Source organism: Salmo salar, chromosome ssa16, assembly GCF_905237065.1.
Source record: "Salmo salar chromosome ssa16, Ssal_v3.1, whole genome shotgun sequence".
In the NCBI taxonomy this organism is placed as follows: domain Eukaryota; kingdom Metazoa; phylum Chordata; class Actinopteri; order Salmoniformes; family Salmonidae; genus Salmo; species Salmo salar.
Genome location: NC_059457.1, coordinates 87,988,366 through 88,060,454, shown reverse-complemented (window position 1 = coordinate 88,060,454; position 72,089 = coordinate 87,988,366). Strand labels below are relative to the sequence as shown.

At 39.8% G+C, this 72,089-nt stretch overlaps 1 protein-coding gene and 1 pseudogene across 1 annotated transcript; one reads left to right on the top strand and one right to left on the bottom strand.

Moving 5' to 3' along the window:
* Window positions 1–24,743: 24,743 nt before the first annotated feature.
* Window positions 24,744–56,372, bottom strand: LOC123727729 (oocyte zinc finger protein XlCOF19-like). The gene is made up of 4 exons (XM_045696733.1): window positions 55,916–56,372; window positions 38,798–39,046; window positions 37,811–38,285; window positions 24,744–24,843 (listed from the first exon to the last, which is right to left on the bottom strand). Exons 2-4 carry the CDS (start codon window positions 38,898–38,900, stop codon window positions 24,744–24,746), a joined length of 678 nt encoding a protein of 225 aa, XP_045552689.1. The 5' UTR covers window positions 38,901–39,046; window positions 55,916–56,372.
* A 13,441-nt stretch (window positions 56,373–69,813) lies between these two features.
* LOC106574961 (zinc finger protein OZF-like) overlaps window positions 69,814–72,089 on the top strand; it is a 21,409-nt pseudogene continuing 19,133 nt past the window's right edge.

Sequence of the window (72,089 nt, the reverse complement as noted above, 5' to 3'; positions counted from 1 at the left end):
CCATTTCACATCGGTTACACTCACCCCCTTTTGACCTCGTCCTTTTCCGCAGCAACCAGTGATCCAGGTCAACAGCATCAATGTGACAGCTTAGCTTCCGTCCCACTCCTCGCCCCTACCTGGGCTCGAACCAGGGACCCTCTGCACACATAGCCACCCTCGAAGCATTGTTACCCATCGCTCCACAAAAGCCACGGCCCTTGCAGAGCAAGGGGAACAACTCCTTCAAGGGTTCAGAGCGAGTGACGTCACCGATTGAAACACTATTAGCGCGCACCCGCTAACTAGCTAGCCATTTCACATCGGTTACACATATAATTAAGAAAACTTCCAAATAGTAAAAAAAAAACATAAAAAATACAATTCATGTGAAATGTTATATAAAACACCTTAGGTGCCATTTCTGTAATTTCTCTTTCAACTAAAATAGCTAATTTTATGACCTAGTGGTAATGACACTTCCCCTCAGGTATTCGGAGAAACCGATAAAAATCTTTAATTGTTAAATAGTGTGGTCTCAGCCACTATTAGATCTTGTTTCCAGACAGAGTGAAGAAGATATTCAGAGAAAAAGCAGTTTCAAGAGATTTCATTTTCCAAAACATTTAACATCCAAAAGTGCCAGTATTTGCAAAATCAACCATATATTTTAAAAGAACAGGTAGGCCACTGCGACCTGTATGCTCTCATTGGCTGGCCCTCGCTTCATATTCGTTGCCAAACCCACTGGCTCCAGGTCATCTATAACTCTTTGCCAGGTAAAGCCCCGCCTTATCTCAGCTCACTGGTCACCATAGCAGCACCCACCCATAGCACGCGCTCCAGCAGGTATATCTCACTGCTCTAGGCTATTTGTTAACAGCTTAATTATGTTCTGGCCCACAGACTAGCTACAAGTGTCATGCCCTTATCTGTTTCACCTGTCCTTGTGCTTGTCTCCACCCCCCTCCAGGTGTTGCCCATCTTCCCCACTTATCCCCAGGGTATTTATACCTGTGTTTTCTGTCTGTGACAGTGTGTCTTGTTTGTTCAACCCTACCAGCGGTTTGTGTCTCAACTCCTGCTTTTTCCAGTCACTCTTTTCTCGCCCTCCTGGTTTTGAGCCCTGCCCGTCCTGACTCCGAACCCGCCTGCCTGACCACTCTGCCTGCCTGCTGTCCTGTACCTTATACCGACCTCTGCCTGACCCTGCCTACCGTCCTGTACCTTATACCGACCTCTGCCTGACCCTGCCTACCGTCCTGTACCTTATACCGACCTCTGCCTGACCTGACCCTGCCTACCGTCCTGTACCTTATACCGACATCTGCCTGACCCTGCCTACCGTCCTGTACCTTATACCGACCTCTGCCTGACCTGCCTACCGTCCTGTACCTTATACCGACCTCTGCCTGACCTGAACCTGCCTACCGTCCTGTACCTTATACCGACCTCTGCCTGACCCTGCCTACCGTCCTGTACCTTATACCGACCTCTGCCTGACCCTGCCTACCGTCCTGTACCTTATACCGACCTCTGCCTGACCTGAACCTGCCTGCTGTCCTGTACCTTGGCCCCACTACTCTGGATTATCGACCCCTGCCTGACCTGAACCTGCCTACCGTCCTGTCCCTTGGCCCCACTACTCTGGATTATCGACCCCTGCCTGACCTGAACCTGCCTACCGTCCTGTACCTTGGCCCCACTCAGGGGCGGAAATCCCGGGGGGGACGGGGGGGACACGACCCCCCCATCCTGGGAAAAATATGATTTGTCCCCCCCAATATATCACTGAAACATAACTATGTAATTTAAATAATATTAATAATACGCAATGAAAGCAATTGTGCTGATTATAGACACTTAATAGCGCGTTTTTAAGTTTCAAAAGATTGCGACACCCCCACCCTTTGCCTCACAATGGTTTGATCCACTGCCAGTTCCTTAGCTTGCTCCGTAACAGAGAGGTCGTATCTACTGTCTGAAAGGCACTCAATGAACGTAACTGACGTGAGGTTAGCCAGTCAATCGCGCACACACACTAGCTGAATATGCAGAGGTAGCGCGCAAATATTAACTATTAAGCTAGCTAGTACCTATTCCATTTATGTGGCCTCGTCAAAGATGGAATCGTCAATTTATTCCGAAATCAGCATGCAGATGATGTAAGTTAGTGCTTCAAAGTCCCTGTGATAAGGTTAGCGATAAACTGAAATCCAAACTGAACAGGTTCTAATTTTAAGACAATGGTCTTAAATATATTTAATGGTCTCGTTGCAAAAGCTAAATTGTCTCAAGGGAACTTTTTATTTATTTTATTTCAACTTTATTTAACTCGGGTAACAAAGATTATAGCAAACACCACTGAAACGGAATTGGCGCTCACTAGCTTTGCAAATTCAGCTATTGTTGGAAGCCAGCCAATATGAAACAAACTATTAAAATTACAAAAGGTTGCAGCATATGTTGTGTAAATGGTGAACTCATACAGCTGTCAACTCTTGTCATTTTAATCCGTTTCACATTTGCTAGCTACCTTTTAGATCGAAGTCCATATAGAATGATAGAAGATAAGATGATAGAAGCCCATCTCCTACTGTAAATAACCTACACACTGTGTGTGTTGGGTAGCCAGCCAGCCAGCCAGCCAGGTAGAAAAATGGCAGAAAAAGAAAAAAGACGGACATCAGAGTATTTTTCAGTACACCAAAACGCAAAGTAAGAACCCTAGTAGCCTAATATCTCAAAGACTAGTTGATAAAATGTTCATAAGAAAGAAGTGAAATGCTAATAGAAATGTTTCACATTGATGTCATTAGGCAGAGCAGGCAACAGATGGCACACAGACAGCAGAGTTGGGGACAGATATGCAGGGACAGACTGGCAGAGACAGGGAGTCTCAGGTAAGTTTGTTGAGTCTTTGTTTGGCAACATTATGAAAGGTTCTAATTTTTTGGTTATCTTGTAAAATAGGGACATAATTGGAAAATGCCATAGATACCCCACTCATCAACTTAAACTGGTGACTGAACTAAGATTTGTTTAAGGCAATGGTATTGCTGTTTTGATTAATTGTGTGAGTTTTGGGTACCGGTAGTTAGGAGTACAGAATGAAATTCTGAACATCATGGTCCAAACAGTCATTCAAGGCATTGCAGCTGAGATTAGGTCTCTTCCGATTTGTACAATTTTTCAGTAATTGTTGATGGTACTCAAGATGTCTCTGGTGCTGAACAGGAGAGTGTCTGCCTGCGTTATGTTGACCATGACCTTGTCCCTCACAAGGAGTTTATTGGGCTATACAGGGTGTCGGAGACAACAGGCGAGGGCATTGCGAAAGTGGCAACTGATGTGTTGTTGAGGCTCAATTTGCCCATGTCTGGCTTACGTGGGCAGAGCTACGATGGTGACTCTAAACATGGCAGGAAAATACACAGGTGCACAGGCAATTGTGAGGAGGCAGCAGCCATTAGCCCTCTATGTGCATTGTGGAGCACACTGTGTAATCTGATTACACAGGCTGGCTGCACAGCCTCCCCACTGATCCGGGATTCCCTTTCTTGGGTCCAATCGTTAGGTGTCCTCTATGGCCAGTCAGGAAAGTTTAAGAGCATGTTTGAATCAATTGCCACGTCCAAAGATACAAATCTGACCACCCTGAAACCCCTACGTCCAACGAGGTGGACTGTGCGGAATACTGCTATTAGAGCTGTGCTAGGGCAGTATGAGCGGGTACTAAGCAGCCTAGAGGAGATGGCAACAACTGCATCCAAGACAGCTTCAACCGCCAGTGGCTTATTCGAGCACTTCAGCAAAGGCAAGACTGTGTTGGGCCTCACACTTGCCTCTGCTGTTCTTGGAGAGCTTGAATGTCTAAACATTTCACTGCAGAAGAAAACTCAGACTGTCTCTGGTATGCAGGCTGCAGTCGAGTGTGTGCGGTCATCTCTTAGGGGCAAGAGAAATGACGAAAGCTACCTTGCACTGTATGAGAAAGCAACAACATTGATTGACTCTATTGAATCCATTGAGACACACTCAAGACGATTTGCTGGCAAAGCAGTGGATCACTATAGGGCAGAATTATTTTGTGTTGGATGGTGTGGAGGTTCAGTTTGGCGACCGTTCTGACCAGGACAGTCTAAACGTCCTGCAAAAGTTGGAAAGAGCGCTTCTCACGGGGGGAGTTGGATGAGTCTCTAGATCAGTACCCAGAGCTAAACATAGATTCTCTTTCAGTGCAGAGCCCTCTCTTTCACAACAAATACCCCTGTAGCAGCAGTGGAGAGGCAGCAGAGGTCCTCAGGAGGCTTTAGTACATGACAGTACACTTACTAATTATTTATTTCATGTTATTTTATTTAAAATGTCATACTTTGTGTGACATACTTGTCCATAGCTGCTGTTTGAAGAGTTGAGACACAGACTGAAGGATATTTTGGTTGATTTATTTGGGTTATTCATTGAAGTAGTTATTTTGCTTTTAGAACTGTACTTATTTTTAGCTTTTTTGTTCTTGTAAAGCTATTGTAGTAGACTCAGGCCAGTGGCACATATTTAATGACTTTATAAATGTATCAGAAAAAGTAAAATTAAAAGGTCAATTCAATACGGAGAACAACTTTGTGACGTTACTCAATGGAGATTATTTTAGACGAGATCACACCATGTTCATTGTATTTACGAAAACTGCACCCATACAGTGTACAGTACCATTGCCACCTACTGGCTTTTCTTGGTATTGCTGGTTGTAAATACAAATACCTGCAGACATACTGGACTGATAAGGAACACTGCTATAACTATTATTAGTAGTAGTATTATGATGATTTAAACATTTGAACAAGTTGGGACAACCCTTCTGTTAACTACTGTACCTATCAATTATCCAGTAGTAGTAAGTATGGTTCCTCAATATACATTTAACATATTACAACGTAGGCTATGTGTTACAGCACTACTTTTGGTGTCCCCCTCAAGAATTGCTCTTGAGAAAATTTAATGTAATTGTCCCCTCCAAAGTTGATGTCAGATTTTCGCCCCTGGCCCCACTACTCTGGATTATCGACCCCTGCCTGACCTGACCCTGCCTACCGTCCTGTACCTTGGCCCCACTACTCTGGATTATCGACCCCTGCCTGACCTGAACCTGCCTACCGTCCTGTACCTTGGCCCCACTACTCTGGATTATCGACCCCTGCCTGCCTTGACCTGTCGTTTGCCTGCCCTTGTTGTTGCAATAAACATTGTTACTACTACACAGTCTGCACTTGGGTCTTACCTGAAACCTGATAACAAGTTAGGCAACAAATTGACTGGAGGCCAAACCTAGTTGCCAACCCCCATTGTAAATTCAATCTCCCCCTTCATCATCAAACTGATCATTTAAACGTGTGGATATAGTGCCAAACTTGAAGGACTCATTGTCTCTGTGAATTTAAATGATGTTTCCCCACCAGTGACCTCAGAAGAGGAAACAACGATACAATGTAGTCCAACAACATCTCTCAAACTGCACAGATGTGAGATGTGTTTCACTGTAGAAGCACTGGTCCTCTTACATTTTAATTCCAGGTTGCATACAGTGGGGGAAAAGTATTTGATCCCCTGCTGATTTTGTACTTTTGCCCACTGACAAAGAAAGGATCAGTCTATAATTTTAATGGTAGGTTTATTTGAACAGTGAGAGACAGAATAACAAATGTCAAAAATGTTATTTACATTTAGCAGACGCTCTTATCCAGAAGCGACTTACAGTAGTGAATGCATACATTTCATACATGTATTTATTTATTTATTTTTTTCTGTGCTGGCCCCCTGAGAATCAAACCCACAACACTGGTGTTGCAAACACCATGCTCTACCAACTGAGCTACAATTGATTTGCATTTTAATGAGGGAAATAAGTATTTGACCCCTCTCAATCAGAAAGATTTCTGGCTCCCAGGTGTCTTTTATACAGGTAACGAGCTGAGATTAGGAGCACACTCTTAAAGGGGAGTGCTCCTAACCGCAGCGTGTTACCTGTAAAAAGACACCTGTCCACGAAGCAATCAATCAATCAGATTCCAAACTCTCCACCATGGCCAAGACCAAAGAGCTGTCCAAGGATGTCAGGGACAAGATTGTAGACCTACACAAGGCTGGAATAGGCTACAAGACCATCGCCAAGCAGCTTGGTGAGAAGGTGATAACATTTGGTGCGATTATTCGCAAATGGAAGAAACACAAAGGAACTGTCAATATCCCTCGGCCTGGGGCTCCATGCAAGATCTCACCTCGTGGAGTTGCAATGATCATGAGAACGGTGAGGAATCAGCCCAGAACTACGGGAGGATCTTGTCAATGATCTCAAGGCAGCTGGGACCATAGTCACCAAGAAAACAATTGGTAACACACTATGCCGTGAAGGACTGAAATCCGGCAGCGCCCGCAAGGTCCCCTGCTCAAGAATACATATACATGCCCGTCTGAAGTCTGCTAATGAACATCTGAATGACTCAGAGGACAACTGGTGAAAGTGTTGTAGGCAGATGAGACCAAAATGGAGCTCGTTGACATCAACTCAACTACTCCGTGTTTGGAGGAGGAGGAATGCTGCATATGACCCCAAGAACACCTTCTCCACTGTCAAACATGGAGGTGGAAACATTATGCTTTGGGGGTGTTTTTCTGCTAAGGGGACAGGACAACTTCACCGCATCAAAGGGACGATGGACGGGGCATGTACCGTCCAAATCTTGGGTGAAAACCTCCTTCCCTCAGCCAGGGCATTGAAAATGGGTCATGGATGGGTAGTCCAGCATGACAATGACCCAAAACACACGGCCAAGGCAACAAAGGAGTGGCTCAGAAGAAGCACATTAAGGTCCTGGAGTGGCCTAGCCAGTCTCCAGACCTTAATCCCATGAAAATATGTGGAGGGAGCTGAAGGTTCGAGTTGCCAAACGTCAGCCTCGAAACCTTAATGACTTGGAGAAGATCTGCAAAGAGGAGTGGGACAAAATTCCTCCTGAGATGTGTGCAAACCTGGTGGCCAACTGCAAGAAACGTCTGACCTCTGTGATTGCCAGCAAGGGTTTTGCCACCAAGTACTAAGTCATGTTTTGCAGAGGGGTCAAATACTTATTTCCCTCATTAAAATGTAAATCATTTTATAACATTTTTGACATGCGTTTTTCTGGATTTCTTTGTTGTTATTCTGTCTCTCACTGTTCAAATAAACCTACTATTAAAATTATAGACTGATCATTTCTTTGTAAGTGGGCAAACGTACAAAATCAGCAGGGGATCAACAAATACTTTTCCCCCCCACTGTATTACAAAATTTAAGGGCATATCAGATGGTCTGCTCTGACCATAACAGTCACACCAAGCATAGGGTTGGTTGGTATAAGATTGAAATGGGTAAATAATGTACCCATGAAAACCCTATGAAATAGCTCCCCAATACCATCTGATGTATATATTTAATGTATTACATGAATGGTCACCACAGTCCTTCCAACAATACATTTCAATCGTGTTTTACTGTGATTATTTCCACCCAGCTGCATGTATTCCATTTCAAATGTGTCTCCCAGTCAGCTTTAGTTCCGGGCTATTATGACACATCTGTCAGTTTCTTCTATGTTCCTAGTTCTAGTACAATAAAAAACATATATTTTTTGGTCACTACCATTCCACAAAAATACCATCCTATATTTTTTCATTGTATTACAATCGTACATTTTAGTACAGGTCTTCACATCGGAGTGCTGCTGCATGTCCTTTGTCTCTCTTGACCATGTCGGGCAGGTCGGGCACAAAGCTCAAGGCGGCTCTCCACTTCCCCTCTGGTAGTTATTTAGCCTGATAATACATCACTCCTGATAGACACCAGCTAAAACTCTTGCATAAATGTAGCAGCCTATACACCTAATCATTAGTGATCTGACATGCTGTATTGCATGGAAACTGTAGGCTACGAACAACAGCAGCTACATAGTCTAGCCTACTATGGTCCTGTACCTCTGGCCAGGGTAAACAAAGAGGTAATGTTGTGTATTGTATATACAGTATTTCACTTCAGTTTATTTAATTTAATTATACACAAGAGGAAAAAAAGTGGTTAAATGAATGTACAAACATTTTCATTACATTTAGTATATGCTCTTATACAGAGCAATTTAAAGGACAAATAAGTTAATTGGCTTGCTCAAGTGCACAATGACAGATTCTTCACCTTGTTGGCTTGGGATTCAAACCAGCAACCTTTCAGTTACTCATTTAACACTCTTAACCGCTAGGCTACCTGCCACCAGATCAATTAACTTCAATACAGTTATTCAAATACATTCATCATCAATGACTAAAATAATGAATCTAGTATTAAAATACAATTTAATAAATTCATAGCCTGTTTACCATTTAACAAAAGTTGTTTAGTAACATAAAATAATCCACCCAAAAGAATACAAAAAAACTGATCATCGCACCATCTTTATCTGATCTACACGGAGTGCACACCAAACATTAGAAACATATTATTGAGTTGCACACCCTCTGTCCTCAGAAAAGCCTACATTTGTCGGGGCATGGACTGTCCAAGGTGTTGAGAGCCTTCCACAGGGATGCTGGCCCATGTTGACTCAATGCTTCCTACAAGTTGGCTGGGAGTGGATCTACTCCGAATTGCTTGTTCCATCTCCTCCCACAGATGCACAATTACAGTGAATTGAGTAAGCTGAATTCACTGTCATGTTCTTGGAACCATTCCTGGACAAGCCTTGTGGCATGGGGCATAATCCTGCTGAAAAAATCTATTTGCAGATGGATACACTGCTGCCATGAAGAGAGGCACCTGATTGGCAATGATGTTTAGATATTGTGGTGGAATTATTGTAATCAAAAACGAGCCTTTTACATTTCTTCAAAACAATCAAACTTTATTATTTAATTACTGCAATATAAAAACAACACAATTGTGCCATCTGATTTGCTTAAAAACCTCTTAAGGATCGTACCCCTTTATCAACAAAAAAAAATCACCTAAAATGACATACCCAAATCTAACTGCGGTAGCTCAGCACCTGAAGCAAAGATATGCATATTCTTGATATCATTTGAAAGGAAACACTGAAGTTTGGAAATGTGAAATTAATGTAGGACAATATAACACAATAGATCTGGTACAAGATAATCCAAACAAACAAACAACTGTTTTTCTTTTTCATCATCTTTGAAATGCAGAAAGTCAATACTTTCAGATAGGAGTCTAGGTGTAATTTATATTTTGTTCCACCAGATGGCAGCAGTGTGCACAGTTGACTGATGCAGTGAAGAATCACATTACTGCACCTTATCAAGTCTGCGGAGTTTGCCAAAACGTCCCGAATTGGTCAATTGATACATTTGTGTACATAACTATAGAGAAAATATACAAATGCTATGGTAATAAAACAAATGTAAGATTACACACTCAGGAATGTCATACACGATGGATCATTAGCTTACACACTAACTTTCACACATCTACATGGCCGGGCCGGGCGGGTGGATGTGGAGCCAGAGACAACAGGGGTTCAAAATGTAGAACCCAGTTCCTACATTTGAACATGAAAATAGATTTTAATCAAACAAAACTATATTACATTTTATCTCTGGGACCCTCAGGATGACAAATCAGAGCAAGATTACTGAATGCAAAGTACATTATTTCCACCTTCAGAGGTGAAGGTACCAAACCAGTTGCCGTGATACAAGTTGTTGTTGTACACGCTCCTCAAACAATAGCAAGGTATTTTTCAATGTAATAGCTACTGTTAATTGGACACTGCAGTTAGATTAACAAGAATTTAAGCTTGTCAATGTCCTGGAAAGTTGGCTGTTGAATACAAGGGTCATTGTAGTCACATTAGCGCAAGTTAGCAACAACCGTCCGGTTTAGGGACACCCATCCCATAGAGATGAATTTAAGGAATTTGAAATGATTCATACTTTTACTTTCGATACTTAAGTATATTTTAGCTATTACATTTACTTTTGATACATAAATATATTTACAACCAAATACTTTTAGACTTTTACTCAAGTAGTATTTTACTTGGTGACTTTCACTTGAGTTACTCTTGCCACATTAGGACAATAAGTAAGACTTCTCTCCTGTGTCTGTTCTCTGATAACCTTTTAACTCAGCTGTTGTTTTAAAACATTTTATACAGTTGGATCAGTGGTAAGGCTTCTCTCCTTTATGTTTACCTTGGTGTCTTTTTAACTGGCCCATTTGAGAGAAACTCTTTCCACAGTCAGAGCAGGAGTAAGACTTCTCTCCCTGTATGTAAACGTTCATGTGTTTTTAAGTTGCCCAGTACAGAGAAACTCTTTCCACAGTCAGAGCAGGAGTAAGGCTTCTCTCCTGTGTGTGTTCTCTGATGAACTTTTAGCTCCAGCTGATGTTGTGAAGCATTTTCCACAGTCAGAGCAGAAGTAAGGCTTCACTCCTGTATGTCTACGTTCATGTGTTTTTAAGAGGTCCAGTCCAGAAAAACTCTTCCCACAGTCAGAGCAGGAGCAAGGCTTCTCTGATGTGTGTGTTCTCTGATGAACTTTTAGCTCAGCTGATGTTTTGAAGCATTTTACACAGTCACAGCAGGAGTAAGGCTTCTCTCCTGTATGTATATCGTTCATGTGTTTTTAAGTTGCCCAGGAAAAAACTTCTAGGAAAAACCACAGTAAGCAACTCTCTTTTTAAGTCAGAGGGAAACTCTTTCCACAGTCAGAGCAGGAGTAAGGCTTCTCTCCTGTGTGTGTTCTCTGATGAACTTTTAGCTCAGCTGTTGTTGTGAAGTATTTTACACAGTCAGAGCAGCAGTAAGGCTTCACTCCTGTATGTATAAGTTCATGTGTTTTTAAGATGGCCAGTCGAGAGAAACTCTTTCCACAGTCAGAGCAGGAGTAAGGCTTCACTCCTGTATGTATACGTTCATGTTGTTTAATTGCACAGTTTGTAACCCTTTCCACAGTCAGAGCAGAAGAAAGGCTTCTCTCCTGTGTGTGTTCGTCTTTTTGCAGCTGAGAGAACCATTTTCCACAGTCAGAGCAGGAGTAAGGCTTCAATCCTGTATGTACACGTTCATGTGTTTTGTGAAAGTTGTAGAGAAACTATTCCCACAGTGAGAGCAGGAGTAAGGCTTCTCTCCTGTGTGTGTTCTCTGATGAACTGTTAGCTCAGTGAGTCGAGGCAACTTTTACACAGTCAGAGCAGGAGTAAGGTTTCAATCCTGTATGTATAGTTCTGTGTGTTTTAAGTGGCCCAGTCCGAGAAACTCTTTCACAGTCAGAGCAGGAGTAAGCTTCTCTCCAGTGTGCACTCTCTGATGAACTGTCAGATTCCCTGATGTTGTGAATCTCTTCCTACAGTCAGTACAGGAATACAGATTTTCTCCTGTGTGTATTTTTAGGTGTATTTTTTAGCTTTGATAGAATTGGGAAAATCTCCTCACAATGTTGGCAGTGGTGAGACCTCTTAGCTCTGGGGATCTTCCTGCTGTTGCTCTCTGGATGTAGAGAATGTCTCAACATGGTCCCCTGTGTGAACAACACCAGAATAACCAGTCAGTTGGTGTGATGTACATGTCAATCACATGTATTTTATATATTACATCAGAAGTTGTCACAAAGTGCTCTACAGAAAGCCAGCCTAAAATCCCGAAGGAGCAAGCAATGCAGATGTAGAAGCACAGTGGCCAGGAAAACCTCCTAAAAGCAGCAACCTTGGAAGAAATGTAGAGAGGAACCAGGCTCAAAGGGGTGGCCAGTCCTCTTCTGGCTGTACCGGGTGACATATGTATTCATATCAGTAGGCTATACAACACAAAGAGGAATTAAACTATTCTAAAAGTGGGTATAGTCCTCCACTCACTATCACAAGGGTTAGTAACTACACGGACTCATTTCATAGAGCTTTACAAACGCTGGCAGTTTGTCTACTTCACACCTCTTTAGTCTACTCTCCTGAGCACTCCAGATAGCCCAGTGAATAAAACAAATGCTGGCAATACTGGTGTCAAACCTGTGTCAGTAGCATGAAATAACAGCTACCTTTTCATTGAAACAGTTGTACTGCAACTTTTCATGCACAGTGGGACGTTGGAATGAAAAACACAACCTGATCTTACCAGGAGAAACAGATTTCCCAATCTTCTCCTCCCCTCTTCTTCATCTTTAATGTTGACATTCAGCTCCAGTGTTTGACTGCAGTCTTCCAGCTTCACTGATGCCATCTCTGGATCCTGCAGTACAAACTGGGCTCCACTGTAACAATCAGGACCCAGTGACTGTAGGTTTGGACTCAGTGTGGAAGGAGAGAGACAGGCTGGGTCTGTCCTCACTGTTGATGTTACCGGACTTGGACTTAATTCTAGTTGGCCTGTAGTAACAATGAGAAACAAACACAAAAGTTAGTCTTGACAGTTCTGGCACTTTCTTTATTCTCTAAAAATATATTATATTTCTTCTTGTTCAATTATCTAATTCAGTGCTCCGACTTGGACTGAAATAGGTACCGGTACTGTTCATATATTTAGGTTGCAGGAGCTCCACAATACTGTTGAGCTAATATTCTATAAGAGGAACATGACTCAATCATTTACTTGAAATCATTCAAATTAGACAAGTACACATGCTTTAAATGAATCTACACAATGTAAGTGAACTTAATCAAAAGTAGATTTCCCAAATTCACATAAACGCAGAAATGACAAAAACATTTAGTTCAAGGTTACAGTTTGTTTTAGGCAGCAGTATGTAATATTTTCCTGAATAACATTGTCTTCACTGTATTATTTCACATCAAAAACCAATAATATTTCCCGTTCAAATAATATAATTTATATAATATTATACACATGTAGAAACCATAATCATTACATTAAGCTTCAAAACTGTAATCACCGTGAAATCGTCTCTCTGCACCCCACTGAAGTCTGTTATGCAACAGGTGACTGGCCTTCATTTACCAGCTTGTGAATTTTACACAAAACCAATAACATGCAAAGCGAACTCAGAAATCTCAAATAAATGGATTATTTATGAAATACACTGAAAAATAATTACATCCACTCAACATCCCAGTCTCTAGCTATGACTTGTAAAACAGTTTATCACACGTTCTTCCAGTTCGTTTAACACAAAATTAACATATAACCTTTACCAAACGTGATAATGTTGTGTTATCTAGCATGAATGTTGTGTTTTCTTTATTAGGAAGTTTTGACCTACTATTACATACCTGTAGTAATAAATAGAAAGCGGACACAAAAGGTTCTCTTCTAGACATCACAGTTCTTGTGATTTCTTTATTCTGAAAAGAATGGTGTGCTTACCACCCTGGAACTTCCTGTTTCCCCGACCACAGTGCAGCCACAGGTAGAACAACCCAGACAGATATTTCACCAGATTATAAATTGACGCATCTGTTGAATTTTCCACTCACTACCTGAAATATATATTTTAATGGTTGTGTTATTTAGCATGGAATGACATGACAATACCAAATATGGTAGTGAGAGGAAGCCCACTACACAGTGGGAGCAGATGGATTTTGGACGACATTCTGCAAATGTTCTAATCGATGAAACATCTGATGCAGTTTTCTGTTCCCAAAACTAAAATCTGTTATGAACAGAGTGGACTACGTTTTGTAGATTTTACTCTTTGCAAAAGTTTTTCTTTTATAGCATTGTTTAGAAGGAAGAGCAACGAATGAGTTGTTGCACACGAGCGCACTTCACAGGAGAGTTCCCTAACATAAATATGTGTGCTAGAACGCGCCAATAGATCTTGGCTTGGCCTCGTGCTTGGCTCTGCCCACTATGACTCATCTGTTCCTATTGGAAACGACCGGTTGTGGTCTATTTTACTTATAAAAAAATTTGGTACAACTGTCCGTGCGGATTCAGGGATCCTTGGGACGGACCTACCCCATTATATGAGAAGGGCGGTGCTTAATTTGAGCCAGATCCTCCAGCGTCTCTCAGTTTTGTAGTCTTCGTTCCGGAACCCATTTGCCAGGATCAGGTAGCCGTACCACTTGTGACATTTTTTGTCCACTGTTTGCAATGTAAAAAATCCTCATTAAGCAACCAGAGTAATTACATTTGGATTCCTCTGTAATTGTCATGCCTCCTAAAAACGTTTCTCTCACAGAACTAAAATGAGATTCACTTTCTATGATCTCTCTCCCTCTCTGTGCTGTTATAGACATGAGCCAGCAACTCATCTCTCCAGCATTGCACTTCATTTATTTCCTGATAGAATAATAGCTGTGGGAAGTGTGTTGAGGTGCTGCAGCACTATGCAGTCTGTTCAGAAAGAAATGAAATAATTCCCAAAACTACACCAGGAGTATTTAGCTACAGAGGATCAATAGCTAATTGAAATAAAATAGCCTAGCTGTGGATTGTGTGTAGCCAAATCATAAAGCAAATGGATCCTGCTGAAAATAAAATACTAATCTGTCTGTATGTTAAGAAGTTATCAACTTCCAAATAGGTCTATTGAGCAACCAGCATGTTTTACAAAGTAAAGCAAGAGAGAGATGAGCTTTTGGCCGGTGAGTGAGCTGAACATCATTGGGTGAGTCAGTGAAACTGGAAAGCTTGTTAAGGACTATAACTTCCTTCTCATATTGTACAATGTGTTTCTCCTCACACCTGGCCTAGGCTATTGATGGATTAGAGACAAGGTCGTTTTTATTGATCTCAGTGTCAAAGTAGCCTGTCATTTTGGTCATTGGTGAGGTGTTAAAAGATTCTCAGAAAGTCTCCAGTCATCTAAAATGATGTAGAATTGCATGAAATCCATTTATAAAAGGTCATATTTTTCCACAGGTCTGCAGTTGGGCATACTGCCAGATTCTCTAAAACAACAGTGGAGGCTGCTTATGGTAGAAAAATGAACATTAAAATCTCAGGCAACAGCTCTGGTGGAAATTCCTACAGTCTGCTTGCCAATTGCATGCTCCCCTCAAAACTTGAGACATCTGTGGAATTGTTTTGTGTGACAAAACAGCCCAATCTCTGAGTGGCATTTTTGTATTTGCATTAATTAGGGATCCCCATTAGCTGCTGCCAAGGTACCTACTCAGCTCCTCTTGTCCCCAGCACAAGGTGCACCTGTGTAATGATAATCATGCTATTTAATCAGCTTCTTGATAATCCATCCACCTGACAGGTGTGGCATATCTTGGCAAAAGAGAAATGCTCACTAACAGGTATGTAAACAAATGTGTGCAGAAATTTGGAACATTTCTGGGATCTTTTATTTCACCTCATGAAACATGGGACCAACTCTTTACATGTTGCATTTATATGTTTGTTCAGTGTATACAGTATGTAAAAAAAATCTAACTATCAATAACAAAATTAATTCAAATCAGCCAAAAACCATAAAACTATTCAACTAAATCAGCAGGCTTTTCTGTTCTACTCAGGTCCCTACACAGACTGAGAAGGATCCTGTAAAGAGCAGAACATTATCTGGTGACAGTAGTCCTTGTAGTCTTGGAGGCCCAAAAACTTCTCAACTGCAGATATGATGTCCAGCTTCTTGGACTTATTGTGCAGTACAATTCATAACTGTGGCTATAAATGCTACAAAATCCACCTTTTCACAATAAGTGTATCCATAACACTTGATTGACGTACAACATTTGCAACTGGTTGCAGTGCATCCCACCACCATATCTTCTTCAGAACTGTGGCCTCTTGCCCCTATAACTCTTCACCACCACCACATAGGAGAATTTGCTGTACAGTCCTGATCCTTGACACCTCAACCTCTTTTACCCTAACAGGGCACTCTGGGAATTCAGGAATATGACCCCTCCACAGTTGCAACATTCACATACTTTTCAATAACATATTCTTTCTGTCTGCAAACACTTGACATGTGGCCAAACCTTTAAAATGTCTTGCTTTGGGTGGGTTTTACACCAACTCTCTTATGGAGTACTTATATCCCAGCTTTACATAGGGTGGTAGATACTCTTCATCAAACATTCAATAATAGAGTGAACTTTGCTCCTTTTTCACATTCTCCATATGGGTCAAGTGACGTGCAATTTCGTCCTTCTTTTGGATTTGATTGGAGGATCGCATCCAACTTTTAGCTGCATACACCTCCACCTACTGTACTGGTGTGAGGGATTTCACAGCCTGCATATCATCAATTCATAGATACAGTAATTAATGACAGAGATGCCTTGCCAACTATTAGCCCTCTAAAATAATGTGAAAAATGTTCTTGTTCGTTCAGGAGATTGTGACCACCTCCTCAGACCAATTGTCAGTACGCCGGAACATTGTTCTGGGAACCAAAAGGGATATCTCAGTTTCAAAGTCTCAGCTTGGAAAAGAAGAAGCCTCGTGGAGGGTACTGGTTGATCACATGCAGGAACCAAACGTTAATGATGAATTAATTATGACTAATGAATAATCTAAATCATTCAAATATATGTGTGTATATATATATACTGCTTAGACAGACCAAGTTATATTTGAATTAAAATTATAGTTTGTTAACAAATTTGTGGGGTGATTGAAAAACAAAGTTTCAATGACTCCAACCTAAGTGTATGTAAACTCACAACTTCAACTGTGTGTGTGTGTATGTATATAAAAAACTCTGATATATATATATAAATCACCCCAACTTCACACACAGTTGAAGTTGGGAGTTTATACACTTAGGTTGGAGTCATTAACTTGTTTTTCAATCACCCCACAAATTTCTTGTTAACAAACTATAATTTTGCAAGATTAGGACATCTACTTTGTGCATGACATAAGTAATTTTTCCAACAATTGTTTACAGACAGATTATTTCACTTATAATTCACTGTATCACAATTCCAGTGGGTCAGAGGTTTTACATATAGTAAGTTGACTGTGCCTTTAAACAGCTTGGAAAATTCCAGAAAATTATGTCATGGCTTTAAGGGCTTCTGATATGCAAATTGACATCATTTGAGTCAATTGGAGGGTGTACCTGTAGATGTATTTCAAGGCCTACCTTCAAACTCAGTGCCTCTTTGCTTGACATCACAGCAAAATCAAAAGAAATCAGCCAAACCTCAGAGCACCCCCACAACATGGTGCTGCCACACCCGTGCTTCACGGTTGGGATGATGTTCTTCGCTTTTCGCCATCTTGCCACGTGTCTCAGCTCATCCACACCCCTCTAGCGTCGGGTAGCTGCATACCAATAGAGTACCACAGTATGAATCCTAATACCCATAAAAACATAGCAGTCAAACAGGGAAATGGTTCCAATCCTTTTCCACCATTCACTTTTCCCATAGAGGATTTTAGGAAACACTTAAAATAAGGTCTGTGTTTCGTGTAGGCTTACCCTGGCGTGACGTTTTGAAAACCGTGTAAATCTCTCTAGGACAAGGTGCGGTATCAATATAGTCACCTGTATTTACCACCACAAAAATGAAATGTTAATTAGCTGCTAATGTGGCTATCATAAAGAACTACAAATGCCATGATGATCTGGACAAGGCTGTCCAAATCGAGGCAAAGGTAAGGATCTCTGGGTTAACTAATGTTAGCAAAATTTAGTAATGAATAAATAGGCTACATTTATTTAAATGGACAATTCTGTGAAATGTCTTGAGCAAGTTTTAAATTGACACAATACCTGTTGCAGGTGTGCGCTAGAGATGACGTTCAAGAGCTTGCAGTGATTTGTTGTTTTCCATGATGTCTACTTTTATGCTAATTGGGTTCAAGTCTGGGCTCTGGCTGGGCCACTCAAGGACATTCAGAGACTTGTCCCAAGCCACTCCTGCGTTTTCCTGGCTGTGTGCTTAGGGTCGTCGTCCTGTTGGAAGGTGAACCCGTCACCCCAGTATGAGGTCCTGAGTGCTCTGGAGCAGGTTTTCATCAAGGATCTCTGTACTTTGCGCCGTTCATCTTTCAATCGATTCTGACTAGTCTCCCAGTCTCTGCTGCTGAAAAACATCCCCACAGCATGATGCTGCCACCACACCATGCTATACCGTAGGGATGGTGCCAGGATGCCTCAAGACGTGACGCGGCATTCAGGCCAAAGAGTTCAATCTTGGTTTCATCAGACCAGAGAATCTTGTTTCCCATGGTCTGAGAGTCTTTTAGGCGCCTTTTGGCAAAGTCAAGCAGGCTGTCATGTGCCTTTTGTTGAGGAGTGGCTTCCGTCTGGGCACTCTACCATAAAGGCCTGATTGGTGGAGTGCTGCAGAGATGGTTGTCCTTCTGGAAGGTTCTCCCATCGCCACAGTGGAACTCTGGAGCTCTGTCAGAGTGACCATCGGCTTCTTGGTCACCTCCCGACCAAGGCTCTTCTCCGATAACTCAGTTTGGCCGGGCGGCCAGTTCTAAAAAAGTATTGGTGGTTCCAAACTTTTTAAGAATGATGGAGCCTTTCATCATATCCTTGGACTAAAATGATTGCACATGATGTTCGGAGCTTGCACACTAACATCATGTGCAAAGGGCCTTTAAACGGCACATATTCAACGGTATCCCTTTTCCTTACATAGGCTGTTCATTTCTGATCGTTGATAATTTTTGTAGTTTCTAAACGTATCATGGTAGATGGGAATATGTACAAAGCAATGGTTCCCAAACTTTTTTCGCTCGGTCGCCTTTTCCATAATTGGGGTGCATCCCGCATGGGGTGTTTTTTGTTGTTGCCATTTTAAAGCAAATTTCCTGCTTTCTACAGATTTTGTCATATCCTATGTGTGTTCATGTGATATCTATGACTCCAGACATTACAACAAAATCAATTGGCTACAAAACCAAGCTATCCTTGCCTTTTATGTGAATTTTTCCTCTGGGCACTCTACCAAAGGCCTGATTGAATTTGGAAGTGCTGCAGAGATGGATTTGTCCTTCTGGAAGGTTCTCCCATATCACCACAGTGGAACTCTGGAGCTCTGTCACAGGTACCTACGTCGCTTCTTGTCCCACCTCCTGACCAAAATCTTCTCCCCGTCAACTCAGTTTGGCCGGGCGATAATTTCTAAAAAGTATTAGGTGGTTCCAACTTTTTAAGAATGATGAGCACTTTAATCATATCCTTGACTAATATGCATGATCTACTCACACCTAACATCTTTTGTACCATATTTATCCCTTTTCCTTACATAGGCTGTTTCATTTCTGTTCGTTGATACTTTTTGTAGTTTCTAAGCGTATCATGGTAGATGGGAAATATGTTACACCAAAGCAATGGTTTCCCACTTTTTCTCGGTCTTTTTGGTGCATCCTGTTTTGTTGCCATTTTAAATAATTTCCTTAACACTTTTATCATATCCTATGTGTGTTCATGTGATATTGACTCCAACATTACAACAAAATCAAATTATTTACAACCCTAAAAAATTTACCTGACATCAACACAATTATCATACATTGTATTCTCTCGTCTGCATACAAGAGTAAAACTGCTGATGCACTACGGGGTTCGAAATTGCCCTTTAGCATTCTACTATTACAACTTTCAAAGAGTAAGTTTTTAGTTTAAAATAAATAAAACTTTTAAATGTTTAAAAAAAAAAAATTTATGTCCACAGTTTGAATCCCTTTTAGCGTTCACCTTTTCCGCTACCACTCTCTCAGCAGAGCTACTTGCAGTGTCACACCTGTCATTGCATAGGGAGTGGCGTGTCGCATTTTCTGGCCTATCCAGACAAATAATTGATTTGCTCTGCCTCTGTATAACCCACCTGGACCTGAAGGGGACATCTAGTGATATTCTCTTTTTAACTCTCAACATGAAAAAAATCTCATTTTAGATTACCACCACTTCATTTTGATCCAGAGTACAAAATCACTTTGTGCTTGGAAAGCTGAAGTTGTAGCGATTCTTCAAATATTTGAATGTTGTCTCTGTGTCTTCAATTTAACGCAGAAAAATGCTCTATCGTCTGTTATAACAAATGGGCATAATTGTTCCCATATATATAATATTTATTTGAAAGTTATAAATAAAGGTGAAATCTTATAGTAAATTGTTTATAATTTTATTGTTACTCTATTTAAGAAAACATGTCAGTCATTTCAAAGCCTTATATTCATATATTTTTATATTTTTATAATATTTGTACTATGTATTGAGCTTGTGTAGAAATCCAAAAGGGATTAATTTAAACCTATTTCTACCAAGGTGAGTTCCAATCCTTTCTATAACTATGCAACGCATTACAAGTTAGTGTTTATGGCCATGTAAAAATAATAACTTTTGGGTTGTCTATTTAGCAAATCTAAATTTTTTCCTCATAACGTTCCAGAGGAAATTAGGAGAAGATGGATTTGCATTTTTCTTCTTTGAAGCATTTGTATAAGGGGGTATATGTTTTGGTTGAATATATCAAAAGGAAAAGTCCTCTCTTTCTCTTCTGCTTGAATGTCGACCTCCCTCTCTCTCAGCTCTCATCCCTCTGACAGGTCTGTAGTCCGATCTACCTCCCTAAGCATCTTTCCTCATCTCTTCTCTAGTCACTGTTCAACACTAACTCATCGTTTCCTTTCCAGTTGTTTTCCTTTAAATCCAGTGATTGTCATATGTTATTTCGGTTGCCTTTCTATAAATTCTCCTGATTCTCTAACCTCCTAGCCAGCTGACATAACTTGATTCTCCCCAGATACAAAATAAATCTGTCCCCTCAAGACAAATGAGTGATGATTTGGTCAGTCTGTATTTCTTTCTCTTTCTCCCTGATATATTTTGCTTCCACCAAACCGATACCAGCCAATCTGTGTGCTGTGGTTATGGTGAGTCATATTTTAAATAAATACATCTGATGCGTCTGCTAAATACGAAAATATAAATGTTATTAACGCTATATGAAGCTTTTATTACTTGGTAGCTACTAGCTAAAACCCTGTATTGTGGATCATCTACAACTATTTTTGACTATCCATACTATAACGTTAGTCTCGGCTTCACTAACTAGCGTTACTGTTTTGAACTATTCTTTACTACTTTTCAAACAAATACTATGTGATATTTCACATATCTTGCTAGATATTCCTTTTGTTTTGATATTTCACATAACATCTAGCAATATATCTTTTGTTTTTTCACATGAGGGTAAATGCAGAACCGCTGAACACTTTGTTTTTTATCGCTTATATTAAACTTCTCCACTTTAATGGATCATTCGTCCACCAGGCTACACTCTCATGATTGCCTTATTATTGTAGTGATGGGGTTCATTTTTCTTTAGATTTATTTTTTTTGTTTCCAGTGAGTCTACATCAAACTACAAAATATTCCTGCATTCCTTGTGGTTACTAAACATATTTTAACATGTCTTTATCTATAATATCCATTTTACATCTTGGTTAAATACTTCAATGCAACACTGAAATTACTTTGTGTAATTCTTTTTTATTTATCCTTTAAACTTTTCTTAACAACTTAATCTATTGGCAGTCCTAGAAGTACTCCACTTGTTGAAGAAACTGAGCTACTGAAAGTATGCAGGAGATGCAATAACGCATCCTGTTTCTCCTCTCATTCTCTGGTACATAATGTTAATTCACAATCTGTTCTGTTTCAAGTGGATACTATTATAACTGATACATCCTAGATACATTTCTTCATGCAAAACTCTTGAATAATATTATTGTAATGCATTTATGATCCTAATGTTAAAATCCTAAAAATATTTGAAATTTTTTTACTTTGTTACTTAAAGGTTAAGTTCTAATGTAAATATTATTTATCCTCATCATTCTCGGTTTAACATTATTCTTAAGGACCACATAAAAACCCTCTAGATGCGTTTTATCCCAATTCCTTTCTGTATATATTTTATTTTTTCTTGTGCCATCGATGTGCTTCAACATATTAGATTTTTAAATCATTCGATCTAAGCTGACAAAAATCAATTGAATAACTCATAAAGTAAACAAGGAAATTATTTAACTCTTAAAGCTCCATATAAATTTCCCCTCAAGCTACCTTACGATGATTCCTTATCAGTTTCTGCTTAACTCTTCTTAATTCAGTATTAATGCGTTCCAATTACCATAATATCATGAAAATACCCTTATTTTCCTACCTACAACCCTTCACAACTCTGAATCTCACTAAAACTAATCGGTCTTATCCCTCTATTTCAAACCTATTGATCTGAAATTTCCATGGTGTTGTTGCTGTTTTCTTAGGCGGTCCAATCAATAATGACAAACTTCTACTACTTTTGGATGTTTACAGTCACATTTGGAAAGTGATTCAACTAATCTTTCCACATTTCTACTTTCCTTATTCTAATTAATAAATAAAAATTTCACACACACCCCATAATAAAAGTAAGTTTTATTTAAATTACTATAAAATTAAAAACAAATTATTTCATTATTCATTTTTTGTTTCTTGAAACCTTCCACACTGCAGAATTTTTGTTTTTTATTGACACTTAACCTGAAGCCCCTCAGCAAATCCTCTCCCCATAAATTGGTTTGCCACCTAGTACTTTTTGAGAAAATGTCCTCTGGTCTATAACAAAACAACTGTTTTTCTATTAAGCAATCCATCGTTATCTATGAAGGGGGGGCTTCAAGCTAAACACCATCCCAACCATAACACGTTGGTAGCTATCATATTTCTTGTATTTTGGAGGACTGGTACACTTCGCAAATATGCATGCGGATTTGTGGATATATTGAAACAACATCTCAAGACATCGTCAATAAGTGAAAGCTTGATCACAATGGTTCTTCCAATGAACAATAACCTACTTAAAGTTTGCAAAATGGCCAAGGAGCAAAGTCTTAGTACTAATTTGAATGCACACTACCTCATTAGATTTGGGAAACTAAGTTGTGTGTGACCTATTCATCCCGTTTATCAAAAATTCACCCATATTGTGGTTTTCCTAAATGTTTACCGTTCTTAAGGCATACTACCAATACTATTGTTTAAACTTTTACCCATGGATTATAATACTGATAAATCATTATCTCACTATTACTCTACATTTCACTTCTTAAAAGTGGTGATCTCCAACTGACCTAACATTTTACTGGATTAAATCATCAGAATTGTGAAAAGCATATTTTAAATATATTTGGTGTGTTATTCCTTCCTTATATATTCTTATTCCCTATTTCTGTGGTATATTTTAACACAACATTTCGTTCCACCCCGTAATAACATCTGCTAAACCATGTAATGTACCAATACATTTATTTTTATTTAATTAATTTCTCAATCTTTCTCCTCCTCTTCTTCATCTTTAATGTTTACATTCCTCCATGTTTGACTTCTTCCTTCACTGATCCATCTCTATCCTCATACAAACTCTCCACTGTCTAATCAACCCATACTAGGTTTTGGACATTTGCATTGATCTGTCCTCTCTGTTATCTCCGTCTACCGGTTCGCCATATAGTATGATGAAGCTCACGTTTTTACAGTTCTGCACTTTCTTTATTCTATATATATTCAATTTTTTCTTGTTCAATTATCTAATTCGCCTGACTTGACTGAAATAAGTGGATCTTTATTTAGGTGCAATCCCATTATTTTATAATACTTAATTGTAATACTATAATTACTCAAACCATTTAGTACAGATTAGTTTGTTTAAGCATATGTTTTTCATCTTCTTATTAATCATTTATTTCCTGTTCACACCATATAACATTTATAGATAAAGGAGATGTTTGATATTAATATAAAAAAAACGATAATCAATCCATTTCATGCATAAACAGTCCTTCCCATACGTGCGCCTCCATTTTACCAACTTGTGAATTTTACACAAACTAATACTGCTAAACGACTCAAAATATCAATACATTGATTATTTATAAATACCATAGAAGACTAATTATGTACTTCATTCAGACAAACCCAGAGTCTCTAGTATGTGACTTGTAAAATAGTTTTTAATCACTACTTTACCAATATATTTTCGGATTTGTTACCTGGCTTCTGTTTCTTTAGGTTAAAAGTTGTTATTACATACCTTAATAATAAATTATAACGCACTAGGATTTATCTTATCTGCACAGTTCTACGCCTTTTTCTGAAGAATGTTGCGCCATCCTCGAACTTCCTGTTCCCCCCTACCCTCTCGGTCCGTACATTCCGGGGATCATATGTTATGTATGAGCGGCGTGCTGTACGTCACTTTACTTGCGTTGTTATAGTTTACCACAGTGTGCTGCTTACCATGGATGAATGGTTGTCAAAGGGATGATACACGTCTACGCATTTTCAATGTGAACCGTGTTGCGTTTTTCTTCTACTAGCTAAATATACAGGTGGCGCAAAATTTTACATTCCTCATGCCATGCCACAATGCACCTCTATCCCATGAATCTGTTTTAACTCTTATAATCATCTTTCTACATTCCCCAATAGCGGAGGTCTTCTCTCCTCCTCTACGGACAAATTTTCGGGCGTGTTCGCTCCTACCATTCCTGCTGCAAGTCAGCCTCCTCAAACACTTCTCCGGGAAAAGCGGTGCTCCTCCACACTTCTGGCTACAGGAAAACACTGGCCGGGTGAGTCCATTCAAAGTACGTGGCTAATCAGAGGGATTTGGCTACTCTTGTAACTATGACACTTCGGCGAGTCATCAATCTGTTGATAGATTGCATGAAGGAACCACTTTTGAATATAATTTACAACTATGATGATTTAAAATAGCACTCGGTTGAGCGGCGTTGGAATGCTCTACTATGCTAAATAAGCATACACTCGGCCCCCAGCCATTCTCACACAAGCAGCTTCAGCCGGAACCACATTTTTCTACACATCCCGCTGTGCCACTCCCACGTTGATAGCTGCATGACACAGACACCGGCATGCCTGCCGCTGAGGGCACACACACAACAACAACAAGTAGCTGTGGCAATGGCCTAGCTCTCTCTCCACATTTCAAGGGTTCAAACTGCTCAGTAAATATTCCAATCCTTTGCAAAATGTGTCGTTCTGCCCCACTACTAGCTCCACCCAGCACAGGCCCTTAGTTTCATTCACTCTCCTAACCCGTCAACTGTCTCCACCAACCATGTGTCATTCGACTGCACCTTTGCAGCTGGGTGAGGTGGTTTCCTTTACTGCTGGATACTCCTTTCATACCTTCAAGTTTCTCCATCACCTACCACTCCAACAGCCCTCCACTGCCCCCACACATGTCTGAATCACTAATCCAGGATGACATTGTAGGCACCTCGGTCCCCTACACTCCACAAACATCTTCATTCTTCTGTTGCAAAGCGGAGTTCCAACCTCTCGGGCCTCGAGCCTCCTTCACGCTTGGATTCACGCTGAGAGAGATGACAGTGGGTCACTATCCACCTTACCTACACATGGCAACAGAACTGGCCAACTCTTTTTGATACTGGCTGCCTCACTCTTAACTTACTCACGCCCTAAGTTCTACCCCAGATCATGCAGCCCCTACCCTTCCTTTGCACTGCGTATACTCACAAAAGATCTCCAAGCTCAGTTGGATGCAGGCATCGTTGAGCCAGTGGCAACCTCCCTGATTTCAAATTTTCAAAAGTCAGGTGGAATCCGACCTGCGTGATCTTCGTGCTGCTAACAGTTAGCCGGATAAGTACCACGTTGCCTACAGCTGAGATCACTCCCAATTCCATGACACCAAGATCTTCACAATTCGTCGAGGTTTATCTTCAGGTACCCCTCCATGCAGCTAGCAGAGATCTCACTACCTTTGTCCACATGCCCAGACGTTTCAGTCATACACTGCCTTTTGACTTAACTCCACCCCCCCAGCTGCTTCCAGAAGGTGATAGCACCATCCTCTGGAGCCACACCTGGGGTGTTCTTCTGATACATCGTGTCTCCTCCTACCTCCCTTCCTGATTATCACTCCACTTTCCGCTCTACTGCAGAACAACCTGACCCATACGGTCAGAAAGTGCACCTTTGCAGCTCCAGCCGTCGAGTTTGTGGGAGTTCAACAAGCCTTCCCAAAGGCATTGCCCCACTCATTCACTTACCGCTCCACAGGATCCCAAACCCACCTCAGCCTCTCAGGTGGCATCATTCTTGGGCATACACTACTATGTTTCTTCCTCTCCCTTACCGTAACCAGCTCCTCGAAAGGACTGAGCCATGGACCACGCACTACTCAGATGTCCACTCCACCAAAATGACGGTCACCACCTCATTTTCTCTCTCCCCACCTTTCCTGTCACGCGCTCAAGCTGGATTAGTGTTCCTCCCTGCAGAATGTTCCGTCCAAACTTCGCCTCAAGACCTACGGTACTCTGTGGGCGACAGCCTTCGTGTTTGGCGTTGCTCCTCCTATCTCTGTTCATCCAAAACCACCAGTCCCTCACCCTACTGCTTCGGCATCAGGAACTGGCCTACAAGCCACTTCGGCTGCTCGGATGGACCAGCCGCCTCAGACATACGACTATCAGCTGAAATTCTGATGCTCTCCTAAAAACCTTTAGCGCTCTTACTCCATTTTGCCGCACAAACGCTCGTACATCTTTTCCTCTTAGTCCTCTCTCACTGGAGGAGCTGAAGCAGAAACTGGTAGACAGGATCCACCCTGCCTCGTCACTGGATGCCCCTACGTGCCGAAAACTGCACTTTCAGCCAGGTTGACACACGAACTATCTTGCTGGAAAAGTCTGTATCTCTGAGGTTTTGCACTGTGGTCCCAGTGATCGGTTTTCTATCCATGCCGGCCCCGGGCATAATCAAGGTCAAACAAGCGATCTTCAACCTTGTTGTGGCCAGCATACCCACATTACCCCTGGTCAGGGATTGTTGCTGCATGCCGCCTCAGTGGAAAACGGACATCTCCCCACCTATACCTCTCGCAGTCCTCCCGCCCCTGGCACATCCAACTGACATCTGTGGCGAGATCCGCTTCCATCCCTCACCATCAGCGCTTCCTTGGTGGTGGTGTATGACCCTCCACTCTAAGTGGCGAGAAGTGGTTCCTGTTGGTTCATCTCACCAGCACAGGCCATCGTGACATCGACTTTCCAGCTGCAGCCTGCACCTCACTCTTACCTCGGACAATGGGCCCCATCTAATCTCTTCGGAGTTCTCTCATATCTCAGCAACAAGGGAATCCAAACACATCCACCACGGCCTACTACAACCCACAAGCTACGGGGGGGTGGGCGCCTTCACACCTAAAACCATCCCGCGCCCTGATCCAGGGTCCTTCCAAACTAGCTCTAATCAACTTATTTTCTAGCACAAACACCCACAGCAATACGCCTCATCCCTCATAAACTAGGTCGTCAGATGGAACTGCCACTGACAGACTCAGAACACGAGGGTTGCAGAACGGCGAAGCTAGGTGCGCCCAAACAGCAGCACTTAAAGAGCAATAACGCGTTTTACAAGGCACCTAAAGTCATCATCCGAAGTGTCACCACGCTGATCCAGCCTGAGCCTCAGCGGTGCAACAAATGCCTCATTCTGGTTTACCCCCTGCAGTCAGTCGAGGCAACTGGTGCCCGCCACGTTGCATGTTGAGCAATGATCTACCCAACCCCCCTCGATCCCCTGCTTCTCAATCAATCCCAGAGCAGCAGCTGCAGGCCACGCCGGATGGTTCTCCCCCACCGCTGCCACCACCCAGCCCCAGCCTCTCCCAGGGCTCCCAAAAGGCCCAACCACACAAGCGGGGTGGCCCAGTTGAAGAAAAAATTGTGCACATCCCCTCATCTGGGGACTACAACCTCTTTTCATTCTTAAGCTCCGGTGAGTGTCTTAGTCAACCTCAGGTTAATGACTAATGGTTTTTATCTTTGTAAGGGTTAATATTTTATTTCTTACGGGTATCATCTCTGGTTCTTGCCCTATGACTTCATATATTACCAGTCCCTGGTTTTGGTTTTATGTATGTAATTAGTGCTGTATCCTGTACGTTATTATGATTTAAAATGTCTTTTATAGATAATGGGTTGTCCCAGGATGAGTAGACATTCAATTCCTATTCTTAAACACCGTGCAGACGTGCGTTCTTCCACAACTAAGTAATATAACAGTAGCTCCCGGTGCTTTCTTCCTCCCGACACTTCTCCTTTGCATAGGGTTGGTCAAGCTGTTGAATATGGCCTGTGATTTTCTATTTAGTGCTTTCAATTTTTTCTTATCTTTTATATCCCTTTTATGATTGTAGATACTTACACCTGGTGTAACATTTTGATAACTTTAATCTCTCCAGGACAAAGGTACTTTGAGCAATATATTAAGCCAGTATTTACATCTCCACAAATAACTTCTTAAATTAGCTGCTAATGTGGCTATCCTAAAAAAACTACACCAAATGCCATGATATCTACAAACTCATTCCAATCAAGTACAATCTCTAATATATAATGTTAGCTAAATTATTAATAACAAGTCATTTATTTAAATTAAACAAATTCTGTTAACTGTCTTGTGCAAGTTGTAAATTGACACAACAAAAGCAACAGCAAAAGCATCAGCTAAGATTACTTGCGGTAATTTGATGCTAATCTTTTTATTATAAGTCATATATTACAAAAGTTACATTGTCCGAGGAGAAATTACATGATTATCAAAACTCACCGGGTCCCGAAACACGCCCTTATTTTAGGTGTTTACCAAATGAATAAAATGAAAATTATTACCATTTTCCCTAGTTTTTGCATGTGTTGCAAATTAATAAAAACTTAAATATCACATTCCGTAATATTCAACCCTTTACTCGACTTTGTTGAAGCACAACTTTGGCAGCTGATCGTCTTGGGTATGACACTACAAAGCTTGGCATACATGTATTTGGGGAGATTTCTCCCATTCTTTATCCTCTCCAAGCAGAATCTGATATCACTTTGTGTTATATTTTCTCAAGAGCAATTCCTGAGGGGACACCAAAAGTAGTGTTTATAACACATACCTACTTGTAATATGGTAAATGTATATTGAGGAACCAAAAAGAAAATAGGTGTTTGCTTTGTACTCTAACTACCTACCCAAAACTACACAACTAATCACAACAACAATACCATTGCCTTTAACAAATCTTAGTTCAGTCACCGGTTTAAGTTGAGTTGGGGGTATCCATGCATTTTCCAATTATGTTCCTATTTTACAAGTCAAAAAATTTGAGAACCTTTCATAATGTTGCATAAAACAGGGACTCAACAACTTACCTAACTCCCTATCTCTCTGCCAGTCTCCCCTACCATATCATTCCCCAACTCTGCTGTCTCTGTGTTCAGCTCTGTTTCCTGCTCTGCTTAAACACATCATTGTGAAACATTTCCATTATAATTTCATTTCTTTCTTATAAACATTTTATCAACTAGTCTTTGAGATCATTGTTGTTCTTACTATCGTTTTGGGGTATTGAAAAATCCTTCTAACCCTCCCCCTTAAAAGATTTAACCTATTTAAGTGGTTGTTCCACTGATATCATTATAATGCCCTTTTTAATTTGTAGAGTCGCTCTGGATCGTCTGCTAAATAACTTAAATGTAAATGTACTCTGATTCTCTTTTATTTTTCCTGCCATTTTTCTACCTGGCTGGCTGGCTGGCTACACACACCAGTGTGGTTATTTACTATAGGAGATGGCTTCTATCATCTTCAATCATTCTATCGATCTAAAGGTAGCTAGCAATTAGCAAATTAAAATACAAGAGTTGACAGTGTATAGTTCACACATTTTACACAACCTAATGCTCAACCTTTTGTAATTTTAATAGTTTGTTTCATATGTTTGGTTCCAACAATGGCTGAATTTACCAAAACTATCCACCAATTCAGTTTCAGTGGTGTTTGCTATAATCTTTGCTACCTCGAGTTAATAAAGGTAAATAAAATACATAAATAAAAAGTTCCCTTGCGACAATTTAGCTTTTGCAACAGACCATTAAATATATTTAAGACAATGTAGAAGGAGTGTAGTTCTGTTCAGTTTGGATTTTCAGTTTATACTCTAACCTTATCACAGACTTTAAATACTAACACATCATCTGCATGCTGATCTTGGAATAAATTGCGATAGCAAAATTCCATCTCTGACGCGCCATACATAAATGGAACAGGTACTAGCTAGCTTAATAGTTAATATTTCGCTGCTAGTTCTGCATATTCAACTAGTGTCTCTTCGCGATTGACTGGATTAACCTCACGTCCAGTTACGTGCATTAGTCCTTTCAACTAATTACACCTCTCTCTTTACCTATAAGCTAAAATCAGTGGATCAAACCATTGTGAGGCAGGTGGGGGTCCAATCTTTTAAATTAAAAGCACTATTAAGTCTATAATCACACAATTCTTTCTTCTATTATTAATATTATTTAAATTACATAGTTATGTTTTGTGATATATTGTATATATTCCCCACCGCTTCAACTCTATCAGTTAAGATGGAGAATGTCTTTCACAGTTATTTTCTGGTCTCTCCAGAGATGTTCAACCCCCCCTGTAATTAACCCCCTTAATTCACATTTACACAAGATTTCACCAAATTATTTTCCCAATTTCCTTTGTGTCATCACAACTTTTGGAATATTTAAACAAAATTATTTTTGTGGTAAATCGATTTTCTTTTTAATTATAATTTAGATACTATTTCCAATATTATCTATAATATTTTTTAAACATACAGTAGGAAAGCCTTAAATAATATTAACTTGTTTAGAGAGGAACATTTGATATTTTTGAGTAAAGTTGTAATATGTTGATGAGTGTGTTAGACTCGCCCTACTTGGGGGTAACTGGCCCCTGGGGGTCTATTATCCCTTATCTTTTGTTTCACCTGTCATTTAACAATTGTGTTGATTCATACTACGTACTATTTGATGTGAATTATATATATATTCTTATTCGTCATAGTATGATTGTTAAATAGTACTTTTCAAATAAGTTACTTCGTTATATTAGCTGACAATTGTTACCTACCTTTCCTTCCCAACCACATAGCTATCATTACAGCAGTATATCCGGTATGTTCTTAGCTAGCTACCTAACATTAGTTGGCAAAATATACATCCAACTTGCATACATTAACTATAGCTATCTACTACTACCCATTTATTACTCGAATTATTTCCGTCATTCTTAGCTAAATGGTATAGTCGTTTGTGCAATCTCAATGTACATTCGGGTTCTTTCATAAATTTGCTCTGCTATCTACCGATTTCAGGCTATCTACTCCGATTTTTTTTCTCATCTGGGTGTACCAGACTCAAATATTCGCGCTCAACACCCATTAATATGCCGCTGTTCATAACGTCTGAAAAAAGCGTAATTAAATTGTTGCCAGCAGCACGGTTACGGTCACCACGCTCTATAACATAAAACTGCCTAACCAGCTCTGCTAGGGTGAGTAAAATGGTCAGAGTGGTCTCATTTGTGTCTGGCAGTAGCTAGCCAATGTTAGCTTGGGTGTTTGAATTTTGTTGTGTCAAACTCTATCCCTTATTCCTCAGCCCGGTTCTGTACCTCTGCATTTACAATCTACATGCTCTAATACAGTGCACTCTGGCACTCAGATTGATTTAAGCAACACACCCAAGTCTAAAGTGTCTAACTAGTAATTTGTTATGCTAACTAGCTAGACATGCAAAGACTAATACGCTCAACTGAGAGCATACTGTTCATTTACAGTATACTAAATTAACTATATATTAGTTATATTATTACATTATACACAGTATGTTAATATTCAACACAGTATGTTAGTATTCAACACAGTTAATGACTATCCCAGTTATCACTAGTTTGTTCTACTCTATAGCAACTTCATTAGCAGTAAATGCTAAGCTAGTTAGCAAAAGCTGCAAGGATTACTAGCTAGCAACCTTACTACCAGATCGTCACGAGTAAATACATTAAAAAATAGAAACTTTTGCAGTTGTAAATGCTTGCACGTTAGTGACTGACAGCTTTAGAGTTAATGTTCTTTATAGCCTTTTAAATATTTTACACAGCATTTTTATGTCATGTGCTAATACTATCTAAAGTGTTTGAGAGAGCTTTTAAATCGGCATCTCTCCCCCTATTTCAGTGGGGATATTAGGTCTGAGCAGTGCAGGAGGTGGCTCATGAGTTGTGCTCCAATTTTACTGGGGATCTTTATTTTTACCTATATTCATTTCATGCAAGCATAAAGAGTTCCACATCAATTTAACACTAATTAATTAGTTAAGTTATTGTTTAAAAATGTTATATTCCAGTGTTTTTAATGTCTCCTTTCCATTTCCAATTTGTTTCATGAATTTAAAACAACTATTGAAAAACTTTTGCTCCCTGAATGTCATTTTAAGGACTGCTGGGGATTTTCAAATCTTTCATTATTCAAATAATATTTAGTCAAATGTACATAATGGATTGTATGGAAAAGAACCATCAAAAATACATGAAAATGAATGTGCAGGTAGTGCTGATATTAATGTTACATTAATCCCCCCACATATTGTATTTATATAATTAAAATAAACAACTAGAACTTAGCTTTGAATATTACTTACTAAATCATTTCTAAATAAAACTGATAAAATAATTAACACACCTGTGTGAAACCCTATGCCATAGTCTTCTACCGGGGTAACTGCTTATGCCATTTATTTCCCTTTACAGTTTATTCACCTAAGCACTACCTTAATCTCATACCATTTTCCCAAACCTGCTTTTTTGTGTCAAGTAATTCCCCCTTGTGCCCTACCTTTGATACAATGTAGACTACTAAATCATTTGTAACACATCCTTTTTGTTAGTCAAGGGTGCAAGCATGCTTCCCATCTGAAAGAGTTTGGAAGAATTATTTGCATATATTATGATGACATTTTTTACCTATGTTTGTAAATGCAGAGGGGTCTATGGCGTCTCAAAGTGGACATACAGCTGCCACTTTTTTCTTAATTTTTAAGCAAAGGTCTTTAAGGGAGTATGAGAGCATCTTGGTTCACCTTTTAAAAATACAAAAGCAGTTTTTTCTTTATAAAATAAATGAATCTTTATTGATAGCACATGCTTAGACAAATGCACCTCTAACTAAATAAACTCCAATGAACTCCATTAAAAGGGATAGTTAAATCAAATTACTAATTACACTGTTTTCATCACCACTGTATACAATCCAAATAATTGTCAACAGTCGAGTTCTGACAGATGTACTTTCATAAGTGTTCCCCAATCCTTGTCCAAAGGTTACTGTGTTTTTTGCCCTAGCATTCACATACCTTATTCAACTCAAAGGCTTGAGTTGCTTAGTTAAGTGTGTGAGTGTTAAGGCAAAAACAAAAAACACATCTCTTTGGTCCCCTGACCATTTAAAACACTGCAGTACATAGCAGTACATTTTTAAACATCCACTTTCATAGCACTTACCGTCCATTAAAGTGTGGTCACTATTTGAAGGCCTGTATAGTAAGATTTCTGGGGTTTGTATTCAAGGGGACTAGTATGTACTCAAGATTCAATGGTGTGTACTCAGGAGATTAATGATTATCATTCTCCTTCACTTCATTGTGCTGTGGTTCTTCAATGTTTTCCAGAATTTTTTTTTTTTTTGGGGGTTGTTGATTTTTGTTTAATTAACCTGGGTTCAATGAAACCCTGTCTAAATGAAACCTGTCTCTACTGATGCCATCTCTGGATCCTGCAGTTCAAACTAGGCTAAACCACTGTACACAATCAGACCCCGTACTGTAGTTTGGAGTGTGGAAGGAGGGAGAGGCAGGCTGGGTTTGTCTCCTCACTGTTAATCTGTCAACCCTGATAATCCCAGTTCTAAATAAAGTCTATCAACTTCCTGGTCTCCCCTTGCATGCTACATCCCCTCCCATTGTTACTGTGTGCTATAAAAACTTTTGAACAATTTCTATCTTGATTAAAAATAGAGGTTGTGTAATTACCATCTCAGGTTTTCATCTTTCCTCTAACATTCATATCAATACTCACCCTCAAATACATTACCAGTTCTACAACTATTTACATAATCAACTGGGCATTTCAACAGTCTGACCCTCAATATAGTACTGGGGATACACATATTAAACTCTAACAATGGGGCGTTGAAGCGTTTACAAGTTGGAAGCCACCCTCAATTCAATTATACCCATGTAGTGTCACTATTGTTTGGTCACCTCACCAACCTCCATTTTGGTTGCTCCCTTTTACTAAATCTATCCTCTATCCTATGTTTATAATTGTATAAACAAGTGTATTTCATAATTTTGTTAAATTAATACTTTAAACTGTTTGGATTTATTTTCGCGGCCTTCATTTAATCTTTACTACTCCTGCCCAGAACTGAATATGCATATATTTAATTTAAAACACTCTAAAGTTTCTAAAACTGTTTGAATGGTGTCTGTGAGTATAACAGAACTCATATGGCAGGCCAAAACCTGAGAAGATTTCCATACAGGAAGTGCCCTGTCTGACAATTTGTTCTCCTTCTGGGGCATCTCTATCAAAAATACAGCATCTCTGCTGTAGCGTGACATTTTTTGGGCTTTCATTGGTTCAAAGGCGCCAGAAAGTGGAATTCTCACATCTCCAAAAACAGCAGGAGTTTTTGTGAGTGGTCAGGCGGTGAACAATGACACTGAGTGGCGCCCACGAGAGGACTCCATGTTTTTCTTTCAGTGTTTGAATGAAAATAACGTCGCCCCGGTTGGAATATTATCGCTATTTTACGAAAAATAACATAAACATTTATTTTAAACAGCGTTTGACATGCTGAAATACGGTAATGGAATATTTTGATTTTTTTTTTTGTCACGAAACGCGCCCGCGCGTCACCACTTTTGGATAGTGACCTCAAGCATGAACAAAACAGACCTATTTCAATATAACTATGGATTATGTCGAACCAAAACAACATTTGTTGTTGAAGTAGAAGTCCTGGGAGTGCATTCTGATGAAGAACAGCAAAGGTAGTCCAATTTTTCTTATAGTAATTCTGAGTTTAGTCAGCACCAAACTTGGTGGGTGTCAAATTAGCTAGCCTGTGATGGCCCGAGCTATCTACTCAGAATATTGCAAAATGTGCTTTCGCCGAAAAGCTATTTTAAAATCTGACACCGCGATTGCATAAAGGAGTTCTGTATCTATAATTCTTAAAATAATTATGTTTTTGTAAACGTTTATCATGAGTAATTTAGTAAATTCACAGGAAGTTTGCGGTGGGTATGCTAGTTCTGAACATCACATGCTAATATAAAAAGCTGTTTTTTGGATATAAATATGAACTTGATTGAACAAAACATGCATGTATTGTATAACATAATGTCCTAGGAGTGTCATCTGATGAAGATCATCAAAGGTTAGTGCTGCATTTAGCTGTGGTTTTGGTTTTTGTGACATATGCTTGCTTTGAAAATGGCTGTGTGATTATTTTTGGCGGGTACTCTCCTGACATAATCTAATGTTTTGCTTTCGTTGTAAAGCCTTTTTGAAATTGGACAATGTGGTTAGATTAACGAGTCTTTTAAAATGGTGTAAAATAGTCATATGTTTGAGAAATTGAAGTTATAGCATTTTTAATGGGTATTTGTATTTCGCGCCACACTCTACCATTGGATATTGGTGTCCCTAACAGGTTATTCAATTTTTTTAATTGTGTGCTCTCACTGAGTGCAAAAAGCAGGGAGGGAGGAGCCCTCCAAACAGTAATCTTTGCCTCTCTGTCATGTTGTCAACAAGGCAGCTAGGTGCATCGACCAGAAACATGCATTTCTTTTCCATAGAAAAAGGTTACATGTTCAAACTATACTGAACAAAAATATAAACGCAACATGTAAAGATGTAAAGAAATGTTCCACATGCACAAAAGCTTATTTTCTCTCAAATGTTGTGCACAAATTTGTTTACACTCCCTGTTTAGTGAGCATTTCTCCTTCGCCAAGATAATCCATCCACCTGACAGGTATGGCATATCAAGAAGCTGATTAAACAGCATGATCATTACACAGCTGAACCTTGTAAACAGCAGGGGACCCTACAGATTTTACTGATTTTAATATAACTGAAATAACAGTTTGATACATGGAACTAGGGAAGCACTGAATTAAGTGTCATGTGTTGTCATGTGTAAACACGAGAGCTACTTTGTCCCAAAATGCTAAATAGAATTCTAAGAATTCTTGAATTCTAATTCCCCAATAGTAAGTGGGCCATTCTTGAATTGTTGTGGTAATGCTGTCCCTGGACTGTGGCACCTTAGAAAACTATTCAAAATGAATACAGACAAATACATTTTTCATTTTATTTAACTGGTTTTTACATAAGGAAACATATGTAAGTCCTTTATACTGATTAACATATTTGTATGTGCATTGTAGAAAAATACAGGTGGCTAGCAAAATGGCTTGTCCCTGTGGTGATGTGTAGTGACATGTTTTTTGAGTAGATAAATGTAAATATATTTTGAATGCCATGATTTAAACAAAAACATTGTATTTTCTGTAAAGATAACCCAGAGGTTGACCAGCAAAAATGCATGTACAACATTTATTTTTCATTAGTAATTCAATTACATTCATTGCAGTTATCCAAATACATTAATCATCAATGACTAAAATAGTGAATCTAGTTTTAAAAGACAATTTAATAAACACATGTATTTGTTTTATAACCTGTGTATCATTAAACAAAAGCCATTTAGTAGAAATAAAAGTATCCACCCAAACTAATGGTGAAAACTGATCATCTACTAACTCATTCCCACAGGATACTGATCCATCATCTCTATCTGATGCATGTTGTGTCTACTAACTCATTCCCACAGAAAACTGATCATCACACCATCTCTATCTGATACATGTTGTGTCTACTAACTCATTCCCACAGAAAACTGATCATCATACCATCTCTATCTGATACATGTTGTGTCTACTAACTCATTCCCACAGAACACTGATCATCACATCATCTCTATCTGATACATGTTGTATCTACTAACTCATTCCCACAGAGAACTGCAGAGGGAAGCAGTACCACCCAGTCAACCATCACACTCCATTGTTTTTAACAAGAGATCCCTCAGAGGGTTTTCAACGCTAAGGGCAAATCCAAGGTAATCTCAATATCTTTACAGTAGAAGCTAACAAAACACACCAGAACTGACAAGGTGAATACTGATCCCTAAAGTAAAGAGAGGCTAACATTCTATAACGCTCCTTTTCCTCTGTAAAGTTCTCACAGTGAGAAACAATAGGATTACAATAGTGTGTTACTCTCTTAATGTTATCAAATGCACTCTTACCACTTCCTTTATGAGATGAGAATGAAGTGATGGAGTGACTTTAATCTTAACTGGCCTGAGAGAACTGATGAGGCTTCTTTCCTTTATGTATACGTTGGTGTGTTATTAAGTTGCTCTGTTGAGAGAAACTCTTCCCACAGTCAGAGCAGGAGTAAGGCTTCTCTCCTGTGTGTGTTCTCTGATGAACTTTTAGCTCAGATGATGTTGTGAAGCACTTCACACAGTCAGAGCATGAGAAAGGCTTATCTCCTGTATGTATAAGTTTGTGTGTTTTTAAGTTGCTCTGTTGAGAGAAACTCTTCCCACAGTCAGAGCAGCAGTAAGGCTTCTCTCCTGTGTGTGTTCTCTTGTGAACTTTTACCTCAGCAGATGTTGTGAAGTACTTCCCACAGTCAGAGCAGGAGTAAGGCTTCTCTGCTTTATGTATATGTTGGTGTGATTTTAAGCTGCTTTGATGAGAGAAACTCTTCCCACAGTCAGAGCAGGAGTAAGGCTTCTCTCCTGTGTGTATACGTTGGTGTGACTTTAAGCTGCTCTGTTGAGAGAAAACTCATCCCACAGTCAGAGCAGTAGTAAGGCTTCTCTCCTGTGTGTGTTCTCTGATGAACTTTTAACTCAAATGATGCTGTGAAGCATTTTCCACAGTCAGAGCAGTAGTAAGGCTTCTCTCCTGTGTGTATATGTTTGTGCGAGTTTAAGCTGCTCTTGTTGAGAGAAACTCTTCCCACAGTCAGAGCAGGAGTAAGGCTTCTCTCCCCTGTGTGTATACGTTGGTGTCTTTTTAAGTGACCCAATCCTGAGAAACTCTTCCCACAGTCAGAGCAGGAGTAAGGCTTCTCTCCAGTGTGCACTCTCTGATGAACTGTCAGAGCCCTTGATGTTGTGAAGCGCGTCCCACAGTCAGTGCAGGAATAAGGCTTCTCTCCTGTGTGTATTTGTAGGTGTATTTTTAGCTTTGATAGAAATGGGAAAATCTCCTCACAATGTGGGCAGTGGTGAGACCTCTTAGCTCTGTGATCTTCCTGCTGTTGCTCTCTGGATGTAGATAATGTATCAACATGGTCTCCTGTGTGAACAACATCAGAAGAACCAGTCAATTGGTGTGATATACATGTCAAATGTATACATGCCATATCATCCTCCACTCATTATCACAAGGGTTAGTAACTACCAGGGTTGGGGTCAATTCAATTTTTAATTACACTCAATTCAAATGAACCAAATTTCTATTTCAAATGTTCCTCTTTGAAAAGCACTGAAGATAATTGTAATTTCAGTGATCTTCCTGAAATAACTTGGAATTTAATAAAACAAATTCTGACAATACTAGTGTCAAACTATGCAAGTCTCAGTAAAATGAAATAACATCTACCTTCTCACAGAAACAGTTCATCATGAAACAGTTCTACTGTAACATTTCATGCACAGTGGGGAGTTGGAACAAACAACACAAGCAATAGAATGTCAGGGGTCATGTGTGAGTCAGATACAGAATTCTACCTAGCAATAGACTGGGTGATAACTTATGGAGGTCTAGCTTATGAAGATAACTTATAGATAGATAGAAACCGCTCTTACCATAAGAAACAGATGTCCCAATCTTCTCCTCCTCTTCTTCATCTTTAATGTTGACATTCAGCTCCAGTGTTTGACTGCAGTCTTCCAGCTTCACTGATGCCATCTCTGGATCCTGCAGTGCAAACTGGGCTCCACTGTCACAATCAGGACCCAGTGACTGTAGGATTGGACTCAGTGTGGAAGGAGAGAGGCAGGCTGGGTTTGCCCTCACTGTTGATGTTACCGGCCTCAGACTTAATCTGAGTTGGCCTGTAGTAATAAAGACAAACGGACACAACAGTTATTTTCTTGACAGTTCTTGCACTTCCTTTATTCAAAATATATATATTTTTTTTTATTGTTCAACTAAGCATTGACAACATTAATTCACATTAGACAAGTGCACACTTTAATTTACACAACATAAGTGCACTTAACCTATAGTAGATTTCCTACATTAAAATAATGCATAAATGAATCACAAACATTTAGTACAAGGTTGCAGTATGTTGTAGGCAGCACTATGTACTATTTTACTGAATAAACTTGTCTACACTGTATTGTTTCACTTAAAACCCATTGGTCAGTGGTGGAAAAAAGTACTACATATGCATACTTGAGTGAAAGTAAAAGTTAAAGTAAATGTCATACATCAAATTCCTAATATTAAGCAAACCAGATGATTTTCTAGTTTTTATGTATTTATTTACAGATGGCAAGGGGCACACTCCAACACTCAGACATAATTGACAACTTTGTGTGTCTCCCCTTCTCGTAGGACCATTTTATGGAGACATCATTTTTATGGATCTGTTGGTCATTGTTAGCAGAGTAGACTAGACTACCCTGGATTTTTTTTCGATCTAACAAATATTCTGCTAATATCTCCAGTCATATAGAGTGTAGTAGAATAGCATTAAATATGTTTTTAAAAGGCCAAGAAACGTATCCGATATAGATCGCCTATTCTACGCAACTACGTGCTCAGACATGCATTGAACATTTGCAAACAGCGATTGAGTTATATTTTCGCCTAAATTATGACTATACAATCTACTGTCTCGCGCTCTATGGACAATTCCTTCGACCAAATGGCTTGGCTTTAGCTCTCGACATGCACTGTCAACTGTGGGACCTTACATAGACAGGTGTGTGCCTTTCCAAATCATGTCCAATGCATTGAATTTACCCCAGCTGGACTCAATCAAGTTGTAGAAACATCTCAAGGATGATCAATGGAAACAGAATGCACCACAGCTCAATTTCGAGTCTCATATCAAAGGGTCTGAATATGTATGTAAATAAGGTATTTCTGTTTATTTATTGATTTTACATTTGCAAAATTCCTTAACATGTTTTTCGCTTTGTCATTATGGGGTATTGTGTGATTGATGAGGAAAACATTTTATTTAATCAATTTTAGAATAAGGCTGTAACGTATCAAAATGTAGAAAAGAAAAAGGGTCTGAATACGTTCCGAATGCACTGTACTCGTGGGTAAACAAAACAACATTGTGGGTTAGTATTATGGATAGAGCTAGCTAGCAATTGCATTTTTATTCATCAAGATGGCCGAGCTTTGTGTGGTAGCAGGTTGTAGCAACACTTGCTGTGCAAATGTGACTATGGCCACGCAAATGAAACACTTTAAAAAGCGGGATACATTTGTGGCCACAATGCTGGCGAATTTGACATCTACTCGTCAATCTGTGGGGCATTTCACTTTCATGGCTATCAACAATGGAAGGAGGGCTTCAGCAAAACGTTCCATTTCAAAGTGGATGCTGTCCATACCAACAACGTGGTTAGAAAGTATCAGAAACAGACAGCAGCAGCAAAGACCGAGCATTATAGCTTCACCAGGTAACTTAAGTGAAAGAGCTAGTTTACTATGCTAGCTAGCTACTACAGAGCTACCGCATTCAGATCACGTCTTCCATCTAAATCAACTTGGCCATCTCTTCTTAATGTGATTTTAAACCTAACCCCTAACCACACTGATTAACGCTAAAGTAACATGTCTGCTAGATGTTGGTAGCTAATTTCCGGCGCTGTCATACTATAAATCGTGCAAACATACGGGATAAAATAGTTTTGGTCACGATGGAAGTTAATGTTTACGTATAGAGCCAGGTACGTGCACAGAACGGGCTCTCCCTCTGCAGACACATTCCCATTTGCCCTTCCAGTCTCCAAAATGCCCTTTTCGGCGGTGGTGTGTTATATATATTGTTGTTGTTCTGAACCCACTGCCCGCAAGTCTTTTATAAATGCTCATCTATGTTTCAGAACCAAAACGTTGCATGTCTTGATTGTTGATCAATGACTGTAGAAAAGGCCCATGGAGTTGGTGGAAGAATCCTTTAATTCATGGCCACTTGCTCAGCTGGGCCAGGGGCGCTTTAATGTAGATCAGGTGGAAATGTCCGACAGATGTCAACTCATTAAAAGGAGGAAATCGCCATCGCCCGATCTCGCTGCTTCCTCTTCCTTAACTCTGTCTAATCCAGACGTTCTGTGCGTCCATGAATCCACCGAATCTGTTACCTTTCATCTGAACTATCTGTAGCGACAGGGAGAGCGGACCATCAGTTATTGTTTATAGTTATTACCGCGGAGCGCGGCTTGGAGCGCACGCTTCAAACCTATTGTGTAATGTAAATGATCAATGATCACAGCCCTACAGATCATAACAGGCCAATTATGCCATCGATATATGGTTAATATGCTGCAAATTATATGTACATATGAGGACAAACTTGAAAGTGTGAAATATGAAACGTCATTGTTTGCTGAACTGATCAATTCTGATATCAAACTGATGGGGATTATAGACTGAATAACCGATCACTGACTGAATTATTTATATTCTTATGATTATGATGAATAGTTAAGAGCCTAAATGACTCAAGGATGATTCCGATTGACTTCTTATTGAGCTGAATTATCTAATTATGTTAATAATGAATGATTGTTATGATTTGGTCTTTGTGATTATGAATTTGCTTGGATACATGTTATTCTGTTTCCTTTGTTATGCAGCACAGACTACCCAGTAAATATACCACTTTATGGTTAAAGGAATTCCTGCCTCAGTCTCATCCATTCCTCTGTCACCTGACCCGTGACCACCTGTTCACCTTCACTGTCAGTCATCCTACCTGTCCAGCTACCCACACAGATTCCACTAATCTTTCAATGACAGTCAGTAAAAAAGTGCTTTTCATTTCCTCTAGTTTGGCAAAAACAGAGTAAGCCTACGTTTATCATCCATATAGAATACAGTTTAGCAATCTACTACCGACTCGTCTCTACTACCGACTCGTCTCTACTACCGACTCGTCTCTACTACCGACTCGTCTCTACTACCGACTCGTCTTTGCCAAAACCTGGTGATTTGATTGATAATTTTCCTATTTCATACAAGCCTTGTTTGGGTGCCTACTGGCTATATGTCTATAGATAAGCAGCTGTTACATCACACTGCCTTCAATATCATAGGATGAAGATTTAACATGGTGAATTTATGATATTTGTGAGGAAGAACAGGGCTACCCGGCTGGCAACAGCATATGCACTCTGCAGGCAGGCTGCCTTCCACAGTGATGGCTGGTGCAGACAGCACATGCTTTCTCCATCTGATCCTGCAACCTCCTCTGCTACATGTAGCTGTATGATTCTGACATGATATATCCCTAGTTGATTCTGCTCTAGACTCCAGAGAAGAAGTGACATGATAAATCCCTAGTTGATTCTGCTCTAGACTCCAGAGAAGAAGGGACATGATAAATCCCTAGTTGATTCTGCCTTCTAGACTCCAGAGAAGAAGTGACATGATATATCCCTAGTTGATTCTGCTCTAGACTCCAGAGAAGAAGGGACATGATAAATCCCTAGTTGATTCTGCTCTAGACTCCAGAGAAGAAGTGACATGATAAATCCCTTAGTTGATTCTGCCTGCTAACATGAATGACTTTCAGCTCCAAATGCAGGTGTAAAATGCAGTTTGTTTCTGTAGCCTATCTTGCCTTTTATGGCTGTAATGACAGGCTACATTTGCGTAGCAATTGTGCGCTCATGTTTGCGTGTGCACGCATATTGCACAATATTGTACCATTCCTTTTTGTGGGTCACGGGTCAAAAAAGTTTGCAAACCACTGGGATACATGATAGTGGCAACAAATGGAGTTGGGTTGGCTATAATCATGGTAGGATATATGATAGTGGCAACAAATGGAGTTGGGTTGGCTATAATCATGGTAGGATACATGATAGTGGCAACAAATGGAGTTGGGTTGGCTATAGTCATGGTAGGATACATGATAGTGGCAACAAATGGAGTTGGGTTGGCTATAGTCATGGTAGGATACATGATAGTGGCAACACATGGAGTAGGGTTGGCTATAGTCATGGTAGGATACATGATAGTGGTAACAAATGGAGTTGGGTTGGCTATAGTCATGGTAGGCTACAGTATGTCTTACAATGTCTGGAATTCAGAAGCCTTTTTAAACCTCAATTACACTTGAAGTTGTGCATTTCCTGTTCTAAATAGTTTATCTGAATACTTTACTCCTCAGATGGTGCTGCTTTCCCCTCTTCTTGTAATAATAGCTCAACAGAGCCCCACAGTGGAGGTGTCATAATACCCATAAAACCTAGCGGTCAAGAAAGGAAACGGTTCCAATCCATAGGGGATTTCTATTATGATTTTTGTCATTCATTTGCATTGAAGAGCACATAAATAACATGTACCATACATGCACAACATATATTTGCTGTCTTTACAAAGGAGCGGAATTGCATTCACATGTTAAGGGTACATTTTGCCTGTATAGAGCAAATATTTCAAGAGTCTGAATAAGAATACAATTTGGATGAAGCCACAGAAAAACAGAAATTATTTTAAAAAATCCAGAAATGACAGAATAAGAGCAGTACGATATGTCAGGAACTGTGGCCAGATCATAGGGGATTTGTTGATAACCATGTAAATCTCTCTCGAACGAGGCAACTTTTTTCTCCAATATATTTGGCTCTATTTCCTCTCAGATTTGAAAATGCTAATTAGAGTCAAAGTAGACATAATGAAAAACTACAATTTCCTGGAAGCGCCTGCACGTCATCTCTAGCTGACACCTTTACTAACAGGTATTGTGTCAATGTAAAACTTGCACAAGACAGTACACAGAATTGGTCATTTAAATAAATGTAGCCAATTTATTCATTACTACATTTAGCTAACATTAAATAGTTAATCCAGAGACTCTTACTTTTCCTCACTTCAGCAGTCTCATCCAGATCAACATGGCATTTGTAGTTCTTTATGATAGCCACATTTAGACGCTAATTAGCATTTCTTTTTTTGGGGGGTAAATACAGGCAAATATACTGCTCAAAAAAATAAAGGGAACACTTAAACAACACAATGTAACTCCAGGTCAATCACACTTCTGTGAAATCAAACTGTCCATTTAGGAGGCAACACTGATTGACAATAAATTTCACATGCTGTTGTGCAAATGGAATAGACAACAGGTGGAAATTATAGGCAATAAGCAAGACACCCCCAATAAAGGAGTGGTTCTGCAGGTGGAGACCACAGACCACTTCTCAGTTCCTATTCTTCCTGGCTGATGTTTTGGTCACTTTTGAATGCTGGCGGTGCTTTCACTCTAGTGGTAGCATGAGACGGGAAGTCTACAACCCACACAAGTGGCTCAGGTAGTGCAGCTCATCCAGGATGGCACATCAATGCGAGCTGTGGCAAGAAGGTTTGCTGTGTCTGTCAGCGTAGTGTCCAGAGCATGGAGGCGCTACCAGGAGACAGGCCAATACATCAGGAGACGTGGAGGAGGCCGTAGGAGGGCAACAACCCAGCAGCAGGACCGCTACCTCTGCCTTTGTGCAAGGAGGAGCAGGAGAAGCACTGCCAGAGCCCTGCAAATGACCTCCAGCAGGCCACAAATGTGCATGTGTCTGCTCAAACGGTCAGAAACAGACTCCATGAGGGTGGTATGAGGGCCCGACGTCCACAGGTGGGGTTGTGCTTACAGCCCAACACCGTGCAGGACGTTTGGCATTTGCCAGAGAACACTAAGATTGGCAAATTCGCCACTGGCGACCTGTGCTCTTCACAGATGAAAGCAGGTTCACACTGAGCACGTGACAGACGTGACAGTCTGGAGACGCCATGGAGAACGTTCTGCTGCCTGCAACATCCTCCAGCATGACCGGTTTGGGTGGGTCAGTCATGGTGTGGGGTGGCATTTCTTTGGGGGCCGCACAGCCCTCCATGTGCTCGCCAGAGGTAGCCTGACTGCCATTAGGTACCCGAGATGAGATCCTCAGACCCCTTGTGAGAACATATGCTGGTGCGGTTGGCCCTGGGTTCCTCCTAATGCAAGACAATGCTAGACCTCAGGTGGCTGGAGTGTGTCAGCAGTTCCTGCAAGAGGAAGGCATTGATGCTATGGACTGGCCCGCCCGTTCCCCAGACCTGAATCCAATTGAGCACATCTGGGACAACATGTCTCGCTCCATCCACCAACGCCACGTTGCACCACAGACTGTCCAGGAGTTGGGGGATGCTTTAGTCCAGGTCTGGGGGAGGAGATCCCTCAGGAGACCATCCGCCACCTCATCAGGAGCATGCCCAGGCGTTGTAGGGAGGTCATACAAGCACGTGGAGGCCACACACACTACTGAGGCTCATTTTGACTTGTTTTAAGGACATTACATCAAAGTTGGATCAGCCTGTAGTGTGGTTTTCCACTTTAATTTTGAGTGTGACTCCAAATCCAGACCTCCATGGGTTGATAAATTGGATTTCCATTGATTATTTTTGTGTGATTTTGTTGTCAGCACATTCAACTATGTAAAGAAAAAAGTATTTAATAAGATTATTTCATTCATTCAGATCTAGGGTGTGTTGTTTAAGTGTTCCCTTTATTTTTTTGAGCAGTGTATATTGATAAAAGTCACCGTGTCCTAGAAGTTTACAATGTTATCAAAATGTCATGCCAGGGTAAGTCTACATGAAACACATCCCTTATTTTAAGTGATTCTAAAATCCCCTATGGGGAAAAATGAATGATGGAAAAACGATTGGAACCATTTCATGTTTAACTGCTAGGTTTTATGGGTATTAGGAAAGGACAGGGGATACCTAGTCAGTTGTACAACTGAATGCCTTCAACTGAAATGTGTCTTCCACATTTAACCCAACCCCTCTGAATCAGAGAGGTGCAGGGGGCTGCCTTAAATTGACATCTACATCTTCGGCGCCCGGGTAACAGTGGGTTAAAATGCTTTGCTCGGGCAGAACGACACATTTTTACCTTGTCAGCTCGGGGATTCGATCCAGCAACCTTTCGGTTACTGGCCCAACGCTCTAACCACTAGGTACTCTATGAGTCTGTGACCACAGTTGCTGGGAATTCTTTTTTGGGGGCTGTCCTTTTTTAGCTTGAGCACATGCTCCCCAAAAGGTCTGTGCATGGCTCTGTATAGAGCCCTGTGGCTGGGGTCGAAACTGTGTGTGTGTGGATGGTGTGCTAAACCAAGATGTGGCCATGTATTCCATCGTGGATCGGTTGGCATTTTGGAGTAGTCCAGGAGCCAGGTTTTCTTTAGAAGAGTGGATTTTGCTCAATGGGGAAAGTTTATTTTGGGAGTTTGGGATCAATGTTGTCACAGTTGCTTCTTGTTGAAGAGGCATTAGCTGACCTTAGCTTGCTCCGATTCGGAATTAATTTGTGTCCGTTTCTTTCTAGCTGGCGAAATAAGTGAGCTAGACTATGTTTGATCCCGCCATGTGTCAATAACATCGTTTGTTTGTCACTGGTATGGGCTAAATATCCTAAACCTAGACAGTGATAGCAGCAAGCTAAAACCAGGGAGAGGGGGAGATAATTCAGGTTCTGTTCGTCTGCTGCTGGCTTGATAATGTTCACTCAAATACGTTTTTCCATACATTAAATGAGATTTGTATTCTCTAAAGATTGTAATTGTGTTCATATCTGATGAATATTGAAGAAAAATCATCACAGCCGTTTTCCATACCAAAATGTGAACTACAATTTGGTGCGCACCATTTTACCATGTACAATAGGCAGTAAGCTCACCATGTGTCATCAAAATTACCATCTTGTGTACGTGGTTTATATATGAGGGGAGCATAAACGAATAAATAATGGTATAAGTTAGAACCAATGTATATTAGTTAATATACTGTACCAACTACATAAATGTATGATCAGACAGTGGGCGCAGACAGTGGGCGCCGCCATTTTACCAGCTCGTGAGATTTATTTTTTACACAACCAATAACCATATAAAACGAACTCAGAAATCTCAAATAAATTGATTATTTTTAAATTACCTTGACAAAATTGTGTACATTAACTCAGACAAACCCCAAATCTCAAGCTATATGACTTCGTCTTCATCACGACACAAAAATAACACATAAAATCTGGTAATCCCTTGACGGATTTGTTACCTATCATGTTATGTCGATATTAGGAAGTGTAAACGTGCTATTACCAACCTGTAGTAATGAATAGAAACGGAGACAAAAATGATCGTCTTCACCTCTGCTGCTTTCTTTATTCTGAACAATGGTGCGCATCCATAGAGATGGATAGAGGACTCATCTTTGTATCTGTGTCATGATAGCGTCTGTGACAGAATATGCAGCGGCATTGAGGGGATTCGATTAATCTGGCCTTGTTTTTGCAAGGGGTGAAAATTGATGGCATTCGTTTTGGAACTGGGCTGCCTTCCAGGCGGGAGACAGGTGCCACATTCAAAGCCCACAGGGAAGTCTCCTCAAAACAAAAGTGTTGTAATTAAGCACTTGGCGCAATGAGTAGGATTCTGTGTTTTCACATGAAAAATTCGAGCAAATATTTTATGGAAGAGATGTATGTTCCTGGATGATGCACCTTGTTGACTAAATGACAGAACCGTAATCTGCACCTTTCTATTTGAGAAGAGCGCTCCTCCCCTTGCCGCATTTGCCTGTTCACCGTTTACACCACAGGCCATAAAACGGTGCCCTGTGGCTCAGCATAATCGATCTGCCCATTCTCCATTCGAAGTGGTACATTTTCTTCTTCACAATTGGCTTATCCCTCCTGATGACCCAGTTGGACATGACTCCAACGGAGTCACCAGGAGATCTCAGCCAATGAATCTGGAAGTCCCACCCAGTTGACTACATTAAAATGGTGGAAGCCCACAATGCATTTAGTTATAATAAGAACTAGAGACAGCCTCCAAGATGGCCGACCGTTGTTTTGAACGTAATCTACTCACGGTTGCATATGCCTGTTCATGGAGGCTGACATCTTGCTAGTTCCGGTTTCAGGAGCCCATTAGTAAATGCCAGTGGCGGTCGGTGGAGTTTAAGATGAGGAGGGACGTTCTTTTTTTTTTTTTCATGACCACGGCCTTATTTCTAAAGAATATGTTGGATGACTGTCATTCATATGCCATTCAACCAGCTCAATGTAACATCAATAGGTTTAGGCTACTACATGGTACTCTAATTTTCCCCATACCCATCCTGTGCTTGCTACAACTTAGCCTATGAAGGAAAGTTTACAACGTAGGTGCACAGGTAGAGAAAATTTGAGACAGACATTGACACATTCAATACCGCCTTGCACACTCTTGCCTGTATCTATCTGATCTAGGGTGTAATCATTAGTCCAAGAGTTTCTATTGGACAAATTCTGGTATGTTTATCCCAGTTTCATTCCGTTTGCTTCCGTTTTAAGAAACGTTTTTCTACAGAATCGGTGGAATGAATACACCCCTGATCACACACAAACACAGTTCACTTTCAAAGCAGCCACTACAAACAGCAGATCCTGGATTATCCATTCACTTCAGTCAGTCTGTCTCATCTTCCAATGTCAGTAACCAATCACATTGAATGAGCAGGTCCTGGATGAGAACACGTGAGTGATTTCCCATTGTTTTTCCTTCTGCATGGTACAAGCTCTTCCATGTAATAGCATGAATATAAAACGCTAATAACTTTGGCTGTGATTGGTGGAGGAAAAAATCGGTCTCGAAGACAATTCATGAAAAATTCTATGGATTTGTTTTGCACAAAGGTGATAACGAATTTCCTTCTCTATGGTGGCGTCTATTGGAATTATCTTTCTGGAAAGGTGGCATCCTATGAGGGTGCCATGTTGAACGTCACTGAGCTCTTCAGTAAGGCCATTCTACTGCCAATGTTTGTGTCACACGCTGATCTGTTTCACCTGTCTTTGTGCTTGTCTCCACCTCCAAGTGTCACCCATCTTCCACCATTATCCCCAGTGTATTTATACTTGTGTTCTCTGCTCTGTTGCCAGTTCAATTTGTCTCATCAAGCGTAACACCGTTTTCCCAGTGCTCCTGTTTTTTCTAGTTCCTGTTTTCCCTGTTTTCCTGGTTTTGACCATTCTGCCTCCCCTGCGGTTATGTACCTTGTCACACCACCCAGGATAACTGACCTCTACCTGCCCTTGACCTGTCGTTTGCCTGCCCCCTGTTTTAGTAATACACTTTTGTTACTTCTAAAATGTCTGCATCCTGGTCTTCTCCTGAGCCTTAATAGTTTGACTATGGAGATTGCATGGCTGTGTGCTCCATTTTATACACCTGTCAGAAACGGGTGTGATTAAAATAGCCGAATCCACTAATTTGAAGGTGTGTCCACATACTTTTGGTAATGTAGTGTATAATCAGTTGGCTATAGGCCTATTTCAATGTAATGTTCAATCAAGTGAGTTCTATTTTGCTACTTGTAGGCTGGCTACTGTCTGTAATGTGTGTCAATAGCGCTGAATGTCCAAAACATTAGAAACACAATACGGAGTTGGACCCCCTTTGCCCTCAGAACAGCCTCAGTTCATCGGGGCATGTACTCTACAAGGTGTCAAGTGTTCTACAGGGATGCTGGCCCTTATTGACTCCAATGCCTCCCACCTTGTGTCAATTTGGCTGGTAGTTGGCTGAATTCACTGTCATGTTCATGAAACCATTCCTGGACAATCCTAGCCTTGTGGCATGGGGCATTATCCTGCTGAAAAAAATCAATTTGCAGATGGATAAACTGCTGCCATTGAGGGATGCACCTGATTGGCAATGATGTTTTAGATATCCTGTGGCATTCAAACGTTGCTCCACTTATCAAGGGGCCCATTATGTGCCATGAAAACACACTCCACACCATCACCACCAGCCTGCAATGTTAACACGAGGCATGATGGATGCTGTACTCATGTGGTTTTTAAAGATGGCGCCCGATTATAAACTCAGCAAAAAAGAAACGTCCCTTTTTCAGGACCCTGTCTTTCAAAGATAATTTGAAAATCCAAGTAACTAAACAGATCTTCATTGTAATGGGTTTAAACACTGTTTCCTATGCTTGTTCAATGAACCATAAACAATTAATGAACATGCACCTGTGGAACGGTAGTTAAGACATGAACAGCTTAAGCAATTAAGGTCACAGTTATGAAGACTTAGGACACTAAAGAGGCCTTTCTACGGACTCTGAAAAACACCAAAAGAAAGATGCGCAGGGTCCTGGATTGTGGGCTTGTAGGCCTGTTGTAAGGCAGGTCCTCACCAGACATCACAGGCAACAACATGAAATGTACCGGTACTGTTTATATTTAGGTGCAGGAGCCCCACAATACTGTTGAACTAATATTCTATAAGAGGGACCATGAGCTCAAACAGTAGACATTTGAGGTGACGGTTCTCAGCTCCGGTGAGCTCCTGTCTAAGTCAAGCACTGTTCTCATTTCAATAGATCTGGTAGGTAAGCATTGACAACAAAACATGAATTAATTCATATTAGACAAAGTATACACTTTAAATTAGTCTACACAACGTTAGTGCACTTAAACTATAGTAGATTTCCCAAATTCACATAAATGCATAAATGGGAAAAAACATTTAGTACAAGTTTTGTTTGAACCTTGTCTTCACTGTATTATTTCAATCAAAAACCAATTGCATTTCCAGTTCATATGGTGTTGATTGACGGAGATCAAACTGGTTTCATACAAAATAGGCAGACACAGGACAATATAAGGAGAACACTACATGTCATGGACCACATTACTCAGAATAAGACAAGTGCAATATTAATCAGTCTAGATGCAGAAAAAGCATTTGATTCAGTGGGATGGGATTACCTATTCCAAGTTATGGAAAGATTTGGTTTCAACAAAGAAGTGATACAGTGCATCAAAACACTGTATTCAGGTCCGACCGCTAGAATAAAGATAAATGGACATTTGTCACGAGCGAGGAACAAGACAAGGCTGTAGTATTTCACCCACGCTCTTCTCCTTGTACCTCGAACCATTAGCACAGGCAATAAGACAGGACCCAACTTTAGAGGAATAACAATAAGAGGCAGTGAACATAAGATATGCATGTATGCTGATGACGTTCTGTTATTCCTTAAAGACCCAGGCTGTACCTAGATTGATGGATGTTTTACAAACATTTTCAGGGTATGTGCTTAACGTACACAAGACCCAAGCTCTAGTATATAATTATACCCCACAGGAAGAGCTGAAGAGTAGGTATAACTTCCACTGGACCTCTTCATCCATTAAATATCTTGGATTATATCTACCAAAAGATACTGTTGTGGAAAATATTGAATCAAATACTTCTCAGATACCGGAGCTTGTGAATTCAAATAGACTTTATTACAAAGTAACAAAGCCGAGCAATTCCATGGAAGAACTGACTCTTCATTCTTAGTACTTGGCTTTTATACAGTCTGACCCTTACATAACATCACTCCACTTTATGAATCTTGTTGTCTTGCTTAGTTTCCATTCTCTTATTGGCTCAGACATTGGGGCATAGATTCTATTTGTGGCGTGACATGCATACTCCTACTGGTGCCTATCACTGATTAGCTAATGTTCCTGTCCAAAGGGCTTCACAAGTTCAGGCCGATGTTGTCTATGTATGATTAACCCATGTCCAGTAGCCTTCACAAGATCAGATATGGCCCAGAACAGTCACGTCTGTGTTGATCTACCTTGCCTCATCCACACGGATTCTGCTTACTGTTTTTATATGTCTAATGGTTAACTCGATATTGATCCAGCTCTGTACATTCAAATGGGCTCAGCCTTCATTCTGCTTACACATGTTTAATATTTTACCTTGTATCGATTCTTCTTTCTGCTTCAAAGAGAACAGTATAGTTACTGAGAATCACCAGATGACTGAAACTCTCCCACAATACACCCAAACTTTATTGCATGAATTATGATCACATCATCAAGAAAATATATGATGACCTAGACAGGTGGAATTCACTTCCCTTAGATCTTAGTAGTAGAATTGAAACAATCAAAATGAACACATCCTGCCGAGGTTACTGTATTTGTTCCAATCACTGCCCATAGAAATCCCACCTAAACAGTTTAGGGATAAACGGATATCAAGGTTTATCTGGAACAGTAGGAGACCAACAATTATATATACAACATTACAATTACCAAACAACTGTGGGGGTGTGGCCTTACCAAACCTAAAAGATTATTTTGTGTCAGCCCAATTGAACCCTCTGGTGTGTTGGTGCAATTCAGAATCCGAATCCAAATGGAAAGACATTGAGGCTACTTTGACAGAGAGGACAAAATATGGACATGGTAATAGAAATATACAATAGACAAAATCAGTGGATTAATTTCTCTCTGAACACATGGTTTAGGGTAGTTAAGCAAAATAATTTAGACAGAGATCAAACTGCTGAGTTGGCCTGCATACGACCCCAGCTTCATCCCTGCAACTCAGGACAGCAGATTTAAACAACGGATGCAGAAAGGCATCACATCATTCAGTACAATTATAAGGAATGGGGACCTAGATAACTTCCAGGACCTAAGTAAAAAAACATGGCTTGGATAAACAAGATTTTTTACAGATACCTACAAGTTCGACACTATTTCTGAAGGGAGATAAAAGCGATTGACCTCGAGCACCTCAAAAATGAATCCAAGTATTCACTAACGATACAACTTGGGAGTGACAAGAAAACTATTTCAAATCTCTACTTGGGTATTCAATCCTCAAATAAACATTCTACAAACTAGATTAAAAGAAATGGGAGGTGGAACTTAACATTGAAATAACTGATGAAACATGGTTGAACATATTAGAGACTCAATAAAACTCCATCTCAAGGTCATGGAGAGAATTCTATTGGAAGAATGTTATAAGTTTCGATATATCACTCATCTTTTGAACCTGCCCAATCGAAACCTACTGGGGAGAAATAAGATCTAACATTGGGAAAATAATGGGATTTGACATAGAACAAACATTAATTTCTTTGTACTTGGGTGAAATACCTGATAACTTACACAATAGAGAAAAGTACCTCTTGAAGGTCCTTCTGGCAGCCAGTAAAAAGGCTATCACTGGGAAATGGCTACAAAAAGACCCTCCCACAGTGACACAATGGATAGTCATTGTAAAATCAGTAAACCACATGGAGCGTATGACCTTTGCTTTAAGAACACAAGAGGAGAGAGGTCAGGAATACTGGGGAAAAATAGGTTTTGTACTTGGAAAAGCTCTAATTCAAAGATGTCAATGTAACTAATATGATGAAGGTATGATGTGCACTGTAACTGCCAGATCTTTTTGTTGTTGTTTTACTGTATTGGTACTTTCTTTGTGTTCCTCAATAAAAAAAAGTATATATAAAAAAAAGCTCAGTATGAAGAACTTTCCATCTCAAACGCTGCAAACAGCTTAACTAGGCTGAAACAGTCCTATGTTCAAGGTGAAAAACCTGGTATATTGCTGGCCTGGCGCATTAAGAAGTTCAATTCAGCCAGAGCCATTAATGCAATTCATAATTAACAGGACAATTATCAATGGATCCTGTAGAAATAAACCAAACATTTGCTTCCTACTACAACACACTTTACAACTCAATCTCCTGAGAACTAATCAGGTCTTGATGTTTCCTCTATTTCAGAAGACACTAAATTGGATCTGGAAAAGGAATTGGATGGTGTTGAAATATCTGATGCTATTTTCAATATGAAGGGAGGTAAAGAGGCAGGTCCAGATGGGCTCCCAATAGATATTTAGTAGATATTTAAGGACAAACTTCTAGGTCCACTTTTGGATATGTACAGTGTAATGGGGTATATATATCATATACATTTCAGCAGAGGACTGGGGTATGATATGCTGTAGAGCTCAGATACAGACAAACACCCCCCTGAGATTGTTGCAATACAATTGGATAATGAGAACATATATCACCCTTGTTAAGCTCCACAAATTTGCCCCTAATTCCCCAGACCTGTGTGTTAAATGTAACACACATTTAGGCACCTTGTATCATTGCCTGGAGGAATGTGCTGAGAGCTCAGTACTGCGCTATATGTCTGAGATGACTTCTACCCCAATACCACTAATCCCTAAACTAGCGTAGCGACAATTGGCCCAGTGTAGTCCGGGTTAAGCCGTCATTGTAAACAATTATTTGTTCTTAACCAATTTGCCTAGTTAAGTAAAGGTTAAATAAAAAATAAAATAAACACTGCATTAATGTTTTCCCACCCTCCCCCAGATCTGTGCCTTGACATAATCCTTTTTATGGAGCTCTACAGAGAATGGTGTCTGAATGTTATTACACATGTAGAAAACTGATAACCGATAAACCGATAAAAACAGTACTGCAACCATGAAAATTCTCTCTCTCTCTCTGCCTGCACTGAAGTCCGTTGACGCAGACCGAGTGGGCGCCGCCATTTTACCAGTTTGTGAATTAGTCCTTTCATGGAGATCTACGGACAATTCCGTCCGACTTCATGGCTTGGTTTTTGCTCGGACATGCACTGTCAAATGTGGGACCTTATATAGACAGGTGTGTGCCTTTCCAAATCATGTCCAATCAATTGAATTTACCACAGGTTGACAACACTCAAGTAGTAGAAATATCTCAAGGGCAGAATTACATATTTTTACCTTGTCAGCTCGGGGATTCAATCCAACAACCTTTCGGTTACTGGCCCAACACTAATGCAAAAGGGGAATAAAACTATTCTAAAAAGTATCTCATAAGTCATGAAAATTATGACCTATATCATCCTCCACTCACTATCACAAGGGTTAGTAACTACACAGACTCATTTCATATCATCCTCCACTCACTATCACAAGGGTTAGTAACTACACAGACTCATTTCATATCATCCTCCACTCACTATCACAAGGGTTAGTAACTATACAGACTCATTTCATATCATCCTCCACTCACTATCACAAGGGTTAGTAACTACACAGACTCATTTCATATCATCCTCCTCTCACTATCACAAGGGTTAGTAACTACACAGACTCATTTCATATCATCCTCCACTCACTATCACAAGGGTTAGTAACTACACAGACTCATTTCATATCATCCTCCTCTCACTATCACAAGGGTTAGTAACTACACAGACTCATTTCATATCATCCTCCTCTCACTATCACAAGGGTTAGTAACTACACAGGCTCATTTCATAGAACTGTAAAACACTGGCAGTTTGTCTACTTCACTTCTTTAGTCTACTCTCTGATCACTCCAGATAACCCAGTGAATAAAACAAATGCTGGCAATACTGGTGTCAAACCATGCAAGTGTCAGTAGCAGTGATGCACCGATATGACATTTTTTGCCAATACTGATATCCGATATTTTCCTTGACAAAAAAAAAAACAGATACCCGATACTGAAATTTTTTGCGGCCTTTTATGCATTCTAGTACAGTTAAATAGTTCACACACACACACACACACACACACACACACACACCCACGTCTAAGGCACAGCATCTCAGTGCAAGAGGCGTCACTACAGTCCCTGGTTCGAATCCAGGCTGTATCACATCAGGCCGTGATTGGGCGGCACACAACTGGCCCAGCGTCGTCCGGGTTTGCCCGGTAGGCCATCATTGTAAATAAGAATTTGTTATTAACCGACTTGCCTAGTTAAATAAAGGTTACACACACGCGCCAAAAGTTACTGTTGGCATTTACGTATGTCCCCATTACCAGTGAAACATAATCAAAACCAATTTCTTCACTTACTTGCTGTGCTGTTTCCTTGTTCAGTCGTTTCATTCTCAACCAGGATTTCTATGGAACGGCGTTTATGGAAGGCCGTTTGGGTCTTTGCTTGTCAAAAAAGATACAGTAGCACTGTCAAAGCTGTACAAAAAGTAGGCAAACAAGCAAACACTGGCCACGAACTATGTGTTTACAACACCGCGTTGGTAATGAAGCTTCATTTGTTCGACCGCAACTTCTTGGGTAGCTAGCTTTAGCTTGGTACCTAGCTAGCACCAATACAACCAGCCTGAAAACAATGACCAGTAGAAACTGCAGTCATTTTCATTATTCTTAGCAATCCTTGTGAGTAAGTATTAGCTAGGATGCCACTTGTTGTTCGCCTATTGAAATTGAACTTCAGTTCATGAACATAAACAGCTAGCCAGCTACTTAACCCTGTTGCCCAAAGCTTCCATTATAAGCAGCCAGCTAGCTAGCTTCATCTGGCTAGTGAGGCTCGACAGGACCGGGTTATGTGTTGTGAAGCTAGCCACGATAAGGATTAGGCACAAAAGTGGAATTTGCGATTTGTTTTCAAAATAAAAGTATGCCATTGATAGTGATGCAAATGAATACAAATAGTAGAATTATGCCCTACTTTTACTTTTTTTAATTTCACCTTTATTTAACCAGGTAGACAAGTTGAGAACAAGTTCTCATTTACAATTGCGACCTGGCCAAGATAAAGCAAAGCAGTGTGACACAGACAACAACACAGAGTTACACATGGAGTAAACAATAAACAAGCCAATAACACAATAAACAAGTCAATGATACAGTAGAAAAAGAAAGTCTATATACAGTGTGTGCAAAAGGCATGAGGAGGTAGGCAATAAATAGGCCATAGGAGCGAATAACTTCAATTTAGCAGATTAACACTGGAGTGATAAATGAGCAGATGATGATGTGCATGTAGAGATACTGGTGTGCAAAAGAGCAGAAAAGTAAATAAAATAAAAACAGTAAGGGGATGAGGTAGGTAGATAGGGTGGGCAATGTACAGGTGGGCTATGTACAGCTGCAGCGATCGGTTAGCTGCTCAGATAGCTGATGTTTAAAGTTGGTGAGGGAAATAAAAGTCTCCAACTTCAGCGAGTTTTGCAATTCGTTCCAGTCACTGGCAGCAGAGAACTGGAAGGAAAGGCGGCCAAATGGGGTGTTGGCTTTGGGGATGACCAGTGAGATGTACCTGCTGGAACGTGTGCTACGGGTGAGTGTTGTTATCGTGACCAGTGAACTGAGATAAGGTGGAGCTTTACCAAGCATAGACTTATAGATGACCTGGAACCAGTGGGTCTGGCGACGAATATGTAGCGAGGGCCAGCTGACTAAAGCATACAGGTCGCAGTGGTGGGTGGCATAAGGTGATTTGGTAACAAAACGGATGGCACTGTGATAGATTGCATCCAGTTTGCTGAGTAGAGTATTGGAAGCTATTTTGTAGATGACATCGCGAAATCGAGGATTTGAAGGCTAACCGCAAATTCCACTGTTGTGGCTAATCCTTATTGTGGCTAGTTTCACATAGATGGATCCCGACCACCATTAATCAAATAAGAACTGTCTTATAAATTAGGGTTATTTTAGATGACACCTAGTGTAGGTGAAAATTAATGACAATGGTTGATTTTCCAGTATCTAGACTGTTCTTCCAGCAGTATTGAGACAGAAAACATAGGGTTAATTAATAGACATGTGTAAGCAAAATAAAGGCTGAGCTCAGGAGAATGTACAGACTGGGTCAGCATGGAGTTAATCACTACACATGAAAAAACAAGAATGTAAGCGGAAAATGTATGCCGTGCTGTTGTTATAGGCATGAGGAAGTAATTACCTGGTTCTATGACTTGCGTTGAGACATGAGATTGTATTGTATATGTATGTCTGTGCCATTATAGGCTTGGGGAGAGCCATTCTGTAAACCCATGAGTATCATGGGACAGACACATGCATTTGTGTATGAATCGGTAAACAAGACAGAATTGAGACAGAAAGATAATGGTGGCAAGAGGTCAAGGGGTGTTAATCATCTACATAGAGGGGAGTGACCATGTGTATTATCTGAAAGTGTGAACCTATAAAGCCTGAGGTTTGTGGCAAGAGAAGTTGGTTCTTCCATGGAATTGCTCGGCTTTGTTACTTTTGTTATAAAGTCTAATTGAATTTACAAGTTCCAGTATCTGTGAAATATTTGATTCAATATTCCACAACACTAGCTATATAGCTAGCTAGCTAACTATATAGCTACCGAAACAGATTATGTCGGTTTGCGATGTTTTTGGGGAAGAACATTGTTTGCATCCATGAGTTAGCTAGCTTTTTTTATGACCAGCACCATAGGTGCGCGAGACAACTAGCATCATAGCATACGTATTGATGAATCATTGTGACATACAGTAAGGGGAAAAAGTATTTGATCCCCTGCTGATTTTGTACGTTTGCCCACTGACAAAGAAATGATCAGTCTATAATTTTAATGGTAGGTTTATTTGAACAGTGAGAGACAGAATAACAACAAAAAATCCAGAAAAACGCATGTTAAAAAATGTTATAAATTGATTAGCATTTTAATGAGGGAAATAAGTATTTGACTCCTCTGCAAAACATGACTTAGTACTTAGTGGCAAAACCCTTGTTGGCAATCACAGAGGTCAGAGGTTTCTTGTAGTTGGCCACCAGGTTTGCACACATCTCAGGAGGGATTTTGTCCCACTCCTCTTTGCAGATCTTCTCCAAGTCATTAAGGTTTCGAGGCTGATGTTTGACAACTCGAACCTTCAGCTCCCTCCACAGATTTTCTATGGGATTAAGGTCTGGAGACTGGCTAGATTGACAGTTCTTTTGTGTTTCTTCCATTTGCGAATAATCGCACCAACTGTTGTCACCTTCTCACCAAGCTACTTGGCGATGGTCTTGTAGCCCATTCCAGCCTTGTGTAGGTCTACAATCTTGTCCCTGACATCCTTGGAGGGCTCTTTGGTCTTGGCCATGGTGGAGAGTTTGGAATCTGATTGATTGATTGATTGCTTCTGTGGACAGGTGTCTTTTATACAGGTAACAAACTGAGATTAGGAGCACTCCCTTTAAGAGTGTGCTCCTAATCTCAGCTCGTTACCTGTATAAAAGACACCTGGGAGCCAGAAATCTTTCTGATTGAGAGGGGGTCAAATACTTATTTCCCCTCATTAAAATGCAAATCAATTTATAACATTTTTGACATGCGTTTTTTCTGGATTTTTTGTTGTTATTCTGTCTCTCACTGTTCAAATAAACCTACCATTAAAATTATAGACTGATCATTTCTTTGTCAGTGGGCAAACGTACAAAATCAGCAGGGGATCAAATACTTTTTTCTCTCACTGTATGTTAGTGTTTTCTAAGTGGCCATGTTGAGAGAAACTCTTCCAACAGTCATGTTGGAATGTTCTTAAGTTGCTCTGCTGTGAGAAAATATTCCCACAGTCAGATCAGGAGTAGGGCTTCTCTCTAGTGTTGAATTATGAACTGTCAGATCCCTTGCTATTTTGCAGCTCTTCCCACAGTCAGAGCAGGGATACAGATTCCCTCCTGTGTGTATTTTTGGCTTTGATAGAATTGGGAAAATCTCAATGTTGGCAGTGGTGAGACCTCTTAGCTCTGGGATCTTCCTGTTGTTGCTCTCTGGATGTAGAGAATGTCTCAACATGGTCTCAACAACATTAGAAGAACAAGTCAGTTGGTGTGATATACATGTCAATCAAATGTATTTTATAAAGCCCTTTTTACATCTGCAGTTGTCACAAAGTGTTCTACAGATACCCTAACTTAACGTATCAGGCGTAGAAGAAACACCACAAGCTTACGGTTTTCAGGCTTTGGCTTCCTCTCTGCCTTTTCCCTGAAAAAACAGATGTTTCCGGTGTTCGTTGACTCCGCTGAGGGTGGAGGTACCGAGACTATAACCCCAAAGAGCAAGCAATGCAGAAGCACAGTGGCTAGTAAAAACTCCCTAGAAGGAAGGAACCTAGGAAGAAACCTTGACAGGAACCAGGCTCCGAGCAGTGGCCGGGCTCCGGCTGGGCCACTCAAGGACATTATGAGACTTGTCCAGAAGCCACTCCTGCGCTGTCTTGGCTGTGTGTTTAGGGTCGTTGTCCTGTTGGAAGGTGAACCTTCACCCCAGTCTGAAGTCCTGAGTGCGCTCTGGAGCAGGTTTTCATCAAGAATCTCTCTGACATCTACTGTGGGTGCTGATACTGTTTATATTTAGGTGCAGGAGCTCCACAATACTTTTGAGCTAATACTTAACCTGTAGTAGAGAAATGCATAAATGACTCAAAAACCATTTAGTACAAGGTTCCAGTTAGTTTTAGGCAGCACCATGTGCTATTTTCCTTAATGACCTTCCTTGTATTCACTGTATTACTTCAAAAACACAACACAGTAGTGCAACCGAAAAATTGTCTCTCTCTGAGGATGAAGTTTGTTGATGCAGACCGAGTGTCGCCGCCATTTTACCAGCTTGTGAACATTTCCTTTCATGGAGATCTACGGACAATTCCTTTGACCTCATGGCTTGGTTTTTCCTTTGACATGCACTGTCAAATGTGGGACCTTATATAGACAGGTGTGTGCCTTTCCAAATCATGTCCAATCAATTGAATTTACCACAGGTGGACTCCAATCAAGTTGTATAAACATCTCAAGGATAATCAATGGAAACAAGATGCACCTGAGCTCAATTTCGAGTCTCATAGCAAAGGGTCTGAATACTTATGTAAATAAGGTATTTCTGTTTAAATTTGTGTTTTTTACAAACATTTCTAAAAGCCTGTTTTCTTTGGTATTATGGAGTATTGTGTGTAGATTGCTGAGGAAAACGTTTTATTTAATACATTTTAGAATAAGGCTATAAAGTAACAAAATATGGAAAAAGTCAAAGGGGGTCTAAATACTTTCCAAAGCCCTGTAGTTCATTTAGAAAAACGGGATTGTCTTTGTGTCCTCCTTTTTAATGTTACAAATAACAATGGAAATCAACAACTCTGTCTCTGTCGGCATATGTTTCTTTCTAGTAAGCATTTCCCATGCTGGAGTCTGAGACCTTGTGGAAATCTGTGGTAGAGAAGAATGTATGGAAATTTAGACACTACGTTACCCTACAGTAGTTATCCTGTTGTCCATATTTTAATGTTAGCTGAATTTTATAGCCAGTGATGAGAAACAGATCCTTCCACTGTAAACTAGCTGATAAACTGTATGATTCAGTAACAACAATTTTCAAAGACAAAACTGTTACCTTGTAAAGGTTCATACCCTGCTTGCAATGCAGTGGAAAAGGAAGTTCCTTCAAACTGTGTAATCTGGTTGAAAGGAGTAGCTAGGGAAATTGGCTAATAAAATTAGCATATTAAAGAACGCATTAAGTTAGCGTGTGTAAGTGTATATTTAGCAGCTGTAGGCGTTAATTCGACTTGTGCAGGACCGCTTGCAGCTGTTTATTTAGCACATTTGCACGCGCTTATTTGACGTGTGTAGGCGTTAATTTAGCGGGTGAAGAAGTTAATTTAGCGTCTGCACCTGCTTACTTTACACATGCAGCATTAACAATATCGCATTTTGACCACGTGCTTTAAGACCCAAACGGCGTTCCATACGCAGCAGTCGCAGTGCAAACTGCATTGCTACAGATGCTAGTTCGATGCCAGTGGGGGCCGAGAAGATGGCGAGTGCAGACGAGATTTCAGCTTGCTCCGAGTAACCTTAACTTTTATCCCTCTCAAACTTACTTAAATGTAACGGAACTTGGCTTATAGTGAACACAATAGAGAACAACGCTTAGTTGACCGCTAATTTGATCTGAAACTTTGAGAAATGGAAGGAAAAAATGTGTGAAAAAACAAAGGGAGGAGAAGGCAGTTGCTAGCTGAGCACTCATACATTGGAGAAAAACCGCCACCTGACTCCTCGGGAGAAGAAATGGAGGATTCTGGACATTCGGTTGATTCTGAAAATGCAGTCAATAGTCCTGCACCCAAAAAGTCACAGAAAGAATTGTCTTTGCGCCGAACTACAGATCAACATAATCGATGCTGTCTCTGCAAAGATAAACGAAAGAGCCGATGGTCTGAAGAAAATGATACGCGAAAACACATAAAAAATAGTTGACCTCGAGACCTCTCTGAATCATGCATACGAGAGTATCGAAGAGTTTAAACTTGCAAACACTGCTACTTCTGAGAAATGCACTGCTCAGGAGAAGACCATCGCAGACATGCAAGAGCGCTTATCGGAAGCAGAGCGATACCGGAGAAGGTGGGGGCTACAGCTTTATGGTGTCCCCGAGGACCAGGATGAGAATATGAAGCGCTTAGTAAGAGACATCTGTAACCGTGTGGCACCGGACTTCCCCAATGGATATATGGATATGGCTGTGGATGTCGCTTATCGTATTGGGAAGAAACAAGATGTCATCGTCAGCCGATCGATCATCATCCAGTTTGCTTTTCGCACAGCGAGAGATGCAGTTTGGAAGAAAGCAAAGGAAAGCGCCTTTCTGAAAGAAAGAAAACTTAGATTCGGTGAGGACTTGACTGCAGCAGACAAGGCAGCAAAGGCAAAATTGTGGCCTCTCGTACAACAGGCCCGAAATCAAAGAAAGGGTGGATACTACAGGGGAATCAGAGCCTTTTTCGCCAATGGTAAAGAAATACGACCAGGGTGATTTGTTCTGTCGGTAGGTTTACAAGGTAGCTCCTTCCCCACTTCAAACTGAACGTTCTACTTTTGAAACATGGTGTTACTATTTTACAAGTTAAGACTTCTGTTAATACATATATGAAGCAACTTTTTATAGAGAGGGTAAAGTTGAGATTGCATAGGATTTTTCTTTCTATTCTATAGATATGGACTTGAAGTTTATGTCAATCAATGCCAGGGGGATACGAAACCTGTTGAAGAGAAAAGCTTTTTTCTGTTTTGTAAGGACTGCAACGCAGATCTTGTATTCGTTCAAGAAACACATTCATGCAAAGAAGACTATAATTATTGGAAAAATCAGTGGGGCAGTGACATTTTTTTGGCCCATGGGACAAATCATTCAGCTGGGGTTGCAATTTTAGCACACAATTTCAAAGGGAAATTTTTGTTTACTCAAATGGACTCCAATGGACATTGGCTAGTAGCGGTGATCAACCACATGGACAGATTATCTGTGTTGTGTAATGTATATGGATACTGTTCTAGTCCTCCAAATAACTTACTTCTAGAGGAAATTGAAGAAATTCTTAAGTCTTCTGAGAAAATATCCATCCAGTCAGATTATAGTTGGTGGAAATTTTAATATGGTTTATTCTAATGAGACTGATAGATTGCCTCATAGGCCTAACATTGGTGTGAACAAGTTGGTGAATTTCTGCCAAGCCTGGACTTAATTGACATATGGAGAGTAAAAACCCTGGAGAGATACAATACACATGGAGTAATAGAGATCGTTCCTTACAATCAAGAATTGATTTGTGGGCGATAACCTCTAGTCTTGAGCCCAACACTGTAGAGGTAAAAATACTGCCTGCAGTCCTGATGGATCATAAAGTCATATGGTTGACTGTAAGAATATGCAGTAATGATGGTAAGAAATACAGTGGTGGTTACTGGAAATTAAATAACTCATTGTTATTGCATGATGATTTAAAAAATGTGATTAAGAATCAAATTTCTGTTTACTAGAGTTTAGCTACATCTAATGCAGAATATGGGAAATATTGGGAACTGCTGAAATTTAAAATCCGTTCAGCCTGTATTACTTATGGAAAACGGCTTGCTTTAAGAAGGAGATGTGAGGTAGCTGAACTCTCTAAAACAATTGCCGATATCACAGAGATTGAGCATCTTGATCTTAATGAGAAAGCTAAATTGAATGATTTACAGAATCAACTAGATACATTGTATGAGGAAAAGGCTAGAGGTGCTTTCATAAGATCTAGAAAACAATGGCTTGAAAAAGGTGAAAAGAACAGTAGATACTTTTTTAATTTGGAGAAGAGGAGAGGGGAACTCAACACACTTCGGAAACTTAAGATTAATGGGGTTACCACTGAGGATAGAGAGTTGTTATCAGACTTTACCACAACATTTTATGAGAATCTTTACTCCTTAGATAACAATTTGAGTGACTCTAAGGATGTCCTTGATTCTATAGAGAATGTTAATTCGATTAGTGAAGAACTCAATCAGTCTTGTTGCCAAGATTTATCCATTATGGACATCCAGTACGGGGTTGCTCAGTTAAAAAGAACAAATCTCCAGGTTGTGATGGATTAACCTCTGAATTTTACAAAACCTTCTTTGAAGAAATAGCACATTTTTTACTTGAAACCTTTAAGGAGGCTATAAAGAAGGGAGAACTACCTGCCTCTCTGAAGCAAGGGGTTATTACTCTTATACCTAAACCACACAAGGATATCCTAAGTATTGATAATTGGCGTCCAATCACACTCCTAAATAACGACTACAAAATTATAGCCTTAATCTTTGCTAAAAGGTTAAAGTCTTGCTTAAATGATCTGATTGATGAATGTCAAACAGGGTTTATGAAAGGGCGCCATATATCTAATAATCTCAGGCTGGTGTTAGACTTGGTTGAGTATTGTGATCTATTAGATGACTTCCCTGTTATCCTATTTTTGGATTTTCAGAAAGCATTTGATACAGTAAATCACAATTTTATCTTTGATTGTCTTAAGCATTTGAATTTTTTATTTTTTGTTGTTGATGCTATTAGAACTCTGTATAATGGTGGCAATAGCTGTATCAAACTCTGTCATGGAACATCCTCGAGGTTTAACATTTACAAAGGAATACGACAAGGTTGTCCAATTTCACCTTTTTTATTTTTGTTAGTATCTCAAATGCTATGCTCATTAGTTAATAAAAGTCCATTTGAAGGCATTACATTCCAGGCCAGAGAGATCAAGATATCCCAACTGGCGGATGACACCTCACTTTTTTTGAAAAATGTGTCTCAAGCTAGATTAGCATTGGATATCGTGAAGCAGTTCTCCAAAATCTCAGGTTTGGTTTTAAATCTTTCCAAATGTGAGATGTTTGTTTTGAAAGGAGCTGTCAATCCAGCAGATTGTAACATCTCTGAAAAAGATACTGTAACCTACCTTGGTGTTAAGATCACCAAAAATCTTAAGGCTATGAATGATCTTAATTTGAACCCTGTAACTGAATCTGTCAAAAAAAATTATCCTCATGGTTAGGGAGGGATTTAAGTCTTCAAGGAAGGGTGCTTTTATCCAAAGCTGAGGGGCTATCTCGTGCATCCTATCTTTTTTCATCTATTGACATTCCCAAATCCACTTGCTGTACCTTAGATGGCTTTTGTACAACTTCATATGGAAAAACAAGCCACATAAGATAAAAGAGATGTTATCACCAACAGGGTTTGTGATGGCGGTCTAAATGTCTTAGATTTCACTCTCTTTAATCAGATATCAAAGGTTAACTGGATTAAAAGGTACATAAAAATCCTCATAGTTTCTGGAATATTATACCTCATTTTGTTTTTCAGAAGTTTGGAGGACTTAATTTTTTACTACAATGTCCATATATTGTGGGTAAACTTCCTGTGAAACTGGCGGATTTTCACAAGCAGGTTTTAATGTGCTGGGCTTTGTTGTATAAACACAACTTTTCACCTCAGAAATGTTTTATATGGAACAATGGGTTGATATTACATAGAAACAAGATGTTATTTAACCATAAATGGTTCTCGAAAAACATTGTTCATGTCAGCCAATTAGTTGATAATAGTGGGAATCTATTTACACGGAGAGAATTTATGGAAAGATACAACTTTGAGGTTTCAAGCAAGGAATATGACACTGTTATTAAAGCTATACCTAGTGGGATAAAAACTTTACTTCAGAATAATACATATTTTGGAATATCTCCGATTGTAAGCAATGTTCAGGTGAATGGCATTGGTCTACTAGATACGAAATTCAACAATCGTTTATTAAGGGATATTTTCTACAGGAAGTCTATTCCCTCTGCGATATTTTGTTGGGCTTCATCGTTTGATGTAAACTGGCGCCGTGCTTGGCTCACTCCACACAAATTTATGGTGACCAATAAAGTGAAGGAGATCTCCTTTAAGATAATCCATAGATTCTATCCGTGTAATAGTTTGATTTCTAAATACATACTTGATGTTACCAGTGAATGCAGTTTTTGTGAAATAGAAACTGAATCTATTGAACACTTATTCTGTAATTGTTTATATAGTAAAGTGTTCTGGACTGATGTAAAACTATATCTTGGCCCCAAATTGCATACAACCATTGAAATTTCTAAGTTTTACATATTTTTTTACTACACTGATTCCACAATTGAACGTGAGTATGTCATAAATCTCTTTATTTTATTAGGAAAATGTTTCATACACAAATCAAAATTTATGAAGAAAAAGCCCCTTTTCTTAATTTTTTAATCTGATGTGGAAAACTATTTAGAGTCTTTAAAACGTATACAAAACAAAACGTCAAAAAAATGTATTCGCTATATGTCTGTATTTGATTTGATATAATGTGGAATAGTTTTATAAAAAAAAAATTATTCTCAATTCTTTGGAATCCCTCTGGCTGTTATGTTTATGTGTGGCATGTTACTGTTAATAAATAAATAAAAAATAAAAAAGTTCGATGCCAGTGCCGGCCGTGACCAGGAGACCCATGAGGCGACGCACGATTGGCCCAGCGTCGTCTGAGTTAGGGGAGGGTTTGGCCGGCCAGGATGTTCTTGTCCCATACAGCGTTTCCTCTGATGTAATTTTTTGGGGGGTGGATGGGTATAATTTGTATGCATAATAGTAATTTTTGGCTGGATGGGTATAATTTGTATGCATAATATATAATAGTAATATTTAAAATTACTGTCGGGTAATTTTGTATACATTTATTTAAATTTGCATCGGGCCGCTTCCGGGGGGGATTCTGGTAAGAATCCAGCAGAGCTGGCTCAATTCCGGTAGATAGGAACAGCCTGATGTACTTGGGCCGATACTTGGCAGTCATTCATTTTGATTACGGGCCGAGTCCGACACCCGATTCCGGGCCGATTCAATCAGTTCCGGCCCCTTGGAAGAGGGCCGCTTCTGGGCCTATTCCTCATTGCGAAGTTGCTATATATTGTCAGGAACTGGAACAAGCTGTGTTACACGTCGATCCAGACCACCCCAATGCTGCTCTGGACTCAGGCAGGGCCATGACAATGCCAATTAGAAGAACAGACTTAGGTCCTCTTAGCAATAGAGACTAGTTGGCAGGTGTAAATATGTAATTGTGTGACTTGTATGTTATATTTGCAGCTGACGTATCCAGTGGGTTGAATACATCTGGTTTGTGCTTTTACTAGTTGTCTATCTGAGTTTCTACTCTGTTCGTTCATAACTTAACAATCATTTCATTAAAACCACACTTGGCGCACTTGATATTGCGGACCCAGCAGAGAATCAGGGACGAGGGGCATCATGAGATATAATAAGCAACTAATTCTCAAACCCTGAGCAATGTGACATTTGATTGATTACGAATTACATGACCCCACCCTGAACTAAATGTAAAAATACTAAACCCTCCCCTTGACTGAAATCTAAAAAGAATGACACTCCCTCATTTTCCTCCAGGTAACAATTGTGTAAATTTCACCTCTCCCTAAGCAACTGTTGTTTAAAACCTGTTGGGGCTACAGGTTAGCAATGAACCCCGAGTCGGGATTGCTAACAAGGCTGGAAATTCAAAACATCAAAAATCTAATAATTTCAATTTCTCAAACAATCAACTATTTTACACAATTTAAAAGAAACATCTCCTTAATCTAACCCCATTGTTCGATTTTCAAAGAGGCTTTACGGCAAAAGCATAAAGTTAGATTATGTTAGGACAGTACATAGCCACAAAAGTACAAACATCCATTTTCAATTCAAGGTCAGGCGTCACCAAAAGCAGAAACCAGCTAGAATTATGCACTAACCTTTGTCAATCTCCATCAGATGACACTCCTAGGACATTATGTTATACAATACATGCATTTTTTGTTCCATCAAGTTCATATTTATATCCAAAAACAGCATTTTACAGTAGCGTGAAATTCAGATTTTTTCTTCTCTGAAATGCTTCCGGTGAACATAACAAAATTACTATTCGAAAACATTGGTAAATTATAATATTGTCATTCAAAGAATAATATATTATCATCTCGTAATTGCTACCGAATGGCCAGATCTCAAAATAACTTTACTGGGAAATCACATTTTGCAATAAACGGGGTGCTATGCTAAGAACAATAAGCTATGCTATACAGTTAGCATCATCTAATATCGATAATAACATTGTAAATATCCCCTTACCTTTGATTATCTCCATCAGAAGGCACTGCCAGGAATTCCCAGGTCCGGAACAAATGTGGTTTCTTTTGACAAAGTTCATAATTTATGTCCAAATAACACCAAGTAGTTAGCGTTCATTATGCTCCCACAAAACGTGGTGGGGGGTTGTAAAATCACGCCGAAAAGCTAAAAAAACCTAGTAAATAATCTATTTACGTTCGTTCAAACATGTCAAACGTTGTTTAGCATTAATCTTTTGGTCCATTTTTAACGTTAAACATCAGTAATATTTTCACACAACCTATCCTATGTCTAGATAAACAATAATGACAAACTCACGCTTCTCAGATTTATGCGCAGGCGCAAAAAAATGAAGTGATGACATGTCAACTTCCTTGCATTCTAATTTGCTCTCTGTTTATCATAGACGCTTCAAACAACTTTATAAAGATCGTTGACATCTAGTGGAAGCCGTAGGTGTTGCGAAATGAATCCTTTCTCACTATGGTATCTATAAAACAATGACACTAAATAGTACAGTCACAAAATTCACATTTTTTTTAAATCTATTTTTCACAGGTTTTTGCCTGCAATATGAGTTTTGTTATACTTACAGACACCATTCAAACTGTTTTAGAAAATTCAGTGTTTTCTATCCGAATGTGTTAATAATATGCATATCCTAGCTTCTGAGTTGGTGTAGGAGGCAGTTAAAAATGGGCACATATTTTTTTCAAAATTTCTCAATACTGCCCCCGAGCCCCAACAGGATTTATTAATGATATACATTCTTTGAAACTACTACATATGTTTATAAAATAGTCTTTTAAAACTAGATGTATTATTTTCGTCCTTGATGATGAAGAATGTATTTGGATAACTGCATGGAACTTGATTGATCCGCTAATGAAAAATAAATATTCTACATTCTACTGCTCAGCCTATTGGTTATCTATACAGAAAATGTGTTTGTTTAATTGATAGCATGCTAAATAATTTAAATGTCTATGTATCTACTCAATACATGTCACTACACCTCTACATGCCAATTAGCTAGCCCCCAGTATGTTCTACAATGCATACAAATAATGTTTTGCACTATAAAGGACATTTTTCATATTTAAATAAATGTGAAATACAACTAATGTATTTGTAATTTAAAAAAAAAAATTTTTAGTGTTTTCTATGCTGCCAAAGTCCAGGGACAATATTACTACCACAATTCAAGTATGATCCACTTACTATTGGGGAATGGAACCAGAGAGGAAGCTTGCGTTACCCTTTCCATGCCTCATTGTTCAGAGTGGAAGAGCTGTGAACTCACCTGTGATGGCCCACATCTACCACAACATTTCCTATTGTGTTAGTAAGCACCACAGCTTTTTAGGAAGCCATTGTTCAAAATGTGTTCATACACACAGTAACAATGGGAGGGGGTGTGGCATGCACAGGGGAAGAAGTTGATCTCAGACTTATTTTAGGACTGGGATCCTATTCAGAGTTGACAGATTAACAGTGAGGACAAACCCAGCCTGCCTCTCTCCTTCCACACTGAGTAGAAACCTACAGTCACTGGGTCCTGATTGTGACAGTGGAGCCCAGTTTGCAATGCAGGATCCAAAGATGGCATCAGTGAAACTGGAAGACTGCAGTCAAACACTGGAGCTGAATGTCAACATTAAAGATGAGGAAGAGGAGAAGATTGGGAAATCTGTTAATCATGGTAAGAGCAGGTTCTGTCTATAAATTATTTAAAAATGTAAACCTCCATAAATTATGACCCAGTCTATTGTTAGGTTGAATTCTGTAATTCTGACATCCAATTATCTTCAAAGCTTTTGATTGAGGAAAATGTGGAATTGGAATTTGGGTTACCTTGTGAATTGACTGGAATTGAAATGGAATTGACCCTGACAGTTGTTAACCCTTTTGATAGTGAGCGGGGGATGAGGGAAGTTGGTTTTGAAGTTTCTGTCCTATATCTGAGAGATTAAGAAAGATCAGTAAAACATATATATATATATTTACCCGTATTTAACCAATTTTTTCAATATATACTTCTCAAAAAAATGTTTTTTACTTGTACCTGCTACCTTCAGACACTTGTGGGTGTCCTAGAGCAAAATGTACTTGTTCGTGAGTCTCACCTTGTAGACTACAGACAGAAGTTGGTGTCTCCTGGTCTGACAAACAACACCACAGCTCTGCCACCTTCCACCGCAGATGCAAAGGCTGACATCAGCAGATGTGGTGGATTGAGACACAGCACATGCAAAAATAAATCTCTAGCTTAAACAGAAGGATTTTGATGGGGATTGTTTTATTATTAAGCTAATTTGATTTCGGCGGGGGCGTGGACATTGACTCTTGGGTTTTTAAAAGCACACCAGCGTATACATAAAGAAGAGATGCTGGTAACACTTCCTTTCATGGGGTCCTTATTACAGACTCTAATTAATAATTGCCAGCAATATACCCCCCTGCATCCCACTGCTAGCTAGCCTCTGAAGCTAAGCAGGGTTGGTCCTGGTCGGTCTCTGGATGGGAGAACAGATGCTGCTGGAAGTGGTGTTGGAGGGCCAGCAGGAGCAATCTTTCCTCTGGTCTAAAAAAAATCACAATGCCCCAGGACAGTGATTGGAGACATTGCCCTGTGTGCCATCTTTTGGATGGGACCTTAAACGGGTGCCCTGACTCTCTGCGGTCACTATATTTCCCATGCCACTTTTCATAAGAGTAGGGGTGTTAACCCCAGTGTCCTGGCTAAATTCCCAATCTGGCCCTCATACCATCATGGCCACCTAATCATCCCTAGCTTCCAATTGGCTCATTCATCCCCCCTCTCCGCTGTAACTATTCCCCAGGTTGTTGCTGTAAATGAGAATGTGTTCTCAGTCAATTTACCTGGTAATATAAGGGTAACATTTTTTTTAATATAAATATATATAATTACTTATACCATCTGGGTTAACTTGGTTGAGCTTACGAAAACAGATCTAATACGAGTCTCATCCCAGATGAGGATTAAGACACTTTAAAAGCACATGTAATGTTTGCCTAAATACAATGTCATTTCTAGTTCTTACACAGGATTTAGCTAGTTAAAAATTAAGTGTATCTTTAGGAGTAATTAATGTGTACCTATACAGTACATTACCCACCCTGACAACCTGGCCCTCAATTTAAAGCTTGTGGAAATGACATCCAAGTGGGAGAACAAATACACTAGTACAACACAGAGTATATTTAATATCTTCACAAGTACAATGTAATTACTAGCTGTTACACAGGATTTGGCTAGTTATAATGAAGTCTATCTTGTGGGGTACTACTTGTAATTACAGTGAACCAATAGCCACTGGTGGAAAAAGTACCCAGTTGTTATACTTCAGTAAAAGTAAAGATACCTTAATAGTAAAAGTGAAAGTCACCCAGTAAAATACTTGAGTAAAAGTCAAAGTATAAGGGTTTAACAAGATTCATAAAGGCACTCGCACATCTGAGCAATCTTGTTACAGGTGCATGGCAACAGTTGGAACAGGATGAATGATAAAAGGAAACCGCACACTGCTCTTGATAGTATCACTGATATTTAATAAGCTTACGTATCGGCCTAACGGCCTTCGTCAGAGCTTTTGTGAATTTTCAGAAAACAGCACCTCTATGTAGACCTAGCCCCACCCACATCCGTTCCACGTATGGAAAGGGGTTGGAGGCAAAGGAAAAATAAATAAGTGCTACCAAACATAACAATATGCATTTCACAAATATTACAAAAGT

Bases quoted from the DNA above. Each gene is read 5' to 3' on its own strand.
- LOC123727729 (XM_045696733.1), bottom strand. From the start codon at position 38,900: ATGGCATCAGTGAAGCTGGAAGACTGCAGTCAAACACTGGAGCTGAAT. The intron at 38,286-38,797 runs GTAAGAGCGGTT...TTGTTCACACAG, and splicing joins TGGGACATCTGTTTCTTATG to GAGACCATGTTGATACATTA. The intron at 24,844-37,810 runs CACAGGAGAGAA...GTGTGCCCTCAG, and splicing joins AAAGTTCATCAGAGAACACA to CGGCAGGCATGCCGGTGTCT.